This window comes from Chrysoperla carnea, chromosome 2 (genome assembly GCF_905475395.1).
Source record: "Chrysoperla carnea chromosome 2, inChrCarn1.1, whole genome shotgun sequence".
Classification (NCBI taxonomy): Eukaryota; Metazoa; Arthropoda; class Insecta; order Neuroptera; family Chrysopidae; genus Chrysoperla; species Chrysoperla carnea.
In genome coordinates, this window is record NC_058338.1 from 79,656,368 (window position 1) to 79,719,547 (window position 63,180).

Below are 63,180 nucleotides of genomic sequence, written 5' to 3' on the forward strand. Positions count from 1 at the left end.
ATATATATATATATATATATATATTGTTATAGGTATACTGTGTTACTGTATTAAACTCGGTTTTGGCGCAATTAGCCTGCAAACTTGAATGACGTATGCATTCTGTATTATTAAATATAGCTCTATCATATAAAGTTTGCCCATAAATAGTGGCAAAAATTTCAAAAAAAGAGTGTGTGTACTTATGTACACGCGTTAGAAGTTATACTTCTTTGGTGTATGAAAAAAATTTAAAATAACTCAAATGCAGTAGTAATCGACAATAAATATTAAAATCAATCAAAAAGATTTTGTTAAAGATTTGTCAAGTAATCTGTAATATAAATTAAAAAGAGATGATTAAAATTATTCGATTCGATTCACAAAATGATAAAATATTATTATCTAAAGTAATAAATAATAAATAATAAATAATTAAATTTTATTATTATTTGATTATTTGTTAGAAAAATAATAAGTTCTTTAGAAATATATCTATATATTAATTATACTTACAAAATTAACCTCTAATATTTGAAAACACTGTAACTATACACTGTACTGTAACTATATTCAGTGTTGATATATTTTTTTATTATTTCAATTCTGTGGCTAACTTCATCATGTCGTTCGTGCGCGCGCAGCTCACAAATTCACTCTCATCCAAACGCGCCAAAAGAAGTATAACTTCAAAACTTTAAGGAAGTACGAGCGCCAGGGCAATTTTGGATAAAAGACTTGATTTTTATACCATGTATATATGTAACATATATCAAGGTAATACTAAGTTTAGTCCTAAGTTTGTAACGCTTAAAAATATTGATACTACGAACAAAATTTTGGTATAGGTGTTCATAAAATCACCTAATTAGTCAGTTCCGGTTGTCTGTCCGTCCGTCCGTCTGTCTGACAACACGATAACTCAAAAACGAAAACAGATATCAATCTGAAATTTTTACAGCGTACTCATGACGTAAAAAGTGAGCTCGAGTTCGTTGCGTAAATGAGCAACATAGGTCAATTGGGTCTTACCATTAAAGATAGAACACAAATTTGAATGTAAAAAACGTTCCTAATAAAAAAATAAACAACTTTTGTTTGAGACATTTTTACTATGTGTTATATAGGAATAGCAGTTATGTATATGTGACATGTATGAATGTGTAATGTGACAGAGTAATCAACACTGTCTGTGCATGATATTTCAACAATTAACTCAGTCAATTGTTTGTTTTCACTTGATTTATATGAATTTGAACTAAGTCTAAATCAATTCTGAAAATTTATGAGGGGGTTGTCCGATTACTTAAATAAATAAATGACGTCAAAAGTAAGCATTTTTTAACATTAGTCTTATATGGCAAATAGGTAGTTGGGTGATATGTTTTCATAGATTTCTCCAAAACTTCGGTTGAAATTAAAAAAAAAAAAGTATTTAAATTATAGTAAAAACCTTAATAAATTATTGAAAATATTTCGAAAACCAAGGCAGATATTGAAAAATTGAAATTCTTATTTTTCGTCTACATTCACGAAGTTATAACAAAATTCATCATCAAAGTTGAAAATAAGGTACAAATAATTTCAACCAAAAAATCCAAACTTACCTAGCGGCTCGTAATACCTTAAGTGCAATTAGAAATTTAAGCACATCCTGGCGTAAAATAATAAACCTTAACCGAAGCACAAAGTATTGTTATATTTTCGTTACAATGATTTTCTGCAAATGTTTTGTTCGTTTGTATCGTTCAAATACGATTATTAAGAGAGACTCTATATCTAAAAGGTATTAAATACTTAAGGCCGCCGGTATCCATCTGCGCTGCCCATTGATAAATACATCCCTTGAGATTATTGTTTCACTGGATTATGCTTAACCTAACAGGTTTTACCTTTACAAAAAGATATAGAAAGTTTCTCGTGACCCGGGCACTTGATAGCGTAGGAAAGTTCAAAATTGGTAGATATACATTGTTTTGATATTCAACAACACTTAATAAGCTGGTCTAACATGTTGAAAATTGTAGGAATTCGCAATTTTTAAATGGTTGGATCACGAGAATCCTAGTTATCAAACAAAACGGTTTTTGCTTATTCGATATTCCTTATTCAATTATCTTCCTATAAGAAAAACTTAAATGGATATTCGCCAATTTTAGAGTTCACCGCTATCTAAAACTTTTCGGACGACGTCGAAGAGAACACCATGCTTTTCAGATCAATGGTCATTTCAGACAGAATAGTTGTCAGGTAAATAATTAGAATTTTGCACCTTATATAAGATATAAAGTATATAATTCGAAATTTTTTTTTGAAAACAGCATAATTTAGACAGAAAGGGAGTTCAAAGTATTGCTCAAAATTTAAGGTTTTTCTGTCACTGAAAAAAGTTGAATGAAAAACAAAGAGAAAGGTTAATCCATTGAATTTTTGTCTAAGCTTTTTGGTTTTCAAAACACATACAAAAAATGTTATCTTTCTTACGAGAAACAACTTAGGTTACGTCAGCATTTATTAATTACGTCAGCACCTTATTCACAATTTCTGATCCCCCTTTCTCCACGTAAGCATGTATAAGATTTCCTAAATCCCCCGCCCTTCTTACGTAAGATTCCTTAATCCAAATTAAATCCTTTTTCCGAATAAAAAAACCTTGTTAGGAAAGGATCAGTTACACTAATACTTACAGTTTGACGTAAATTAAAGATTAAATTAAAAATTTTTATTCTTTAACGGATACTATAGGTTATATATACTCTTTTATTGCTATCAGATATGGCTTATCTTTATATTATTAATACTAGAGTGATACCCACATGCATCGCTGGGTTTAAAAAAGATTGATAAAAATTGCTCTCGCTTATCCCCTTTCTAAAACACTCCAAATAACGGTAAGGATTGTTTTACTCAGGTAATATATATGTATGGTTTTCTGTTTTTTTAAATGTATAATAGTCATAATTATTAATTGAGCATATCAGAAAAGATGGTTGTGAAATATTTTATATTGACTATTTTTACAGAAATCTGTAATTTATGGTATTGTCAAATTAAATTGATTTTTAATTTTTTTATTTTTTTATTAATATATTTATATAAATTATATCTCATGTGTTATTCTGAAGTATAAGCTATATTGATGTACAGTTTCATTAAAAACCATTCGCTAGTTTTAGCGTGAAAGCGTAACAAACAAACAAACAAACAAACATGCTTACTTTCCCATTTATAATATATAGAGAATAGAGATAGAGATTAAACAACTATCTAGTCTTTGAGATATTATTAATTATAGTTAAAAGTTTTTAAATAATCTAAAAGTGAGCAAACATAAATCAGTTAAACAGTTTTTAAACGAACAACGCTTATAAAATAATAATCGACTAGTTTTAAATTAGTATTAAAGAAAATAAATTTCACAGTATGAATCTTACGCCGTTCCCCTCCCTTCACATAAAGGCTTGTATATAGTTTTTTAAAACTCTCCTCCGTTTTCTAGCTTTCAGGCTTCGCCAACAATATATTATTTAAAGAATGTATTCAGTAATGGTGGGAGCGTTGGGAAATTTAAAGAGATAATGTGGTTGTAATATACCGTTTAAGTACCCTGCGCTTCTTTTATTTTAATGCCATAATAAAATTTTAATAATAATTTTCAAATTTTTTGTTCATCAATTTTATGGAATTTTAGAAGATTTAGTCCCAAGTTTATAACATCACCTAATAAGTCCATTTCCATCTGGCCATTTGTTTGTATTTCACAAGGATAACTCGAAAACGAAAAGATATATCAAGTTGAAACTTGTATAGCAAGTTCAAGACATAAAATGTGAGTTTGACTTCCTAAATGAGCAACAAAGGTTAATTGAGTCATTTAAACCGTTAGAGACAGAACCAAAGTTTAAATATAGGAAATGTTTCTTATTTAAGCGCACATTCCCGAAAATTGAAAAAACAAACCAAGAAAAAACTTTTGGAAATTTTCGAAAACCAAAACAAATGGCGGCCGAAAGGCCACCATAATAATTGTGTTGGTTTTTAAACTTTTCTAACTTACTAAAAATAATGCAAGCACTGATATTGAATGTCTATACAGAGTATTTGTACAATTAACTCAATTTTTTTCAGTTGTTTGTTCATCTTTCACGTCAAAACGTTCTTTTTCCGTCCTTCTCTTGAAAGTCCAGCAAGCAATGTATGCTTTTTTACCTCGGAAAATGTCTCACGCCTTAGCGAAAATTATTATTAAAATTTACACGACACAAAGGATGTGCCAGAAAGAGTGCTTTGTAAAATGATTAAAACATACTAATAAATCTCATGAGTGGTTTCTTTTTGGTGAATCTATCAAACTTCTCTCTAGGCCTTTTTAGTTATGTTTCGATGTCGTTATATTTAAGCTATTGGACCAAAAAAACGCAGCAAGAAACGCAGAATTTGTCGGACACTATGGCCACTTGATAACAGTAATAATTATGTTCGAATAGCATGTTCGGGGTTGTAAACAAGCTCATCGGTGCAGTATTTTTGTCAGACAAAATATGTTATTGTATTGTATTTACGACTTTACTTAAGAGCAGGGCACTTAAGTAAAGTCGTATTTTACGACCATAATATCTCTTATGAATTTGCCAACCCTATCATCGTTACTCAATACATTTTCTATGTCTTCATCATTGTATTCTAGTTTTAGCGAAGTTTTTTAAATGTTCATTCAATAATCGATCGTAATAAACTCTTTATGAAAACCCAGGTCCAATTTGTGTCAAAATTCGAACCTTTAGTTATAAGTAAATATTTTACGAACCAAAATAATTAAGTTCTGAATAATTAGCGTAAATGTTCGTTAAAAAAATGACTGCGTCACTTTTCAAACATTCGAATATTATGGTGTAAATTCTTTTTGCCTCGGTGATGTACACAGAGTGTAGGTAGAAAAGAAAAGTACTATTACAACTCAATTAGTCTATCTTTTTCTTCTTACACGTATTACTAAAAGAACATGGTTTTATAAAATATACGTATCTATGTATACAATACAGATATATAACTTGAATATGCACTGTATTATATTTTCACTCACACATTGCACGTGCAAAATGTGGCAATCAATGTACTGACGTCAGAGCTATATTCAACCAATCACGTTGAAGATCCATTCAGAAAGATCATAGTCATTGTTGCCACATCGATAGAGTTTAACATTAATACCGCGCGAACATATAACATTTTATTTAGAAAGATTCATCTCGATTTGAAAGAGCTAACAGTAAGTACACTATAGTAAAGAGGAAAATTATACTCTCTGTGACAGTCATACATATATCATTCAACCATATACACACATGGTTTTTCCTCAACATTGGCTCATTTTCTTAAATTGTTCAAAAATATTTAGTTTTTTTTTTTTAATTATTTTACTTTTCAGGTTCAAAAATTTTTATTTATTTTTTTAATAAATTTGAAAATTTGTATCAAAAATTGTGTTTTATTTTTTTATTATATTTTTTTATTATAAGTGAAAATATTTGGTGTTTTTTGGAAAAATTTGAAAAACAATTAAGAAAAACGATGGGTAAGTAAAAAAATTAAATTATTTTGCATGATATAAATTATTTTTGTAGACAATCAACAAAATATGTTCTGAAAAAAAATTATGTTAGAAAAAGTTTTTCTTTATATTGACATTTATGGTATGATACAGCTGATATAGAATACAAATGTTGTATCTACATGTACTCGAAAAAGAGGTTAGTGTACGATAAACTTTGTATTTACTACTATATCACCCACGCAAAAATTTTCACGAGAACACCTACGCAAATTTTCAAATATAGGTCGATGCAAAAGGCATAATAATAAACATTATAATGCATTTTTTTGTTTACAATAGTATTTTTTTACCAATTTTTTTTTGAAAATAGTTCCATGTTTGAACCTTTTTTACTTGAAAAATTTACTAATATCATTTTTTTTTTTTTAAATTGTACCATAAAACTTAATATAATATCCACCATATAGTTTAAGTTTTTGGTCAAATATTCTTATATGATAATTTATTTAAAATATTCTCAACTTTTGTTTGTCAATTTTTGGTTTAACACTTCTGGCATAAATTGAAGAAATCACCACCCACAGGAGTTCTTAGAACATTCTTGAGTACAATTCTCTTCGAGATTTGGATAGTTCCTCATATCAAATTCAGATACCAGCGTCGTTACAATTATTCAAGCGCTTTACTTAAATATCCAAAAAATTAGTCCCCAATCATTTCTGTTTGTAATAATTTCTGCTTTAGAAAAATTAAAAATTTTTATTATTTTAATAACTTAAACTGTTTTATACTTTATTATCCAACTGGATTTTAAGTTAAAACCCAAAAAAAACATTAAAAGTTTATTAATCGCTGAATGACCCCTAATTTAAAACTTCTTCTTAAAATTATTATAATAGAATATTGCTAGTGCTAATATTTTGCTAATATTTTTAATCTAGAATAAGTAACAAAATAACAGGCTAAGTCTGCAATCTTGTCTTATTTAAACATTTCAGTCTTTAATAAAAGCTTTTATATTCGAATAGTAAAATTTTATAGAATTTTTTTTGATAATAGCTTTAAATAAAGCTTTTTCTTTGGCAGAATTAAAATTGATTAATGATTCTATTTTTTTCAATAATTAGTATAGTTATATTAAAACGTAATGATAAATTTTGACGGTGAATTTATTATTCGAGCATTTCTAATAATAAATTTTGAAATTTATACTTAGAATATTGTGCCTATTAAACCTTTCTTAGAAGTAGAATGCAAAATAAGTGAAATCAATAAGTGACGCATGGTCAATAAATCTACTTACCATATCTTAGTATATATTACGGAATTCACTTTTTTAAACAATTATCTTATTAAATTTATTATACATGAATGTTATCGAACTTTCCTTATAGGAATAGAAAAATGTTTATTTCCTATTTTCAAAGTTTTATTGAATTCATAATAAAAATGCACTACCTTAAAAACGTGGACACTTACCACTGAAGAGTCTAGATCAAATCTTATACCTAAGTACTAACCATATGAACATTCTTAATTCTGAAAGCTAACTGCAAAAATTGACATTCCTAATATTCTACCTGGCTGTATCAACCAGAACAGTATATTTTATACAATGCAACTTTTTAAATTATCAAATTTTTTTGTACTCTAACGTTATTCAATTTCCTTTTAAAGAAATTTATAAAGTTTTATGCTGCTGATTTTACACGACCAGGCCCACTTAACTTAACTTAACGACTCGTACTGCTGACTAAATAGGTAGACCAATTATCAATTATGATCATTAGAATTCAACCCTTAAATTGAAATAAGGTCACCATCTGCAGGACTCGTATCGATTTAGAAAATTCTTAAACAACATTTTAACCTCTGTCAGTTTTCAATCATTTTTACTGAACTTAAATGATAAATATCGCATGTGTAGGCGGTACCTAGAAATTAAAAGGATTTAAAAAAAAATGGGCTACAACTGTGTTTAAGTTTGTCTTCTTAAAATAAGAAAATAGGCCATATTATCAAGTTACAGTTTTGTATTTGTAATGGTTGGAATCGTAATTGTGCTGCAACGATTTAATGGACAAATTATGTGAAATCCGTTCAAGCCATATTTCTCGATGTAAATGTAAATGATTCAAATGATTTATCTTAAAAATTAAAAAATATTGCTATGAATAACGTCCCGATCATAGTTCTATCCTACTTTTCGGTATAAAAACACAAGTCTGTCAAAAAAAGTTTTTCAGTTGCATGGGAAATTTTTGGTAAATTATATTTAATAGGGATAGGGATATTTAATCTAGCTCCTGAATTGTTACATTACCTATATTGAATTTGAAACATTTTTCATCTTCTGTTTCTCGCATAGCCTATCATAAAATAATCAGGTATCAACAATTGGTATTAATTGGTTGGTATATATGATCAACTAACAATTTTCAACACTATCAGGTTTACCCTTGAATCAGCATCCTCCCTATTTTTCAGTGAATTCCTTGAATTTTCGATTTTCGAATAATTTTTGAAGTGAAAACTTCTTTTAGGTTTAGATTCACAATTCAGTCCACTACAAAATGTTTATGAGGGTTCCACACCAAAAAATTAAAACCGTTGTGAACAGCTTTTTGAATAGTATTGAGATATTATTTATTATTATTCAGGTATTATGAATAGGTATATATTAGAGCTTTATGCGAGTGCAACAAGCTCCACTGCCGAAGGCTCCAGCCAAGCCAAGGCTCCAGCCAGACCAAAGGCTAGTTATTCAAAAATTTTAAGTTTTCACTTCTGTCGATAGTTTTCCTAGGTAATTTTTGTAAGAATCTATCTGTCTATAAGTAAATGAGTCTACATTTCAAATATTAAAGGTCTTGCCTGGAAGAATATTATCAAATAAAATAACCAAATTGATTTGAGTACTTAAGAAATATTCGATAAATATAATACATTTTTGTATAAATATCGTATAATCTAAAACAATATTATTAAATTAGACATTAAACTAACTGATTTCATGTTGACTGTCGATCGCATGTCACAAAAACCTAAATAATGTCTTGTCTACTCTGCATTATACAAGTTAAATAACAAAAAAATTTAATTGAAAATGTATAATAAAATGGATGCTAGATAACAATAAAAATATTCGAATATTACATAAACACGTCAATATTTTATTTTTAAATAAAATGTTTTTAGGATAATTTTACTATTTTTATATTCTTTGTATGTTAGAGGATCGTATACACTACTCGTACCTACCGAATCCGTCATAATAGATTTCAGGCGAAAACAAACATTCTGATTGACCTTAAATGATCATTAGGTTTTTCCTAGTTTGTTATCTTGAAATGAGTGTCAGCATAGACCAGTTTTTTGAAAATTTGCATATAACTCAAAATAATATACTCATCGGTTTTCAAAAAAAATCGATTCAATGCTAGTGTAGCTAATGTCTAGTGTAGTTTGTGATCTTCTAATGGGTGTCAGCGTAGATCAGTTAATTGAAAATTTGCATATAAATCAAAATAATATACTCATCGGTTCCAAAACAAAACAAAAATCAATTCAATGCTAGGTTTTATATATGTTTCAAATTATTTTGTCTAGGTAGAATATACAAGAAGGTTATTGATAACGAATTACGAAAAAAAAATGGAAAAGAATTTTTCCCTAGTGTATCATTCCTTCCGGCACGGCGAAATATCCTGCAAGTTTGTTTTCAATTACTTATTTTTAGTATGGCAGACTAAAAAAAAACTAAATTCATCATTTCCATTATGGCAACACACAGATAGCGATTTTTAAGTTAATTTTATGTTATACCCGACTTACCTTAATAAATCATTCAAGGTATATTTAATTTTGTGTAGTGTTGGTCTTCCAGTCTTCCGGTCTTTTTAATACCAAAACCAAGACCAATATATTATCACTTCGAAAAGACCAATACTTAGACCTTATCGACCAAGACTTATTTGCGCGCGCAAGACCGAGACTCATAGCAAGACTTTTACAAACTTATTGTTGAAAAAGATTATTGAACTCGCTAGATAATTTTTTTCAATGTAGTTTTTTATTATACCTGAATAAATGTAAATATAATCAAATTAACTGAGTCATGAGAATAATATAAATTTCATTTTTATAACATCAACATGTAATCGAAAGCAAGACTCAATTGACCAAGACCAAAACTGAGATTATTTTTGCAATACGAAGATCAAGACCAAGACTTAACTCTGAAAGACCAAGACTCGATTTTTAAAGACCAAGTCATACTTTTGGAAGACCCAAACCAAAACCAAGACAAAAACTAATAATACAGAAGGCAATATCAAGATACGATCGTCAACAACCACTTCAAGACAAAGATAACTATGGTCTTTGTCTCGCTCATCACTAGTTTTATGGCGAATATAGATGTCCGATACACTTGTCTACGCTTTCGCTCAAGTAAAGAACAGAATCATGGAAAAACTCATTAATTTTACATCAAAAACGACTGAATTGATCAAAACGATTACAAATCGTAAATAACTAATTGATAACACTTACAAGACAAATTCACAAGTTAACCACTGAAAACCAAAACTAACATAGTATATTAGTGTGGAAATCTCATTTTTCTATTCCAAAAAATCCACACTTGGATTCTAGCTAACCGAAACAAGAATAATTGAGAAAAAAATAACCAATTACAATTATAAAACAGTTTTGTTAAGTTGAACTATGTTGGATTGGAACTATGTTGGATAATTATTGCTGTTATTCTATTTTTCCCAAATGCTACTTTTGTCTTGGGCTACTTCTACCATGTACTATGGTCATTTCCGTTGCTGAAATCATCTTTCTTAGATCAGGATAAAAACTCAAAGACCGAAAGCTGTTTAAACACTTATTACACATCCGAAAAAAATTCTACCGTTTTCTCCAAAATTTTCGATCGGTTAAGAAAAATTTGTTGAATTTCCTTATTAAGTTAATTTTTGTTCAATCTAAATCCATTTATAACACTGGAGCGAGTAAAAAAAATTTAAGAACGTTAAGAACGGTAAAGTTTCTAGGTATACCTTATAATTTGTAATATTTACACAATCATCCAAATAAACGGGAAATGGAACAAGTATGACGTCATTCAAGGCAATCACCACCACCTAGAGTGTGAGGTATCCAAAGGTGGATGAATTGGTATTTATATGTATATATAACTTTATACAGATATGATATTATATGGGTAGATGAGAGAGGGATAACGCGAGGGAACTGTGGTAGGCTAAGAGAACTGGGGGAGGGGGTACACACGGGAGGAAGCAAAATGGAATGTAAGAATGGCAATGGTGGTAAAGGATCGTTGTTGTTATTACATATATACACACAGAGAGTTTATAGAGGGTCGTTAAACAGTGGGGTATGGGGTAGTAATTCTGGTGACGGCGGCACTGGTAACCTATATAACGCGTGATATCTAAAAATAGAACGTCCCTGTGCTATTTATAGCACTGAGGGATAAAACACTGTATATGTGTGTATATATACATTAGTTTGTTCTTTTTACCTTAAGTGTAGTACAACTGAGTGTAAGCAGAAAAGGATGGTTCAATTGCAGTATAAATGTAAGACAATCCTTATCTATTTACACTCAGTGTAAATAGTGTATATATTATTGTACAAAGAGAACATATTAGTATAAATGTATACAACACAACGGTATTAAGAGTGGGGCAAGGACATCTTGTACATTCAGGGCATTAGCCTTCCTTCCTATTGGGATGAATGAAAAGTATTATTATTATCATTATTGTTATTATTATTATTATTATTCAATATATGTATATATTTATACATAATTTTTCACAATTTTCCAAACGTTTTTCTTCGAAATAAGTTCCGATATTATTAAATACCCAAATGAGCTAGCGGAACAAATGAATGAAAATCGGAAGCCTGAGACGTTCTAAGGAATTTTGATGTAAACAAGCTTGCTTAAAATGGCATGAGAGTGTCAGGAATTTCCTTTGGGAAATGCAAGCTGCTCCTAAATGACGAAATCTTAACTTGGTACTGCAAAACAGATATGGTCGTTGTAAAATCATAAGCGTTCCGAAGGTCTAATCTCGCTTCAAAGGGTCTCTATATGTAATCTGAACGACTTGGCCTGATATTGAATCACAATCATTTCAGGAAATGTCACAGTGGGTAGGAGAAAGAAATGCCCCATCTTTTCTGTCACTTTCCAGCTCCTACCATAAGGAATTGGACTCACTTGAATCAACGTTTCATTGATCACATTTCCGGCCTGACCTTCGTTGAAATTAAAGCACTCTTGCTGTTCTTTAACAGCTGCAAATGGTTCATTTAGTAGAGACTGGGGGTGTCCCACCCAAGGCAGATACTCTAACCTAACCTAGTCAATATTTTTGGCAATAAACAATTAGAAAGTATCTAACAATCGACTTCAACTTTCGATGGTAATTGTGTTATAATATCCTTAATAAGGGTACAAAAATTTTCAATTTTTTGACAGTATGCCCATACCAAGACAACCACTTTAAGCCACTTCGAGCTTATGTTCGTTTTAGAAACTCACTGCCTATATTTATATATAAATATCGGTCAAGGGCAACCAACATATAGCATTAATATTTGATACAGCTATAAATATATTTAGGTACCTGCATGTGTATATTTTGGTATACGCATTACACACACCTTACCGAGAGAAATATTGCAAATGAAAAGGTACAGAACCGAGTTTATTTTCCTTTAAAAAATAACAAACATTGTAAATAAAGTATTGTAATCAAATCAGGTAAAGAAAATTTTATCATGCAATATTTTATCATATTCGAGTTTTACGTCTCACATGGGCATTGACAAAAACTATAAAACGTTTGACAGATTCAAATTAAATAATAGCTTGTAAGCTCTACTTCCAGAACTTTTTTCCAAAATTATGAAAGAATGATGATTTCAATTCAACCAAACCGACATTTAACCAGAAAAATGAATCGGGGCTCTGCCATCCAAATCTTCTTACTTCGAAATTGAGCGATTTAACGGCTTTTTGAATGTGCAAATTTAACATGATTACCGTTCCGATAATAAAGAAGGCAAAATTGATTATTTACGTCTGATTTGTATACATTTTGGTTCTTTATTGGTACAATTTCAGTTTCCTACATTTGCAACTCTGTAAATTGTGTGAATACTTTCAGAAATAATAAATCTGTAAGAACTCTGTACGGGAAGATTATGGCCAATTTATCGTCCTAGTGAGCGATTTGCGTCAATGTAAAAAAGTTTGAAAAAATTGTAAGCATTTTGATAGGGTACGGCGTGTGTTTCATCGTAGCGTGCGTTCTCGTAAGAATAAGCCATTGAATTTTTTTTTGGCGTTACATCCGCCAAGTTATAACTGGAGTACCCCCCCCCCCCGAAACTTGCGAAAAGCCATAGAAATTAAAGAACGAATAAACTACTGCAGGAAGTATAACATAGAACCGGCCATTTAGCTGATATCACTTTTCATATTAAATGGAGTACTACATATACTTAATATTCGATTTATAAAAGTATCACTACGATAATATTACATTTTGTGTTTCGAAGTAAATATGAACAAACATCACTGGAGTAGGCTAAAAATATTATCTGCAAAAATCAACGGGTTTTTAACGATTTTTTATATATTCCCAAGGTTTCTGTTTTTTCTAATCCGATTTATATTATAATCATGAAAGTTTGGATAGAGGAATGGATGGATGGATGTTTGTTACTCAAGCACGCTGGAACGGTTGAGCGGATCTGGATGAAATTTGGTACAGAGATAGATTATAGTCTGGAATAGCACATACGCCCACTTTTTATACCGGTAAAATGTATATGGTTCCCGTGGGATAGATTTGTTTTAATTTTACATAGAGCAAAAGATCGACATTATTTTTTTCCCAGGTGTAGTGGTACTTTAGAGGTGATAAAATGACATAAATCTAATTTTTAGAAAAAATGCACGGTTTCTATCGGGTAGCATACAGGAACTGTGTTTTTTAAATAGTTTTGTAAAAGTGCATGAAATAGATTTGTAGCTAATTTTTCTCAAGAAGGGTTGGTAAATTTACACAGTAACGATAAAAACTATCAAAATCTTTTTTAATCGCGGGTAACCCCAATGTAAAGACAATTAATACTCGATTTCGAACAGGAAATAATAATCAAAATAGTGTTGCATCTTTAGAATTCAAGCTATATCAAGTTGGGCCTAAAATTCCGCTAACATACCCACATACAATCGAACATTGCAAGTTAATAAAACCTTGCAAAACCAATTTTAAATAAAAATTGCAGATTTTGTTGAATTTAATAATAAACTTTTGTGTAATCACTTACAAACGTTTTTTTTCTATATGTATATAGAAAGAAAAACATAATATATTAAACATACAAAGATCTATTTTGTTTCATAAATGAGAACGAACACATACACAAATATATTCCCGTTGTTCCCGTTGATAAACATGTGCGCATGGGTATTGGTATATAACAACATTACTATATGAATGTATATGTTAGTTTTCATTGACGTCATACAAACGTCATGCCAGCCTAGTTGCTGACGTCATTAGTATGATGGTAACATCAATGCGTGTATATGAATGTACGTATATGTATAAAGTACTCAATATATAATAATAATATATTTTCATGTTTTATGAATGCTCTCTCTGCTTGTACTCTTTGCTTGTATGTATATGTTTTGTTAACGCCACCATTATTGCCGTTACCGTTGTGCCGTTGTGTGATGATGGTTTCTAGTTTGGTCTCTGTTCATCTCTCTATAAAATAATGTTTTAGAGTTTGGAACTCATCGATCGATCATTCTCAATGCTGTTGTTGCTACTGGTATTGTGTATGAATAATGTGTTCCTTTGCGCCGATATGACGTAATTGAACAAGTTTTGTATTATTCATAATATTATAATACAGCAATGTGAAAAATAATGTTGTCTAATAAATCCTGTTACAGAATTTTTATACCATGTATATATGAAATATAAATAGTATATTAAGTTTAGTCCCAAGTTTGTAACGCTTAAAAATATTGATGCTACGAAAAAAAATTTGGAATAGGTGTTCACAGAATCATCTAGTTAGTCCATTTTCGATTGTCTGTCCGCCCGTCTGTCAACACGATAACTCAAAAACAAAAAATGATATCAAGCTGAAATTGTTTAAGCGTGCTGAGGATGTAAAATGCGAGGTCATGTTCGTAAATGAGCAACATAGGTCCATTGGGTCTTGGGTCCGTAAGACCCATCTTGTACACCGTTAGAAATAGAACAAAAGTTTAAATGTAAAAAATGTTTTTTATAAAAAAATAAACAACTTATGTTTGAAACATTTTTTTGTAAACATCACTGTTTACTCACGAGGGCACACATTAGATGCAAATTTTATAGTATGTATTAATATGGGATTATCAGTTATGTATGTGTGACACGTATGTGTAATGTGATAGAGTAATTAACACTGTCTATACATAGTATTTCAACAATTAACTCAGTCAATTTCAAGATTCTGAAAAAAAATCAATTTAAAAAAAAAAAAAACGAAAACCATAAGCAACCGTTTGACGCAAGCAATTGAAGTTTCTCTCGAACATCATTTTCTTCAATGGTTTTGAATAAGAGATTTTATTCACTTACTTAGAGTACATAGTATATTTTTATAATATTCTTCTCAGAAGTTTCCCCCTTTTAAGGACTTTAACCTTTAAATATTTTTAAAAAATTTTTAAAAAAAGTTGCAAACAGATCCCTCTTTTCTATTTGGCACTCTAGGTGCGATCAATAGAGGCTCCGATCTGCCCCAAAAAAAAAAAAAATCTTAGCAACCGCCGTCCTATTCTACGCTTTAAGTACGCGATACAATGATAAAGTAATTAATTTGCAATTCGATTTTTGAAGTTTCTATCTTTAAACTTACGAAGTATTAGTATTATGTTTATAAAATGAATCATAAAGTACCTACAATACTTCCAAAACGATTGATCAATTTATCGTTAATGCAACAACTAATTAACGATTTGGTTTATCGGAAAACTAGATATTTATAATAATCATAGAATAATAATTTAATTTGTTTATCGGAAAACTAGATATTTATAATAATCATAGAATTTTAAGCACTCATCCTCATGTATAAAGGGCCTTCAAAAGGTTAACGACGACCCTGATTGCAAAATTCTTATTTTCAGGGATGATATACTACGAATAGATGTCCTACTTATGTGCTTTTCAATTATTATACCATGCATATATGTAATATGCAAGGTATACTAAGTTTAGTCCCAAGTTTGTAACGCTTAAAAATATTAATGCTATGAACTAAATTTTTTTATAGGTGTTTATAAAATCACCTAATTAGTCCATTTTTGGTTATCTGTCCGTCTGTCTGTCTATCTGCCAACGCGATAACTCAAAAACGAAAAAAGATATCAAATTAAAATTTTTACAGCGTACTCAGCACGTAAAAAATGAGCCAATTTCGTAAATGAGCAACATGATCAATTGATACAAAAGTTTAAATGTAAAAAATCTTTCTTATAAAAAAAATAAACAACTTTTGTTTGAAACATCACTGTTTACCCGTGAGGTCGCAAATTAGGCGTAAATTGTATAGTATGTATTATATGGGGATATCAGTTACGTATGTGTGCCATGTATGTATGTGTAATATGATAGAGTAATCAACACTTTCTATACATGGTATTTCAACAATTTACTCAGTCAATTGTTTGTTTTCACTTGTTTTTAGTTAATTTCAAATCATAACAGTGATAACAGAAAAAAAATCAGTAACAATTTACGAACACATTATTTTCGTATCTTCCGATATTATTTCCGGTTGCACTATGGAACATGATATTCTTTTTTCCACGGGGTTATTAAAAAATATTGACGTTAGTAAAAAATGTTTCCATTGACAAAAAAATTAAAATCGAATTTTATTACCATGCGCTTCCACCAAAATTCAATTTCGTGTTGTATTTTTTAAATCTAGTAAATTAAATGTTGTAGTTTGAAAGATGAAACTACGCTACCATGTTTCAGTTTAGCAAAATTTTTTTTTTTTTGACAAAATATCCAAAATTTTTACCTTGAAACTCATTTAAATAATTGAAATAAAATAAAATTTCACACTCAAAATATTAACAATAAAAAAAAAATTATTATTATTTTTCACTTGTGCGTCAAACTTATTGGATGCTCAAAAAAAGTTTCGAGCAAAAATCTTTGAAATGTGTCTAAGAAATCTACATTTGTAAAATAAAAATAAAATAAAAAGCTATTAACACATTGTGGTCGAAATTGTGGTCGAAAAGTCACCGTAATTAAAAAAAGCTAATTGAGACTTGCATAAATTGATTTTTGAAAATATTTTTCAAAGTTTGAATGTAAATTGAATATCATTGAATTAAATTTCTAATGCCATTTTTCAAAACAAAAAGCGCTCTTCGCTTATGGAGTAATTTTTATAGATTTTGAACGAAAGAAACTTTTTTGTAACTAATATATGTATTATGACCATATGGCACTAAGTTGTACCATTTTGTATAAAACACTCGCATTACTTCCGTAGAATTTAAAAATATTTAAGAAGCCATATTAAATATTCAATTTACAGTACAACTTCGCTATATTTATATTTGAAATTAATTTAACTCTTTTATAACTCTGTTGAGGCTAGAACGTAAAACTTGAAAATGAAAAACAAATAATTTCCTACTAAACTGTTTTTTTTAATCGAGATGAAACATTGTGAATGGCCTAAAATTGTTCTCCTATGTTATTTCAATTTCACGAAGATCCAATTCAAAGACATTCAAAGATAAAATTTCAATATTATATCCTTCCAAAATATTGTTAACACAGTTTTCAAGCACTTGGCACTTTTTTTTTACAATTAGGACCCACCCATATCTTAATAAAAAAAATTAGAATCTTATAAAAAATGCTCCGAAAATTCGATTAATTGATAGTTTTAAATTTATATTAAGCTTAAATAAAAAATTTATGGAACATTAAAAATAAAAATCGATAATTCTATAATTCAATAGAAATCAAAACTTTTCTCCGAAACAAAAATGGTAGATTACTTCAAGTTTGTAAATGGTTTGGAGATAAAGTCTTTTTGACGCTAATTTCATGAATTTTTTTTTAATTCGTTGGGAATTGTTTTGTTATTAAAATTCTTGTTGAAATTTCTCAAAAATAAATTAGTCCGAGGGTCAGTAAGGGTGCTTTTTAAAATGATACATACATACTTGAAATTTTGTGAGTTGCTTCGTTTTGGCGAATCTACCAAACTTCTTTTTACGAGTTTTTCTGAAAGCGCTGCGTTCTCAAATGAGCACGATGACGTCATATTTAAACTATCGATCTGAAAAAACGCAGTAAGGAATTTGTCGGGCATCATGACCACTTGATAACTTTAATAACTATTAAGCAATAAAATTTTGTTCGACAAAAATACTGCATCACTGAGCTTGCTTACGACCTCGAATATTTCGTAATTAAGTATTTTTGCCATTCAATACATACGTAGTTCATTTTTACTGAATTGCTAAATAATTATTAATGTTATCAAGTGATCATAGTGTCCGACAAATTCCCTATTTCAGATCAATAGCTTAAATATGACGTCATCATGCTCATTTGAGAACGCAGCGCTTTCGAAAAAAGTCGTAAAGAGAAGTTTGATAGAATCGCCAAAAGGAAGCAACTCACAAAATTTCAAGAATGTATGTATCATTTTAAAAAACACCCTTACTGTCCCACGGATTAAATTATACAAGAAATCTAAAAGTCTAAACGTTTTCTGAAAACTAAGACGTATTGATAATATAAACTGGTATAATTTGGTAGTCAGAAAATGGGTCGGAACCTTGATCAATTGTTAGATATCCACTTCCCCAAAATATCTCGCTTATTCCAAAAATTTAGCTCGTTGACTTCGAAAAATCACGATAAAAGGTGTAAAATTGAAAAATAAAAGTACACTAGGATTTTTACATACTTTAAAAAATTATTAAATTGTTATATTTCAAAGTAAACTTGAATAAAAATGAACGGAGTAACTTAGAAATTTTTTTAAAGGGATTGTGGCAACTGATGCTAGTTTTATTCAAATGCATTTTCTAACTAAAGACCTGTTTAATACAAAAAATTTGTCTAGATCCTTAGCCAAATTTGATTTTTTGTTTCAAATGCCTAGAGTTCTCATTAACACTACTTTTGATCATTAAATATTTAAATCACTATTGTAATCTAAGTTAAATTGTCTAAAGTGCTTTTATTAAATACATATGTTTATTAATAAATAAAATTTTATTTAATAAATTATTATATCAAATATTTGTTTGTTTAAAAAGGTCATTTACAGAATAAAAATATTTAAATAACATATTGGTTACATCGTAAATTCTATATCCTGTTAAAAAAAATGTTCTGATGTTAATTCCTGACACGGAAAGAGTATTGTGTTACCAATTATCAACTCATCCTCTTCAGTCAATATTATACATTTTTTTAATAGTGTTTCTCAAACATTTTATAAGCACAAATATCTATCCGTAAATCATAAAACGCGAAAACTCTTTATCGACTCATTTTTAAGATTTGTAATGGAATCAAGTTATCCAATAAAAAATAGTTTAAATGAAAACCAAGATTACTTCAATAAGAATCGAATTTTAATAATTTAGTTCGACCATTTACATCGACAAGCAAGCATCTCCTTCAAATACATAAACATTATGTAACTTTTTATACAATCAAATAAATAATTTAAATATATATCTTCGGTGTTATAGATTAATCGGTATTTAGTTTTTTCGAACGAAACGTCATGATATAACAAGGATCTACTTTGTTTTTCAAACGATACCACATGTTTTTTGCGAATAGATTTTTGTTTTGTTTTTTGCTGCAACTTTTGTTAGAAAATTTTTTACCTGGACCTTAACTTTCGGTAGTCGCTCTATTAGCTCAGTTGGTTAAGGCCTAACCAATTCCGTCCGCGGTATACTAAGGGTAAGAGGTTCGATTCCCGCCGACGCAACAAAATTAATTTAGTTGGGATGGGCTAGTGTAATGCATGGTATATGCATGAAGGAGGTGCACTCAGCCTCTGAAATTGAGGAGCTGATAAATGAAATTATCAGCGGAAAGGTGGCAAAACACATATATGGTATCACAATGGGCTCTATAGCCTAAGTGTGTCCTTCGTGGACAGCCCCTGTGCACAGATAGTGGAAAAATTTACATTTTTACTCAATACCTATTAATCTTATATTTCAATTTTATTGAATTTCCAAAGAAAAGCCATTTTACGATTGTACTACCTTAAATTACTAATTAATGATGAAAATCTTTCGCACGTATGCATTCATGTAGGAATTAACGTATAAATTTCAATTAATTTACTATTAATATATGATTGATTGATTATTTGTTAAACAAATATCAATGAGCATCAAAGGACAATTGACTGACCCATATAAAAACATATATGTGTGTGGGTATTAACGAATAAAAAAGGCTTTGACATTTTTGTGGAAAAATAATAATTTAAAAAAAAAAATAGAACTGACATAAAAAAACACTTTTAATTTTAAAATAAATACTGATATCAATTCCCTTGAGAAAAATTACCTACTTTTGAACCAAATGCAAATCATATGTTTTCCACCGGAATATTAAGTTTTTCACCGAGATTTTCTTTATTCGGATGCAATAAATGACCTATTGCAATCCATTGCAAAATCATGTTCCCAAAAAAATCATTCATGGTCAAAGGTCGCGAATATATGTTTTTTTCAAGTATCTAAAAAACTATTCAGTTTATGATAGTTTTATCTATTATTAAAATTTGTGAGTTAATTTTACATAAAAAGGTTCTTAATAAAAATAATAATAATGCGGATATTTTGTCCAGAACCTTTTTTATGTAAAACTAGCTTAATACCCGCCGGCTCATTCGGTAGTTTTTGCGTAAGGAACTACCGCGTAACTACTTTTACGTAAGAAACTAACAAATATACTAGATTGATACCCGCCCGCTTCACTGGGCTTAAAAGTAAAAACCACCGCTTTATAGCCTCCACCCTCTCTTGATATACACAGTTTTCAATTTTATGAAATGTAAAATAGTCATAATTCATTGAGTATATCAGAAAAGTTGACCATGATTTGTTTGACATTTAATATTTTAAATTTTTACAGAATATTCTTTAATTTATTGTCCAAAATAATGATCATAGATCTACTCCATTTATAATCATCATTTTGAACCATAAATTAAAGATTTCTGTAAAATTTAAAAAAATGGGAAATGTCAAATTAAATTTTATTTATTTTTTAATATATCTTTATAAATTATAGTTCATGTGTTATTCTGATATATCAGCTATATTGCCGTAAAGTTTCATTTAAAAAAAAACCATTCGCTAGTATCAGCGTGAAAGCGTAACAAACAAACAAACAAACAAACAAGCATGCTTACTTTCACATTTATAATATATATATATTATATATATGGATTATGGATTAACTAACTTTTACCTTGAATAATTTTTTTTCGATTCATAAGTCATTTCTTGCATCGAAATAAAGATATTTTTTTAAGCAGATCTCCTTTTTTTGTCTTATTTCTGTGGGCTATAAATAAAAGCTTGTAAAAAAGAACCAATGATTTTTATTAATTGAAAATTTCTAGCCCCCCTTTCGATATTTATTCATAGCATTAATTACTTTCAGCAGTTATTTAAAAAAGTAGATAATGTGTTTTTGTTTTAGAAACCCTCATTTTGTAGTTGGGTGTGGGGATGTATAGATGATAAGGTGGTATTCATTTTTTGTTTTGTTTTACATAACCAGGCGGTGATCACTTAAAAGGTTTCTTGCAGCAAGTAAATGGCACGGGCTGCAGTAAACTAATCCTGTAATACTCACCACGAATCTTTCAATTGTGTCTCTCTCTTTCTCTGTTACTCACCCCCCGACACGGAATATATTAACTGACCCCTAATCACATGTGGGGCATCTTTAATAATACAATATGCCGGAAAAATGTATTATCAGTGTTTTTTTTTTACCGTGTATAGAAAATATTCTAACAACGAAAAATAATAATCATCAAATTAGTTTCTAATAATTTTTTTTTATAAAAAAGAATTGATAGTATCCCGTCATGTGACTTCCGTACACACGGAATGGTCACACGGTGGTATATCTTAGATATGTGTGAGTTAAAACTGCTCAAAGAGGATCTGCATCGAATCGCAATCTGTGGTTGAAATCAGAATAAATATAAAATATTTTAAAAAATTGATAAAAAGTCGTAAAAAATTATCTTGGTAATACGTAGGTATTATGATCGAAATACTATTACCATAAATTATCGCCCTATTAGTTCAGCTGGTTAAGGCGTAACCAATTTCTACGGGCTAGTGTAGTGCATGGTAAATGCTTAAAGGAGGTGCACTCAGCCTCTGAAATTAAGGAGATGATAAATGAAATTATCTGCGGAAAGGTGGTAAAACACATATATGGTATCACAATGGGCTCTATAGCCTAAGTGTGTCCTTCGTGGACAGCCAATATAAGCTAACCTACTATTACCATAAATTCGTTGGTAAATCCAAAACAGTAAAAATGTGGATATTTTTTATGAATTAAATGTTTATTATAATGCTGAATCCAAAATTAATATCTATTTCCTTCTATCACGTAGGGAAGATAACACTCCTTGAAATTGAATTGGGTGAATACTAGGGATGATACTAACCGCTGAATTGTGAGTTTACCTTTTTTGTCTGTGAAATATTTTCGTGTTCTTCTTGATGCTCCTGTAAGCATGTTTTCGGTTTCGATCTTCTGTTTCCCGCAGAGTTTATCACTAATCAGGTATCGTTAATTTGTTATCTTGAGCCAGTGTCCTCCCTATTATCCCCGAGTTTGGCAAGAGAATCTGACGTGATAGTAGTTTTTTAATTTGTTACCCAGTTTCTCTGGGTCAAAATCTATAAGAAGCTTTAAAAAAAATTATATGCAGACCTGAGAATTTGAGCTTTAAATTTATCCCAACAATTTTTGTCATTTTTCATACATGGATCGATTAAGAACATCTTGGATTTGGATTTACGATTGATTCAGTTGGCTAAGTATGTGTTTATGTTACTGTTTAATTTATAAAATTTTTAGACCAAAAATTCCTGGTTTGTCTGTCTCTCTTTGAGTCAAAAACTGGGTACGCGCATTACCACTTGTAGAAGAAGTCTAAATTGCCTGCCTATAAAAATGTAGCAACTTGGCTAGTCAGCCAAGGCTCAAACCGGAGGGTATCAAGAAAGTTAACAATATTCGAGCGAAGTCGCAGATAAAAGCTACCAAAACTATAAAATAATTATTTAAAAACAAAAACTGAAGATGGAAGTAACAAAAATATCATAAAACTGAATCGCCAGATTTTTAACTATCGAATGGTATAGAATTACATAATTTAAAGTTAATAAACTTGAAAACGAATATCCAATACCCTTGAACCTCTCTCATCCTCAATTTCTTTTACAAATATTTTCAGAAATAATTCCTGAAACTCTAATTGTAGACTCGATCGACACTGCATGATTTTTTGGTTTTAAATACCATTGACTATATCCAAAATTATTCAATCACAAAATCAAAAAATTATCACGAAAATGTTGAACTTTGTTTCAAACATTCGAGGAGTATTAGGCGTCCGACTTTGCGTTTTGATGATTGCAGAATAAAATTTAACTAACAGGAATCTTCCCACTAAATTGAAAATGCTCAAACGGCACTAAAGAAAGTACCTCATTTGCCGAGCGAAATTCTAAAATAATAGTGGCCATAATCGTTCTTATGTTTAAAGAAAACCTGAATATTTAGAACAGGAAGATCATTAAATCATTCCATAGTTGAGTCAAAATCTGACGACTCTGCCCTTCCATATACTGGTTTTATTCGAATTTTTTGAATATCTCTAGTCCTATAATATAATATTATGGCAAATAAATTTTGAAGTTAAATAAATCATTTCAAATGATCACAATAATTTCCAAATATGTAGGTAATGCCTTATCATAAAAATTCAATGAGGAAAATTTATAACTTTCCCGCTTCTTAATTGAATAACGCCATTAGAAACGAATATCGAATAATCGAATGTAGGTAGGTATATGACATTTGCATTTATTTCTATGCAATTCAGTGCAATGAAAAATTTATATTTTGTTATGTGCGGAATTTGATCAAATTATTTTTTTATATTAATTAAACAAACAATTATGAGATGCTACAATTATAGTAAGTCACAAAACATCTGGCTTAATCGTTGTTATTTGAATTGTTAATGTGTAAACTCGATAAAAATTGTGACGAGAAAATCTGTTATCTAAATCGATAAATGATGAATCAATTTTCTAGCTCATTAAATTTCGTTGGAATACCAAAAGTCCACGTCAGGTTGGTGACAACTAGGTGAATATTGTATATCGTAATTTTTTTGTAAAAATATGTTTTCTCAAAATATGTTATCGAAACAAATTTTTTAATCCAAAAATTATAAAGGACGCACCAAATTACTCCAGAAATATTCCTAAATATGGCTCTCAAGTATTGTACGAACGTGAACATAGTTTTCGTCAAACAGAATGCCTCCGTTCACGAATTTGGTTTCTTAAAATAGAATTTGTTATCTCGAGATCTTGAGACTTTTGTGAAAGATATTTTCGAATTGGTATAAAATTATTTGCCTCTTTTTCTAGTCCAGCCATACAAATATTTCTAATCCGATTTGGATACACATTTTGGTAAATATGAACAATTGAAACAATTGGAACTTTAAATTCTTCCGATAACATTCTATGTTTAATATATAAGCTACGATAAACAATTTTCTTTTATGATAAAACAAAATTTCTTCATAACACACAGATTTTCATTTTTTTGAACTGCAAAAAGACACATTTACCCAACCAAAAATTCTGTTCCAGTGAGTAGGTACTTTTTTTATATTAAAACCAATTTCAATATTGATTAAAAAATATTGGTCTTAATAGCACTTTATCATAGCGAAAAATATTAGCTTCTTCGTAGCTTTTCTTTATCACGGAGAGTGCTGCTTATATGGGTTTAAATTTTTGTAAATAAGTGTATAAACCTAGAAGCTATATTTTTTTCTACATACTTAGAAAAAAAATGTGAATTACATCATAATAACAGCAATTGTTAGGTTTCTAAGTGACAAATAACTAGGTAATTCGATTTAGTATGAAGTATAAAAATGAAGGATAATTTTCAATACACGCAATGGTCGTTACAATAAAAAACTATCCGCAATGTTCAAGAAATTTTTTATTCAAAATCTCCTTGAAATGATAAATCAAATCAAAATTTTTTGGTGTTTTCGTTTAAGATTTGCCTTTTATGAGTATTAGGTGAGGAAATACTTTTAAATGGATCAAAAGTAAAGTAAAATCAATGTGTTTTACATAAATTATTTAAAAACTGAAAAATATTTTTAAAGTATTATAATTTACTAAAATTATTTTGTCGCCAACGGAATTCATTTCTATGACAAAATCAAAACGGGTTCATACTTTTCTTACACTCCGTAGAACTGTTGCTCTATTTTCGATTAATTATCGATAATTAATGTAACGTAATTATTCGGAAAGCAAAAATCTCTTCTAATAATATTTAAGAAATTAAGAATTTAAGAAATAATAGAGACACTCATTTTTAATTGTAAAATAAGTTATTTCTTTTACAGGTGTTTCAGCATGACATCCATTTGTTTTCAAATAATCCTTAATGTTTATGGTTTACTCCTTTCTACCGCAAAGGCATGAGAAATATGTGTTTGATAGTCAACTTGCATTGTTGCATCTTTCACGTACATTCTTCATACCGAAAAGGATCTCTAGACATAGAGACAGAGAATGAGAATTATATGGTCCTTTTTGTGATTCTAATAGTTTTAAAATCGAATGATTCATTCTTCTAGCTATAAAGTGTTTCTATACCCAAATATTATTTTCTTAATAGCGTTATTATTTATTGTTGTGACCATCCAAGTTTTCGATGTCTTCCTTCCAAGGGTGTGTACACTTCCTCGAGATGTATACCCCCTGATTTTTACAAGCTATATACCGTCTACGTTCTGCTACTTTTACGATTACAGCATTGGCTGGAGATCCAAACCAGCTCATATGTATAATCATTGGCCAGCAGTTCAATCGTCATATTTCCTGCATGTCGGAAAAAATGCAGAAAACTATTTTGGATCCATTTCGGAGTCACAAGTTGTAATATATTACCCTCAACACATACCGCTATAGCCTACATAAAAACAATTGCCTCTACCTCAATCCCGTTATTCCTGAATATGTTAGAACTTTGTATGCTACTCGCAAAGTTCTTCCGCATATATCGTAAAAATTGAGTCTTTGACAACATTGTTATTAAATTAAGGAACATCATATTTTGAATAAAACTGGTTAACATTATTTTGCTAAATAATTGGATTTCGGAAATTTAGAACTAATTGCAAAATTTAAGAGAGGAAAATTTTTGAGTGAATCATATATTTTTGAGACTTTGGACTATCCTTAAATCCATATTTTCACACAGAACGGATAAATAGAAGTTAATTGTAATATTTTCGCTAAAATTGGCGCTATATTATTGGTTTCAAACAGTATATTTTCTCGAATATGATATTAAAAAATTTAAACATTTTTTTTTCAAATTTTTATGCTAATATCTAATCGTTAATTTGAAAATTCAGCGGTTGAAAAATGATTTTCGGAGACCATCTTAAAAAGTGTCCTTGCGGTTTTTTAACTGGCTTTGTACGAAATAAAAAAACCAAATATTTTCTGTTATTCGTTAACTCTATTGAATTCCATAAAGCTATATTACGAAGAGTTTATTTTCTCCAAATAGCTTTTGAGAAAATACTCTCGATGTGCTGTAGGTACTATTAGATAAAAAATATTTCAATAAGACAGGCTCTTGGAAATTTCACAACCTATGTAAAGCCTTATATAAGGTTTTCAGTCCTGGAAAATCATTTGTACTGCTATCAGTTTGATCTATTGTACCTTATTAGGGCCTGTTTGGTGTCTTGGAAAGGTTCATCAGAAGTCATACAGCATTAATAAACTTCAGGGTATTTCTGGACTACACTTCATTTATTTCACTTGTGTCGATATCAGTCCACACTAAGTGTTGGTGTTGTTTGAGAGAGAAGCTTTCGCATTCACACAGAATGTGTATTTCTAATTCTTCCCGTTCATGACAAAATGAGTAGAAATCGTTCCCTATAAGATTGATTTTGTCCACATGCTTAATGAGTTCACACAATTAAGTATTCTCAAATGATTTTTCCAAAGAAAAGCCTTTTGGAAAGATTTTTCCTTCCGACGCAACAAAATTAATTTAATTAATAGTTGTGATGGGCTGATGTAGTGCATGGCATATGCATGAAGGAAGTGCACTCAGCCTCTAAAATTGAGGAGCTGATAAATGAAATTATCAGCAGAAAGATGGTAAAACACATATATGGTATCACAATGGGCTCTATAACCTAAGTGTGTCCTTCGTGGACAGCCAATATAATCTAACCTAACCTGCCTAAGAGCGGTTGGACTCATATATCATTCATTCTATTATTTTAGCTTTTATTGTGCTCTCTGATACCCTAAGAAATGGTTCTAGACTGTTTAATTCTACATGCACTCATTTTGGGTAATTAATCTGCCGTTTCGATTCATTCAATTTTCGAATGTCCGTATATCCAACATATAATGGCTATGTTATGTTAACCCAGATTTTTAAAAACAAAACAGTTTTTTAGTTTATTTAGCGCATGACTGACTATCTGTTTCGTTGAAAGTTTTCTATTGTACATTTATTAATGGCATACACTTCTGCTTAGACTATCGAGGCGTAGGTATTTACTAAAGCTGTTGTAACGACCTGGTGATTCTCATTTCTTTTTGATCTTATGTAAGAACAATGAGATCTATGGTTATCATCTCGTTGTTTTCATTTTCTGTCCACGATTGATCATCGTATGTAGGAACAAGATCCTATTCTGTCCGTTCTCAGTCGCATTCCACTCAGTGGAGTATTTATTTGAAATTTCTGACCAAGATATAACGAAGGGATTTTTATACTCAAAATTGATTAAAAAGACTATTTACATCCAAAAGTGCTTTTTATTTGGCAATAAAAAAAAATTGTTAGTCTTATTTGTTTTCATCATATTCGTCTTCAAACCCAATTAATTCATTTTCTTCTTCAATTTATTTAATTTCTTCTGCTTATGCCATAACCTTTTATATTAATACTAGTTAAAAAAGCACAAACCTTCGTTTTCAATATCCAATATAAATCTTTACTGAATTGCACTAATAAATACAGTAGAAATAAATTGAATGACACGGTAAATCTAAAGGGGCAACAATAATAACAAGCATCCATAAGAACAGGTAGATTGCTGCTTACAAAACAGGCGGGGACGAAGTTGAGGTGGATTAAGTGGCCTGTTTATAATGAAGTGGTTATCAAACTACACCAAAATAACAATTTTCAATACAAAACAAAAAAGTTGAGTTTTCTGACTATTGACCAGAAAATTGATATAAATACTCCACTATGAGTCGCTCAGAGTATATTCCTGAACTGTTTATAACTGAACTTTTAATATTCGATAAAGTATAAAAAATATTTAGTAATAATGAATCCTCTTTATTTATTAAGCACATACATGTATAATATATGTGGTTGATTCCTTCCTTCATATTTATTACAAATACTTAATAAATACATAGGTATACATTTACATATATAAAACACAGATAAGAGTTCTTTGGTCAGTTTTATATATATTATATTGATATTATTAGAAATTAAATAATATTCCACCCTCACATCATAAAAGACGGAAGGGGTAGTTAATATTTTTTTTTTTACATAGTAACTTCCTCCCTATAAAGAGCGCGTTACAAACAATGAACAGCTTCAGTGTTTTAAAGTTTTTCAAACAATACACACAACAATAAAATGATCTAAATACTTTAATAATATTTATTTATTATTAATATTTTTAATTGGCTTTGACGTGTCATATTTATATGTGTATTTATAATTCTCTAATCAGTGTTGATGAACAGTGGTGAATTTTATTTCAATTTTTTTATTTTAAATTATTTAATTAAAAATATTATTATATATATATATAGTCTGTGGAATTTAATGAACAATGATCTTTTAAAGTTAGTTTTATTTTTATTTTTTTAATTAATTGTATTGGTTATTATAAACAATTATATTAATTTAATAATTGTGATTAATATGGTAATTTTTTCTTTAATGTGTCGCGGTGATGATGAAGTACTTTAACAGTTAATTTTTAAAATTTGTGATTTGACTTCCAACTGAAAAATGGTAATATTCAATTTTATTTTAAACTATATTTTCAACTTAGAATCACTTTCGTAGCTATCTAAAAATATTTTGTTTTAAACTTGCTGTTTGTTACAAGACATTCTGGCTTATCAAAAGAGGCAATTTCACATGTTTTCTTTTAATGGGTTTTTCATTCTGAATATTAAATATGTAAAAATTAGTTCGCATTAGAAAAATTTGCAATTTCCGTAAAAACATAAACAGTAAGCTATAGGAAAGTTGATAGTATTTGATAAAGACTTACATTTTACAACTGCTATTGACATAAAATACAGGATGTTCTATTTAATGTTTTATAGCAAAACTGTTTTTATTTTTTCATGATACATAATTTTAAAGTTACAGACAGTTTTGGAAAAAACTTTTCAAAAGAGAAACGAAAATGCCCGACAAAAAAATGTTAATAAAACAGCGTTATGACGTAATAATGTTAATTGAATAGTATACACTGTATACAATTTTTAATTAACATTATGACGTTACACGATCTTTTACGAACTTTTTTTTTTGTCCGGCGTTTTCGTTTATCTTTTAATAAGTTCTTTTAAAAATGTCTCTAACTTTAAAATTATCATGGAAAAATAAAAACAGTTTTATTATAAAACTTATATATGATCTCTCCATTTTTGTCAAAAAAAAGAAATTATTTTTTTTTTCAAAATCTCAATTTTCTAGACATAATATTATCACGACCTGTATTACATAGTTCGAAAATTCATAACTGTGGCAGAAAACTCAATCGATTAGTGGACTCCTAGTTGAAGTTGGCTTGACAACCGGATATAGGCTTTGAGAATTTATACGTTCAAATGACTTCATTTTCAGAAAATGAAGAATATTTCGAAAACCGTGAATTTTAAATGAAATAAACCTCAATGCGACTCACTTTTATTTAAAGGTAGAACTTGAAAATAAAATAATATATGGGTTGTTCCATTTAAAAAAACACAACTTTGATACTTTTCGTATTTTTCGAAAATCCTATATATTACGAAAGCCAATAAGCCTCCATCTATCTCAGAAATCAAATTTTCTCAAAACCAAGCAGTTTAGCCTTTATATCTCGTGTCGAATAACATGAATAACCCTGTATATAGCTTATTCTTAAAGTGGTGTACATTTTTGTGTTTCGGATATCAGAAATGATTGAATTATTAGATATATATATTAGTAAATCATAAATTTACCGATGGAGTTTACTTAAAGATGAGTTACGCAATAAGAAGACTATGAGTTACGCAATAAGAGGTATCTATAAAAGTCTGTATGACAAAATTTTCGCTCTTTTATATTAACAAAGTCAGGGTTTTTAAATATTATGTCGTTGACATTTCAATATATTTTTCAAATTGCAATTACAATTTTCAGTTATAATGTTGAACGTCGCGGTCGTATTGATATTTCATCAATCAAATAAACTAAATTTATTACGTTTAATTCAATTTTTTTTTTAATATTATGGTCGTTCTGCAAATGTATTTAGAATTCAATAACAAGGATATTTTGAAAAATTTCCGTTTTTTTTAAACGTCTTAACAGATTTCTACCAAACTTAACAAGAAAGCATCCAATTGGTTATATTTTCTTAAAATAAACCATATTATTCACTCTATCCCATTCAAATAACGATATAAACTATTCCCGTGCTGTGCTATACTCAATCAGCATATACATACAGGGTGACTTTTTTAAAGTGTGGCATATCCTTGAAACTCGAAAATAAATTTATTCTTTCTATAGGCGCCGCACATCTTACGCAGGCATTAAACTTTACCCAGATTTTCAGGCTCAATGAAAAGCTCACTCTATTGCATATCTGATAATAGATAGATGAACACTTTAAATTAGAAATTTGTTATCAATTAAAAAGGTAATATTTTTTGTTCGAGATATTTTTCCGCAAACCGTATAGTTTAGACAAAAACGGACTGAAAAGTTTAACTGAAAATTGTTATTGCATATGTCTTCTACGGAATCTAGGCACTCTTCGAAAAAAATTACCAATAAAGTGGTTTGTTTTTCTGTAAAAACCATTTTTGTTCAAATTTAATGAAAAAACGAACAAAAAGCGGGTATATAGAGAATTTTTTCTATCATATACTGTCTAAACTATTCGGTTTACAAAAAAATGTTTGCCAGCTATGAATTAAAGTGAGGCTTTAGCTGAACTGAAAAACTTAGATTGAATTCAATCCAGTATAAGACGTGTGCCTTTGAAATTAACATTTTTCGTTTGAAGCATTTTCCTCGATTATACTTATTTTTCGAGTTTCACGCATATGTCACCATCTTAAGTCAGATAGAAGGAGACAAAATTTTTCACAAAGAAAGGTGATGTTTAATTTGCACCCTTGACTAAAACTGTATTTAGCGATTTTTTAACCCCAACCATCGAATTTTATACACGTAAATGCAAGCCCGGATTTACCACACAAGCTTTGTAAGCACGTGACTAGGGCGGCAAGTATTGAAGAGAGATGAATTTTGGCTTAAACTTTAAAAATTTGTTTTATCCGCGAAAATTTGGAACTTGACAGTAGTGAAAATATTGAAAAAGGCGCTGATAAAAGAGACAGGCGGTGAATAAAACGAAGATTGAAAACAGTGGTGAAATACTCGCTGGCCAAAAAACAAGGTAAACGAGATTTTTGTTAAGGAGCACCGCTTCCATAAACAACAAAACAAAAGGTCGACGGTCGACGGTAGATTTACATAAAATTCAAGAGGGAACAATTTTTAAAACTACTAAGAGTAGCCAAATTTCTAAATCCACGTGCCTGCGTAAATAAATAAAATGTCAAAGGTCTGTCTCGATTAGAAGTAATAGAAAATTTTATTGAAAAATTTGACTGACATGCATAATTGAATTTACATGCACACGATATATTCTAACAGGTGAACTAAAATAAAAATTTGTAAAGTTATTAATTTCCTTTGACAAAATACCAAATGCTAATAAAAAACCATCGATTGTTGCCAGAGAATACTTGATTCAATTCAAAACAATAATTGATAGGTATATAAAATAAGTATCTTCTTGTCTTTGTTAGACACTGAGAAGATAAACAGATGTTTTAGTTAAAAAAAAAACTAATAATAAATAATTAAATTTATAAAAATGAACTGTATACAACTTTCAGTTATTAAAACTACAGTCAAACCTAAATGAGTGGACTTGGATAAAAGAGAAGTTCCACCGTTTTAACCTCCTAAAACCTCTATAAATAATTCTTATTTTGAGAAACTGGAACCCTAACTAAATACTGGCCTGTTTCTCTATAAGCAACATTCGAACGAATTTATAACCCATTCGCATCAATTTCGTGGAACTAACTTACATTATTTTTGTGTCAAACCTCAATCTAGATCAGGTAAACTCCATTATTGAGCATGAATAAATTTTTCACAAAGACAATATTTGCGCTACCTCTTTTAAAAAATGCTCCTGAACGTAAAAGTGCAGGTTGCCGATGAGTAACCCAGTAGGATAATGTTTAAAATAATTTTTTTTAACCAATAAATATTATAGACCGAATCGCTTCGGAAAAACTTTATCATATATTTGGCGATAAAATTAGCAAAAAATGTTTTTAGACATCTCTCTAAACTCTCCAAATTTCGAGTAAAAAAAGCGTCAAATTTGAAAAAAGGCGATTATACGATTTTCATCCCACAATTAATTTGCATAAAATTTTTATTTGTATTACAAAGCTTACTCAACGAAATCGCGCAAAAATTTTTGGCCTAGTTGCATTTTAAGTGCTTGAATGTTAATTATTAAGAGACCGCGCGAAAAACCACAAAAAAATAACGATTTTCTGTTCTATACATGCTAGAAAGATGGAATTTTCACAAATTGGCTCGAAATAAAGCCAAATTAACAGAAAAGTTCGTTTTATTTTTACAACGCAACCACCCGGAAAACCGACAAAACCGTTTTTCCAATAAGTGAGAAAAACAATAATTCCTGTGCATGTACAAACAAGAAATTAGTTTTGTGAGACCAATCGTAAGCGTAAAAAAGACCACGATCTTTATCTAGGTTCGACTGTATATATACTTTTTTGAGTTTCTAGTTATATAATTATTTTAAAAGAAAATGAAAAATTGACCTGTTTAAAAACACACTTTATGCAATTATATTTATATTAAACACAAATTCAATAAATGCAATCGATAAATAGGCTATGAAAGAAAAACTCTATTATTAAAAATAATAGAGCATTAATTTATTACTGTTTATGATTAATTATTTAAGATTTAGTGATCATTTTGAACCCCTTCTACTCCACCATGATATTTAATACCCCCAACACTCAACTGTATTTTTAGCCTCCGACGCTGCTTTCGCCACGTTCACTTCTTCCGATAACCGATATTATCATCAGGTGATTTAAACGGAATGGGAAATGGAATATGGGATCATTTTACCCACCTATTCATACAAGGTCAGTTAAACGATTCCCTTTGAGAGGTATTGAATAGTTCTAAAAATTTGAACAAATCAAAAGAAATTGGCATGCTAATATTGCAACACTTTAATAAAGAAATTGTCTTAGGAGGATTTATTATAGGACACCTTCCCCTATATCAGTAGAACGTTGTCAGTGACAAATTAACCATTAGGTGGATTAGGGAACTGCCTATAGGCCCCGCATCGGTTAGGAGCTCCTGTCAAAGGTCAATAGAGAAAAGGGAAAATTTTGTTTTAGAACGGCGCCACAAGTTGGTTTACGAAGGCTAAAAAAACACTTTTTATGAGAAGGGTCGCACACAAGGTGGCATCCCGAGTGATTTATGCCCCTAAGCACATCGTTTATCATTTTGAAGAATTGCCGAAGATTTTTTCTATTATTACAAAAGCTCATTTTATGTTTCAGATAATTAGACCAATAAAGGAGGCACAATTACACGATCATCGTCAACTGCAATAAGCGCTGCGGTGAGATAGATGGATTTGCCACAATTTTGGAACATATTTTCAAAAAATATAATATTTATTTCAAAAAAGGAGCTCATTGCAGCTGCTGGACACTGCACAAGAATCGCAATTAATAACATCTTGTGCGTGTGACAGCGGCTATTGTGAGAATTCCATAAAACAACAGTTATTTATTATGATGTAGTAAGTTAACTGATGAAAATCAGTTGAATAGACATTATTTTAAGCAAACAGTAGTGAAGAAAACTAAAGACAAACAGGTAAATTCACTAGTGATTTTTTCCTTTTCTTAATTACAGTTTCCTTGGAAAGAATTTAGTAAAAAACAAGTGAAAACAATTGATTGAGTTAATTATTTGAATACTCTGTATAGAAATGTCAGTGCTTGCATTATTTTTTATAAATTATATAATCCGGTTAAATTAAACCAAAAAATAGGAGTGAAGATACAAAAGATGTGAAGGTGCACCCAGCTCAAAGTTGTTATGATTGTTCAAGGTACCACCATAGATTAAATCGTCATCGATCCGACACCTGGAAAAAAATTTACTCGGGAACAAAGGTCACAAAAACAAGTTTTTGTGATTTTCAGCAAATTTATCGTAAAATGAGTTCAGACAAAAAATGTAGATGTCAGTTTTTTCGCTGCATCCACCGTTTCAGAGATATAACGATTTAAAAAGTTAGAAGAGTTGTAATCGTCATAATATGCAGATGTTTCCACGCCACCTTAGTGTACTCCATTTAAGAATATTTTCAAACAAATTTAAATAAAAAATTATGTTAATTTACATTTAAAAAATATTATTTATGCAATTTCGTTTCTTTTAATAAAATAGGAAAATTCATATGGCTGTTACAACCAGCATAATTATTCCAGCTTGATGGCAAACACTCTTGGTGGGAAATTTTCCAATAATACTGCAAGCAATTATTTCTTTTAAATTATATATTTCATTTTAGGTTTATACATATTTCCATAAAATATTCTTTTTTTTAACATTTCACAATATAAAGTTAATTTTTGTACATATCTTTTAATTTATATACTGTTTATTTATTTATAGGATAAGAAATAAATAAACAATGAAATAATTGTTTTTGTATTTTGTACTTTTACAAATTATATTACAAACAAAAAATATTTAAGTAACTGGCAATAGTATGTAATGAATCGATGGTAAACTTAAAATATGGTAACTTGAGCTATTATTTCTAACTAAGATTGGATTTTTTGGATTTAACAATAGAAAACCTTAATGCGCATTTCTAATGCCAAACGTGTCACAGTCTTCTGTATCTTTAAAGTCATCTGAGGAAAAATTTATATTAAATCCATCTCAACAGCCGTTTCAGTACTAGGCTTAAATTAAGAAAATTTCCCCAAAAATGTGTTTATTTGAGATCATCTTGAAAGCGTAATTATATTGACTTCACGCTAAACACTAATTCATTGCGAAAAAAACAGACACTGCATCAAATCAGATATTTTTGTTTTTTAGCGAATTTCCGAAGGAAATGGAGCTATGGAGGTTTTGGTACTTGAAAGGTCAAGTCCGTTAAAATGAGAAAAATTGACAGATAAACAAGGAGTAGGTTGGACACAAAGTACAAAATTTTGGATATTTTCAATATAAAAATATTTTTGTATTTTTTGATCAGTTTTAAGCAAAAAAGTACTCTTTTGATTTTTTCTCTAGACGCTTAGCTTTCGAAATGAAAATTATTGGAAAATTAAAAATGCAATATTCATTTTAAGAAAAATGTGTTACTTTTTCTATCTCTGAGGAAATTCGCTTAGCCGACTCAGTTCCTGCGCTGTTTTTGATATGTTGTTTGTAATGTAAAGGCAATGTTAAACCCTAAGTTTTCGACCTAAGCTGGCGACCGGAGCCATTTTCAAAAATAAAATATTTTGACCTTATTTTATTTTTGGGCGTTTTGACCCGAAAGGACTGTTTTTTCATCAAATATTGACGACTCATTCATCAATTTGAAGCCAGAACGTTTTTTATGGTACCGATAGTTTCGGAAATATTATCTTTCAAAATTGGGTCAATTTCCAAGTTATACGATTACTTATCCACAGACGACATGCCGGACAAAGATGAAGTAAACGAAGAATTGTCGGTGCCAGTCTAGATGTTCTTAAAAACCCTCCTGGCATCTCAAAAGACGACATCTTGTACCAACCAGGCCCATCAAAGAGAACAAAGTTTGATGTCCAATTTTCAGATATTCATCGATGTATTTATAAATATATTTCTTTTTTAATGTAATTTAGTAATTTAGCAAAATTTCAGTGCCATTCAAGTTTCAGAAGACCTAGTATTTTCTTTAAAATCCTCTTAATTTTTCTTTTAAAAGTTTCTTAATTAAGGGGGTCACTTCGCAGTTCTCTGAGACCCCAAGAGAATCAACTAAATGAAAGAAAAATGGTTTGCAAGGGAATAGTAAATCTTCAGAAACTTGCGTATAAGATTAACTTTGCGTAAAAATTAAGGTTTGATATTTTCAATTGCTGTTTATATTTTATTGACTAATAGCTCATACTAAATTAATTATCCAGAATCATAATTTTTTTTAATTCAACACATACTGACGGGCTAAAAATGCTCTTATAGACAAAACTTGTTTGCTTAAAGTTGATTTAAACTGTTTTGACAAGAACCATCGCATGCAGATCAAAAAAGTTGGAATAAAGAGAAATTTATCTGTGTACGATGGTATTAAAAAAATGTTTTGTAAAAGACTGTGTCTAAACTTTTTGTAGTGTCCGACCGAAGCTTCGGCTTCGGCTTCAGCCTGAATTCAGGCCGAAGCCGAAGCTTTGGCCGAAGGTTCTTAGCAAACGTCGAAATTGAACGAATTGTTCTAAATGTTATTATTTTGAAATAAATTTCAAGGTAATTTTTTTAATCATCTTTAGATTGTCTTCTAGATCAACTTCTCAAGATCATAACCTCTAAATCAACTTCTAGAGATCAATTTTAATATTAAAGTTTTAAAATCATGTTTTAAACCTTCGGCTTCGGCCGAAGGTTGTGGCGATAGCCGATTAATCGGCTTCGACTTCGGCTTCGGCCAAAAATCGACCTTCGGTCGGACACTAACTTTTTGTATAAAATGTTTTTTAATTCTAATAAAAATATTTGGTTAATGTCAATATGAGATAAAATTAAAGGATATAAAAATAATTTGGTATTAGTTTATTGAACCTTACATAAGAAAGGGTACTGATGAGACAACATATTTTAAAAAATCCATTAAAAGAAATTTAAAATAAAAATCATTGAAACAAATAAAACATTCAGGTACATAGTACTAACTATTCGAGGAAAATTTTCTTCACATTTTAAAGTTGTATAGCAGTAGTATTGAAGTCATTACCAGTCAAGTCAAATCAGCAATTATTATTATTATTTTTTTATTTTTTTTTTTTCTAAATATACGTAAGTTGGTATTTTTGGTAAATATAAGTATAAAATAATAAACAAAAATATAAAATAGTCAACGACGTTTGAAATACATTTTTAATGATAAATATGCTGTAAATAAGTAATTAATTTTCCTCTTTATACAAGGTGGACCATTTTAGTCTATACACCAAAATATCTCCTTTTGTAGTTAATCAATCAAAAAATAGCTTAAACAAAAATTGTAGAGTTTGATAGGGGACATCGTGTTCTGACATTAGATTGGACCTAGTTCTTCGGGTTACTTTAATAGCCAATTTGGATCTTAAAGGGTAAGAGATAGAATAACAATTTATATTAAAAGTCGATCCTTACAAAACGCTAAAATATTTTATCTAAACCATTTTTTCAAAAATTGTCAGCTTTGAGAGAAAATGCGACGAGAAAATATGGCATTATTGCATTTAATCGAAACAAAACACGCTAACTACGGATAAATGGTTTAATTAAAAGTTGTCAAGCGAAACAGAGGACATTCACCTGTGTCCATGACTTTGTACTACAATTATCGATAAACTTAAAGCGTATTTTCTTTCGATTAAATGTAATGATGACATATTTTTAAGTCACATTGCCTCCGAAAGCTAACGTTTTTCGAAAAAATGTTTTAATCAAAAATTTGAAAACAACTTTCTAGTTTAAAGTGTTATTTTATCTCTTACCGTTTAGGAACTAAATGGGCTATTAAAGAAACCCGAAAAACTAGGTCCAATCTGATGACAGAACATGATGTCCCCCATCAAACTCTGCAACTTTTTTTTAAGTTATTTTTTGATTCGTTAACTACAAAACGAGATATTTAGGTGTATAGATTAAAATTGCCCACCCAGTATATCTCCCTAAATATGGCTGTTGACAGAAACACAAAGCCAAATAAAAATTTAAAAAAATGTACGGTAAATCATGTTAAAATTCAACAGAAAATAAATTTTTAGTGCTAATAAATACGTCATGTTTTTTACTATAAATTAACTATGCCCATTATTAACTGTGTAAAATTGAACAGGCAATCATAAGAGCCCGTGTATTTTGCATAATTTTAATTAATTATATCTGTCAAGCGGTAAGGTAAAAGACCTGATTTTTTCTTAACTAACGGGACTATGATCTTTTGAACAATTATTTTTTGAATAGTAGTTAACTATGACCAATGATACCGCTATACTACCTTAACATTATTGAAAAAATCAGGGTTTATACACATTAAGGTAGTACCAGCATGAAATCACTTTTCGGCAGATTTGGCCGAATTTTTTTTCTCGGGTTTATAATAGCTTTATTTATGAATTCCTAAAATTTCATAATTTTTGACCGTTTAGATCGCGAGATATTTAAAGACAAAGTTCGCGATTTTGAGGGTCATGTCCCATTTAAAGCATGTAAAATGTCCGGTCTCTCCAACTATTTTTTATGATATTATTATATATTGAAGAAAAAGTAGAAAAAAATGTTTATACAATAAAAATCTAAAAAAAAAATTTAGAAATTAATTTTCACTTCCGAGATATTAATTTTGACGTAAATTGATCGAAATTGGGACGTTGGCATAATTATTTCCCATTTTAAACGGTCAAAATTTCTGAAACTTTGGGAATTAATAGTAAGCATTATTAAATTCTTAAATTTAATTTTTCGTTAAATTCTGTCGAAAAAAAAATTGTACCATTGCTTTAACATAGAAACTGCAAATACCATGCTGGAACTACGTTAAGCATAAAAGATTGCAAAAATTTGTGCGAATTAAAAAATGAATGTTAATGTTGATGAAAGTGATAAAAAAATTAAAATCAAATTGTGATTCGGATACAAAATTATACTGGAATTCACAAAAGTAACAAAAAATGTTGAGAATAAATTTTTATATCTCAAACAAGTCATTTGAAATAATTAATAAAATTTAAAATATTATCCCATTTTATTTTGGCATTATAGATGTCCCATCTTTACAATTTTTCATAAACCCTTTTATCATATGCAATAACAGCACGACTTTCGTAATTTATATAATATAGGCAGTCCCGCTTTCCCTTTTAAAATTTGTTTTATTTTTTAATGAAACATTTAGAATATAAATCATGTTTTCCATGTTAACTCAATTCGATATCACCAATCTACTTTGACCATCGAACAAATCACATCATTCACAGGGATTATTGTATTATAATTTTCTAAAATTAAATAATTAAATCAGCCTTTAAAATAAACAATTTATGTTTAATTTTCTCTATAAATATCGGCAGCATCTTTTAATGAACCGGATTCATCGAATAATAATGTACATAAAATAGCTTGTAATCGATTTCTTGCTGCATCAAAATTTGGATCCAACGTTAACGATGTTCGATAAAATGATATGGCTTTTTCAAAATCACCCTATAAATAAATAAAACACATTAAAATATGAGAAATTGCAAGATTTAAAGTTGTCTTGGCAGGAAAACGGAAACGGCTTAGAAACAATAGGGTATTCTACTATGTTTGAAAAACTACTTCAAAATGTTAATTTTCCTAATATTGGTAAAAACAACAGTCGTGTATGTAATTATTATATGTATAAATAAACTTGATGGTAACATAAACTACAATTACTATGAAAACCATCAACAAATTTGTAATTAATGCATATTATTTTTGCCTATATGATGTCACATCATGGCGGCTCGTGTTTTGGGTCATGTGATATACAGATTAAAAATTACGACTTTTAATTTTAATATAATCAAACAAAATGTGATGTTATGACCCTAAATCAGAATATTTAAGTATATTTCTATATAAATTTTAATTTTTATCAAATTTCATAATTTATTTTTCACTACCGAAAGAACCTTAGATATCGAATTTTTAATATACAAATATAAAACATTTCTATCAGTTAAAAACTTGATTCTGTTCTAAAAATTGTTCATTTGTAAAGACAATAATTTTTACAAATGAACAATGCAGATTTGTAAAGAACTAAATAACCGCACGGTTACAAAATTAAATTTCATGCGGGAAAAATTTTAATATACTTTCTAAAATTACAAACCAATGCCGTATGAATATTTCCAATTGTAAATTGATTAACGACATAATCTGGATGAATTTCCAACGCCATTTTTGCTACCTCTAAAGCATCACTCAAAAACCCAATTCGTTGTAGGACATTCGCCAAATTGATCATTGGTATGTCTTTGTCGTTATCTGGGGCCACATGTAATGCATGTTTTAAACAAGTGATAGCTTGAGCTGTATTACCTAAAACTCGCCAATAAATTGCTGCTGCAGTAGCCAACATCCATGACGTCGTATTCTGGAAATGAAGAATATAAATTAAAAAGTTTTTCAATTTTCATTAATATTTAAAAAAAATATGCACCTCTCTTAAAGCAATTGCTATTCGAGTTCCTAAATCTCTGATGGAGGATTTTCCATCACCAGTCATTAAAGCTAACCAATCAGATAATCTTGGTTCTGGTGCATGCATAAATTTATTCCTAGGTATGATTGGAATATGTTCAGCAACTTGTGGAACAGTTGGCGAAGTTTTATCACAAAATGGAACTAATGGTTCCGTCACTTTATTTGGTAATGGTTTCAATAAGGGCCCAATACTGAAAATATAATTTTTGAATCAGAAATTAATACCACCTGCCAGATTTGTCAAATTTTATAAATTTACTCAATATTTCTAGCTGCTACTGAATGCCACCACATTGACGTAAAACTTATCCAATCAGCATCACGTATTTCCTTGCATGCAGCTGGTGATAACTGATATGTTCCCGATTTGTCGTATACATGGAGTAATACTTTTGGTGATGGTTCATCTGTCAGTGAAACTAAATGAAAGAATGCAGGATTTTTTTTTATTACATTCGTTCGAGAAAATTTTTATTACAAACCGTAATACCATGAGTTAGTTGCGAAAATGTTTCTCTTTGTTAATAAACAATAAATTGTTAATTAAATAAAACGGTTTATATAAAAGTTGACTCAATTAATCAATTAATAGGCAACTTGATTTATTTTTTGACAATGTTTTTGGAGGTACAGAAGTAATTTGAGTTAGAAAGTTATTTTAAGCACTAAGTTTAATAAATAATTTTGAAATTTTTAATTTGACACTCACCATAAAAATCGTTAACTGAGTTGCTACCAGATGATTTCTCATGACGTTCATCTAACGCCATTTTCATATGTATCGCTTTTTTATAAACTTCATCCATAGTTTCTAACTGTGATTGATCCGGTTCAACATTACCCGACCCTTCTACTATTTCATCATTCTTTGTGTACGCTCTAACCAACGACGAATATAATGATCGAATTCCTTTTTTGGGATCATTATGATTACAATTCTCATTTTTTTCAAGTAAATTAGAAATTGGTACTGGTTCAAATGACATCAGACTATCATCTTCAGCAAAACGTTCCGCACGATAGCATTGTATCGATGCAGTTTTACATTGTTCACCGTTTGCCGAGCATACAACACCTTCACTGGAAACACTACGTTCTTTATCCGAGGAGCAGATTTGATCTTTATTTTGTACAGCTGAAGTAGATTCCTCTAAATTCGACAATTTATAATTACACGCCATAGCTTTTAAAAGTAATTCAGCGTCACCATTCCGATATCCAGGATCAACTTTTAATGAGTGTTTTATATGATACATTGCTCCAAAACTATTTTCATGTAACAAGGCTATAAGGAAATTTGTAGCTGGTTCAATTTTATTTATTATATATGCTTCATCAGCTATGCGTGAAGCTTCTTCGACAAAACCTAATTCATACATAATTGATGCTAATGATATTAACGCTACATCACGATACTCTAATGGTGTTTTTGTTAACGCAACTTTTAAGCAATCCAATGCGTTGCGTTTATTCGATCGTACTCGCCAATACAAACTGGATAAAGTAGCTAAGAGCCATTGTGGGCCAACTTTCTATAAATCAACAAAAATTAAATTAGTCTCATGCATATTTAATCCTTTGTCCATCACGTGAAATTTCCGCACCAAGTTGGTAATGGTTATGATTTACAAAGTTAAAAAATATTTAACGCGCAAAATATTTAACGCATGTGCATAACACAAAAGCAAATATCTCATCAAGCAACTAAAGATTACCAAACGGTTAATGCGGGCGCTGATGGGTTAGATATAGTTCAAATTATAAAAAATAGATGGACCTACGGTTAGCTTGACAACGCTGTGCTCCAAATCAACTACCAGAGATATTTCGAGATATAATAATTCGAATGAAATTTTTTTAAATGAATACTGGAATATTTAAAATATGTATTACATTAAATGCGGCGCCACACTTATCACGCAATGGACGAAAGTTCACGGATATTTTCCGTATAAATCACATATTCTAAAATTAAGTTATAGAAAAAATATGACTTGAATTTAAAACTTTACCTTTTTCATAGCAGTTAAAATTCGTTGACCGATTTCTGCTTCGACAGATACCCCATTATTAACATATTGCATTAAGTGATTCTTAAGTATTGGATCCGCAAATCCCGAATTGGTATTAGCACTTTGTTTCATAAGCGCTGGTGGAAAATAAGACATATCAATTTGTTTTTCCAATTTTTCGTCGATCACACAAATTGGTGGATACCAAGGTAACGGATGTTCTGCATCTAATGGTAAATCGATATGCGTTGATAGTAAGGATGATATACTGGAAAAATGTTTGATGTAAATTTACTGCATGATTAAATATTAAATTTTTAATGATTAAATAAAATTATAAAAAATTAAATTTATGAATTCACTATCGAATAACAACATATTCAAAATTCAAAATTTTATCTATTAGACCATGGGACAGAAAAGATGATTTATAAAATGATTAATGACAAACTTTAAATTTCGTGAGTTGCTTCCTTTTCTCAAGTCTATCAAACTTCTCTTTCCGACTTTTTTCGAAAGCGTTGCGTTCTCAAATGAGCATGAAGACATCATATTTAAACTATGGGTCTGATGTCATCGCAGCAAGAAATTCACATATGACGGCTACGTCACGGTCTGCCGCAGCGCTTTCAAAAAAAGTCGTAGGGGGAAGTTTGGTAGACTCGACAAAAGGAAGCCACTCACGAAATTTTAAATAAGTATTAATAATTTTACAAAGCACCCCTTCAGTCCTAAGTATCTATGTTGCTCGAGGGGCCATGAATTTAAAAAAATTCTAAATATACTTACTCAAACCCTTTATTTTCAGGTGGTAAGACAACCTCAGCTTTTTTTAAACGATTAATATTAATGTTTTTCCATTTTTGGCATAATTCTTTCGTTGGCCAATTTAATAAATCAAATTCATCCTTATTATCCCATGATAAAACCAGCGTTGAAGGATATCGAGGTTGTTCCGTTGGTGTAACATGCGTGTAACCTGCCGTGTCATCAATTCCTTCTTTGTCATCCATCACAAATTTTTCATCGATTTTATCAATTTTATTTACAGGTTGTGTACTTTTTAACGCAAGATTCGGCGACGAAGATGGTGAACCAAAAAACTTTGAATTTTTTACCATTTGTTCACTAATTTTTTGTGCTTGAATTTCAACATTTCGCAATAAAATTTGTAAACTTAATGTGATATCCATTTGTAAATTTTTTGCTAGCATTTGACTATCTGTATTTACTTCACAACTTAATTTAGAATTTTCACCACGTTCACTACAAGTCTGACCTCGATTTGCTAGAACTGCACTAAACGTTTCTGGTGCTATACTTAATAATTTAGCTTCAAGTGGTGCTTGTTCATTTATAAGTTTATCTTGTAATTTCAGCCATTGCTCCTTTTGTGTATGATAATCATGAAGCTCAGTTAGAATGCCTTGTAAAACTTCATGAAGTTCAACTAAGCCAGTTTCTAATTTTTTATGACATAGCACTGCATGTTTACTAGTACTAGCTTGTCCTAATGTTGGACGTAATTTTAAACAATTATCATAACATGCTATCGATCTATTGTAATCTGATAGTATAGCGTATACATTTCCTAGAGCAAAATGATTTACTGGTTGCTGTGGTGCATGATCAACTGCGGCATGTAATATAATCGCTGCTTCACCAGGATGTCGAGCTTGATGAAAAATACTTGCCAAATTTAATAAAGCAACATCACGAAATTCTCTTGGTGCAAAATAAACAGCACGTCTTCCACATTCAACAGCACGATATGCATCGCCTCGAATACGCCAATATATTGCCCCTAAAAATTACGATTTATGAAATCATATACCTTATTGGAATAAAATTAAATTTACACGTTAGAACTACAGAAAGTTGGCAAGCTTTATTTATAGTTACCGTGGAAAATTCATAAACTTTTGTGCTAACTAAAACATAACAAAAGATACGAGCAACTTTCTTTTCATTATAACTCCGTTAATTTTCGTGCAGACCACTAGGTTAAAGTACTTTAAAAAGTGTACGATATACTTTTTTCAAAAAACGTCATATTATTCACTTATATGATATTAAATACTCCGAATTACAATCGAACTCGAGAAGTGTTGACTTTTCGAAATATACTTAAATGACACTCTTTTCGTAGAATTCATTACTCAATCGATTCCCGTTGTCATCTTCAAAATACATTTTTCCACTCTTTAGAAGGGAGTCAAATTCTCATCAAAGACGGTGCTATAGGTCAAAAGTTAGAGATTTCGCCTTATTTTCTACTCGGTTACTAGAGTATTTTATGCCGGTTTTCCACTAAACGGACTAACAAAACCAAAACTCAAACTGCAACTTTTTGAAGATTGGCGTGTTTTGCAACAGTTGGAATTTTGTTTTGGAAATCGGTCAAATCAAAGAGTTTCGACAAGTTTTGAAACTCGAGTCTATTATTGGAAACGTGTTATGCATTCGTGTTATGCTTTCTATTTTCTCCTTGCTAGTCTGAATACGAATTCTATACTAAATTAGTAGGTAAATAAATGACTTGTTTTTTATAGAAAAACACATGAAAAACATCTTGGTAAACATGTTGGTTGGTTGGTTATTGAAGAAAAACTGTGTTTTGACTTTGTCACGACAACCAGTGGAAAAGGATCGAAAACAAAAACAAAACTCGAACAAAATAAAGCGCGCTTGATAGAAACAAGAGTTTTGGATTAACTTATGTTTTGTTTTTGTTTTTCAACAAAAACTCAACTATCTATTTAGTGGAAAACCGGCATTAGAACCATGCCGGCCAAGGTGCGGTCTTATGCAATCGCTAGTCGCTCGTTTTCAGCGACTAAGTCCGTCACGTGACTTTATTTTAAATTTCCCGCGGCTAAAAAAAATCCAGTAAATGTCTTTACCATGGTTCTACGCTTTTTCATTTAAAAACATTTAATGAAAGTCTTTGATATAAATATTGATTTATTCCTGAAAGTAGAAATACAACAAATTTCATTAATTTGGACCAAAAAAAATTTTTTTTTTTGCATCTATTTTGGTAAGAATCTATTCTTTACTATTGTGAAAATTATTTTTAATACATATTCCCCTTTTATTATATAGTGTGTCCCTGGATAGAGGTAACTATACTTGTAAATTTTCTTACTTTGCATTTTAAGAAAAAAAGTCATTCTTCATAAGAAATTTTGCTTATGCTGAAAAGTATGTAGGAATATTTAAAACTTCATAATAATGTACAGGGTAGCCAAAAATTTGGTATCACTATTGTTATTTTTGGTAAACTACCCTTCTTTTTTATAAGTTGGCGAAATGTTACTAAGAAAAGTTACTCGCAATTAAAAATTATGACTCTGTACAAAATATCAAGAAGATTCATGTACTTTAATTATAGCATCATTTTTTATTTGAACAAAAGCTCTAATTATAAAAAAAAACATAAGAAAGAAAAAAATAATAAATCAATTAACATGTACTATCCGAGAGTGTATTTTTTTGTGGAATAGTTTAGAAAATTAAAAAGAAAATTTATTTTCTCGGATAAACATTCACTAAGAATGGAATTGTCAAAGTCGGAAAGATCTTCTTGATATTTTGTATAGAATCATAATTGTTAATTTCGAGTAACTTTTTTTAGTAACATTTTGTCAACTTTTAAAAAGGAAGGATAGTTTACCTAAAAAAAATAGTGATACCAAATTTTTGGCTACCCTATACATTATTTAGAAGTTTTAAATATTCCTACATAATTTTCATAAAAAACTTCTTATAAAGAATGACTTTTTCCCTAAAATGCAAAATTACAAGTATAATTACCTCTATCCGGGGACACACTGTATAATCCGTTTTGTAATCTAAAATCTCACAAACTCGCGACTCAGTTAGCAATCAAAAATAGAAAGTCTATGGTCAACACCTTTCACCATTATAAAATCTATTTATACAAACCTAAATTATAATGTAACCAAGATGTTTGATTCTTAAACAATCCTAAAGCAACTGCATGTCCAAAAGTAGACACAGTCGAACCAGGTTTCAACCATTGTATTAAAGCATGCTCAGGTGACATTGTTAAATTAACACGATTCACCATTGCCGTTAGATGTTCAAATGTGAACATTGAGTAATCTAATTTCACATATTTCTGGCAATCTGGTACAAGTGATGCATCCGATAATACCTCATCTTTCATGTATTCAGCTAAATTAATACCATCACGATCACTTCCATCCACTGCAATGCTCGTGTACAAATCAATTTCACTTAATAATTTGCCAGCTTTTAAGCAATCGCTATCTTGGCTATATAAACGACTTTCAATATCGGTGGCCCCTTCTAATCCCGACCATTTTTCATCAATGTAGTATTTACGTTTTACTAAATTTTGATATAATGTATCAATTTGATCTCTTCGAATATCTTGCTCTAGAAAAGCTAATATATCGTATGGTTTTCTCATATGAAACGGCGAATCGAGCTGAAATCAATGATATTATTTAAGTTTATAGTTCATTTATTACTGAAACTGTACAATCTAAATAATGAAACATAACCACAATTTTTTTTAAAAACGTGTTAAAATTTATTTACTTGAGATTGTATACGACCATTTTCGGTGACAATCCAATGGGTTGAGGCCAAAATTTCTAAGATTGTGTTTAATGTTATTAATATAATAATCCAACATTTGTATTTAATCATTTTTTTCCATGTATGTACGTTTTGACAGACTGAATTACAAGTGTCATTGAAGATGTATTGGTATCAAAACAATCAGCAAAAACGAACAGGTGAGAAAAACGTTTTCATTTCAAGAAAATTTCAAATGTGATAAAATACAAATTATTATTACAATTTAGCATAAATAATGCCGTACATTAATCCAATTCAGTGTATATATTTGTTAATTTATTCGCCGTTAAAAACATTTACCGTTATTAACAATTCATATAGGTTCATATTTACGAAATTCCGTTAATTTAATTTAAATTTATTCAACTTTCTTGAAATTATTGTTAGAAATGAAAAATTGAACACCTGAGCGAGAATCGAATCTATGACCTCTTTTATTCCGAGTCACTATTCAAGGTGGAACTGGTAATCGCTCAATTAATAAACGGGGCGTAGAGAAAAATATTTGGACTTTAAGCCCCCGAATGTAGAAGTATTTGCAAAATAAGAAATTGACTCCAAGGCTCCCGATATTACTTTTTTACCAATTTCTCGAAAACAGTTATTCCATTTATTGTATATGGTATATATTTCAAGATTAGGATGAATAAAGTTTTGGAGAAGAAATTGTAAGTAAATAAATTGACTAAAAATTGAGTGTATATATAAATTTTCGCCTTAAACGTTTAAAGAATGTATTACGATTTTATTATTAATCTCTCAGTTTTTGTGCCGTTTGACTACTTATACTTAGGTTGCGGGCTCGAATCCAGCGGCAGTGTGAACAATTATAATTAATGGAGTCTGTGGAATTGATCACATTGTCGTCGCTTGGATAAGAACGAAGTAACCGATTCCACCCACATCATAAATGTAATTGTAAAAATTAATGTAATTTAATAAATAAAGATCAACAAATAATGATGTGAGTGGCCTCTGTGATAAGGCGTATGTCAGAAAAACGGAGGTTAAACCCCATTATTATAATTAAACAAAGTGTCTCTAGAAAACTTTGCTAGCTAGGCTCTACCACATACAGCATGGTCCAAAATAAATAGGTTTAGTTAAGCTTACTTTATTAGAAAGCTACTGCGTTGGGCACTACACTCAATTTTCAGAGTCTACTGTATTTTTACCGAATCTACCGTTTTTTGTTCGAGATAGTCTGGCAACACTGCCAACGACAGTTAATAATTTCAAAATCCATCAACACTTATTAAGGAAATGAAGCATTTGACCCAAATATAAAATCATATAGTTTTCAAATCAAATTTGTGACCAAAACCACAAAATAATTTTTATTTTCTTGAATAACGAAGTAAAATAAAAAATGACAAGGATAAAAAAATACGTAGAATCGTCCAAAATATTAAATCCAATACCTTTTAAATTGTTAAATAAAGAGAATGTGGTGTTCGAAAGTAGGGTACTTCTGTTCTATTTTATAGGAGTAAATGATTTTGTTGAGTGTACTCAGACAATCATTTTCCATCGGCTCCCATTAAAATCTACTGGTCCGGAGTTTTTTCTTTGGTCAGGCTGTTTAGGTTACAAAACGTGTCCTAAATATACTAAATAGACATACATACGTGCACACACATACGTATATGCATACACACGACAAATATTACCCTATTTCCGGGAAAGTTGAGTAAAAATGAATAAAAATTTTGTACTACTATATTATATATATTTATTTTCCAATTACGCTCATCATTATTTGATCGTACATATAATATATAGATATTGAATAAATTGTTAAACATGTTTATGTGAATAAAACAAGTATTATTTATTTTTTACTTCTCTCAACGAGATTTTTGTTATCAATTACATCTGGAATCCACATACATTTAAAAAATATAACCATTTTTTTGGCAATAATTAATTCTTTCTCATTAATATTAAATTTAAAAAAAAAATACCCATTCAAAATTTTTGTTATATAGGCAACATGTTTTACATATATGCCATAATTGCATAAACATTTAATAAAAAATATATAACAATTAACAAACAAAATAAATTATATGTTTTATTATTAATAAGTCTTTAATCAAAGTTTTTTTATATTTTAATAAATAATTGTTTTTTTTTTTTAATTATTTGTCACAATTACTAGCATCAAAAAATATTTTGAGCCATTTTTTTTTTAATTATTAAACAGTTAAAGTATAAAATATTTATATAAAATTATCTTAAATTTATTACACACTAACCTACAACCGTAATTCTCTCCGTATATAAATTATTTTTCATTATTTTTTTTTTTTTATAAATTTTTCTTTTAATTTTTTTCGATTTTAAAAGGACGTTATAATAAATATCTATACTTAATAGACCCTGGTTAGACGATTATCAAATATTTTATATTAAAAGTTCTAAAAATAGAACCGATTTTAAAATGAATCTAAATTATTTGCAATTGTTTTATATTTTATTAAATGTATCAAAATTTTGAATGTGAATTTTTTTTGCATTCTCTATAATTAAAAACATTCATAAAATCTTGCCATTTAATAATATTTCTAAATTATCAACTGTTAAATAATAAAATATTCACTCAAACGTATGCCCAATATCATTTTAAAGTGAATATTTTATTTTTAAACCTTTTTTTTTTCAATAAATCTACGTTGCAATGGCATTCAAAAGTCCAATATTATGTAATATATTATATTATTAGTTTAATATATTTTTCTGATTAATAAGAATGCTTTAATGCTAAACAACATCCAATAACGGTTTTTTTTTTTCATAATATAATATTCTAATGAAATTTTCTTTTATTAAAGTGTGATTATATATTTTTAACTAAGCATATTTTTGAATGTGCAAAATTTACTAGGTTTGTTTGAAAAAAAAATTTTTTTTTTAAATAGAAAGATGTGTAAATAGTTTTGTCATGCATTTTCTAAAAAGTTTAGGATTTGATAAAGAATGAAGCATTCTAATAAAAAAATTGATTTTCAATATAAGCTCTTAATGTGCGATTTTTTTATGCATTTAAAAATTATAGACAGTTTGTTTTGTTTTTGCAAGCAATTAGGAAACATTTTTTGTTAAAATTTACTTATAATTGAGATATGTTACGAGCTTCTATAGAAATATATTGCTTAACTACAATAATACAATTAGAAGAGTTTTTATCCAAATTTGGAATATAATACAATAAGTACGATGTATCCAAAACTTGATATTATATGCCCAAAACATCAATATTTGGAACTATATTTTATATTGAATTTTATTGTATTATATTCTGAAATAACAACAATTTTTTTGATAAATTCTTTTTTAAAATTCTATTCTTTTTTTTGTAATTCTTTATCAAAAACAAACACGCCTAAACCTTCACCAACTCTTTTTAATTGCGTAACATTATCGGCAATTTCTTTGATAGCATCCACTTGTTCTTGTAGAAATTCTGTTTCTAAAAAGTCACAAAAATTCGCATCGTTATGTGTTGTTGCAACACGATGCAGATCCAATAGACTCTGTAATATTAAATTAAAGAGATTAAAACACAGAAATTAAATTATTTTTTAAGCATAATTTTGAAAGAATTTCTTAATGGCGTTTACAATCCAAACACATCCTTTTTTTGTGAAATAATTTTTCTTTAGTTGGCATTTTTTATTTATTTTACAGAAACAAATAGGGCTTTTCATTTTAAAACCTCGATTCACTTTTGTTTCGGACAAAATGATTTATTATCAATGTGATAAAATGAATAACAAATATCTTCTATCTTAGTCCAACTTTGCTATCAGTGCGAAAAAATTAACTCTACACTTACGCTTATGACATGAAGAAAAAGTCTATGAACTAGTCATTATCACAGACGTAGCAAATAAATAGACCGCTAGGTTAGATTAGTATTTAAAGAGCTTTTATACTGCGTCTAATTTCAGCTATTATAATATTTTGGCTTGTGCCACAGATGATTCCATTTGTGGAACTCCCCCCCCTGGTACGACGTCTCATATTTTTCATTTCTATATTTAAAAATAATTAAATTAAAACAGTAGTTTTTATCCCCTTAGGGATGTGTTATTGACTTATTTCCAACGTTAACAGATTTGGTGTGGAGATTTTAAAATAATATAAACTTACATCATTCACTTTCTTTTCTAAACTCAACGCAGAGTTCATCGCTTCCTCAGCTGTTCCCCATTCTGGTCGTTCAGGTGCTCTGATATCTGTAAGCACGATTCGACCACCACGTTTATTTAGATATTTCAAAAATTTCATTGCATGTTCACGTTCTTCGTTAGATGCTTTTTTGAAATACCAATGTAAACCAGGCAAAGCAATATCATCTCTATCAAAGTAATAAGCCTAAAAAACATAGGAAATAAAGTTAGGATTCTCAAACAAAGAGAAACACAACACTTGAAATTATATTGGTAAAATGGAAATTTTGATAAATAGAAATTTTATAGAAAATATGTACCAAAACACCAACACTATTAAGGTGTATTGTGAACTATAGTCTTGCCATCTGTGAGTGAATTTAACAACTTATTATAAATCTTAGTCGTTAATGTAGGTAAAAAGAAATATGTATTTATGTATGTGAATAGAAACATTTATATGAATCTGCGGGTAAAAATAAATATGAATATGAGTAAATACTATTTGAGTGTTTTTTATTAAATATTGTTTGATTTTCAACTTAAATATAAAAAAAATTCGTAGCATAGGAGCTGCCTTAGCTAAGCCTCAGAGATTGAAAAATAACACATTTTTCTTAAAATCGAAAACTGCATTTTTAGAGAAAAAAAACTACAAAAGTACTTTTTTGCTTAAAACTGATGATAACGAACTTGAACTTGACTTTTCAAATACCAAAGTCATTCTTGATACCAAATTTTATTCAAATCAGGCTTAAATTGCGACCGCTAGAGAGTTTACAGACACATAAACGAATAGATACATTAATATATATATATATAAATTTTAACGATGGTCATTTTTGACGTCTATTAGGTAGGATCGATGAATATTCGAAGAAATTTTTCCAATATTCCATCATCAGTACAAAAGCAATAGCTCCATTTCCTTCGGCAATTCGCTAAAAATTCCCAATCGTGAGAATTTTTTCTAAGTAGGATCAAAACATTCTTTAATTTAACAAATTAAAATCAAAGAAGCATACTAAAGATATATTTTAGAAAAGCTTTTATATTTTAGAGACAATTTTATCCTGTAGATAAGCAGAGATTTTTTTTTATAAATTATATATTTTCGTCTCAACAACAACAAATTTTCTCTCCTTGTCTTCTCTATTTATGGTGTAAAAAATTTAAAACCATAAATAAAATCAATCTAGAAACTTATAAAGATTCAACAGTAATAAATTTAATCATCAAAACTCGAAACGTCGAATGAAAGTGAGAGTGAAATTATTACAAAAGAAAAAAAATTTGTATGATTCATCTTGAAACACACTGCGCAGTAAAATTTACGCCCAAGTACTAGGTTCAAATGTTCAAAGTATTTGTTTTTTTTTTTGTATATCAATAAAAATATTGAATTTAACCTGATTCGAACTTTTCGATATAAAATATAAATATTTACCATTGATAGATACACATAACTTGCATACAATTCCATATTGATTTGTTTATTTATCCCATCTTCGCATTCCCTTTCGAAACGTTGACGTGATGAAGCCATGCTTAATAAATTTCTTATGGATATAATTATAATAGTTTTGAACTATAAATATTTTTATATTTTTTAAATAACAAATACAATTATATCAATAACTTTGCTTATATTATCCAAGTATTAATTAAAGTGTTATTGATAATTATCTGTTCCAATAAATATATAGTAATAATTTTATACGATGCTTTTCGGACAAGCCGACCGTCGCCAATGTCCTATCGAACGAATGGCGACAGTCGACTGTAATATTTCTAATATGTCTATAAACATATATATACATATGTTTGTGGAAAATATTTTTCGAGCATGCGTTTTACATCAATTTTCATGTCGCACCTTATTTATCTTTGTAAAAATTTTAAATTATAATTCAAATTTTTCAAAAAAAAATTGATGAAGATTTTAAGATGTGCCTCTCATGATATATATAATGAGCATGAAACTAAATTTTGCAACAGTAATTCTGCTGCAAAATTTTTATGTCTCTATGACAATGCTGTTCCTGAATGAAGGTATCTTAAAAAACGACCAATCTTAGATGGAGGGACAAACGCACTTGTGGTACTAGAAGACAGATATAGTTCAGACCTGAGTACAATCGTAGACATTCCGAAGATCTTATATCGCTTCAAACGACCTCTATAAACAAAATTGTTGCGGATATTACAGAACACTGGCTAAGCGGCAGGCACGCTGAACGTCTAGACCTGACAGTGTGTCACGATTATTGCAGGAGCTTTCACAATGGTGAAGAGTAAGAGACGATGTCTTATTTTCTCTAAATGTCCACCACTTGCCATGAAAAGAGGGGCTCACTTGAGCCAGTAACCTAACCTAGAAATGTCATCCTGTGACCTGTATATAGTGGGTGTCCTAAACATGTAGAGATTAGTGGATTTCTTAAGCATATAGAGATTAGTGGATATCCCATAGATGTAGAATTACTGACATTCTTTTGTCTGTAGTTATCAGAGGACAGCCTGTATAATAATTAACGTACACTTGTATAATTAATTAGCATATAGTACGAAACTCATATTTCTGCTAATTAAAAAGAGCACATTTATTCAATATTAAACTTCTAAAAAGGTTATATTTATTTCCATAGTAAAGTTTGAAATTTAAAAAACACCAATTTTTCGCAGTATATTAACTATGTAAGAACGACACTTCAAACATTAATAACGGCTCTTTGAATTTTTAATTATTTTCCAATCTGTTAAATTTGTATCCGCATAATAAGCCAAAGTAATTTCCACATTGCCGGCCTTAAGGCAGTACGAAGGGAGTGGATACCCGAGGCATCAGGTTCTTCATGCGGCATTTTCTGTACAGCAAGGAAAATCAACGATCAATTTTAAATCTGATATTGATGGAGATTTGTTATGCGATGAAATTTTAGGTTTGTAACATTATCTCGAAGAAAGTCAGGCAACCCCAATCAAAATATTAAACTTTATGAAAAAGCACAATTTTCAAGAGCTATATCGCAACATCTGGATATTTCTGCGTATTCTGTTAACAATACCAGGAACTGCTGAAAGTGGCGAACACACAGTAAAGTTTCGAAAAGCCGAGACTTTGCCAGTCTTATCATAGAGTTAGCTGACAAAAAAGCTAGAAAAATAAGATTTTAACTTTTTATTGTTTTAAAAATATTTCATGACGTGACTGACAGACAACAATATAGGTAAGTAAATTATTTAGATAAGAATAATAGATAAATTATTTAGATAGACTCCCCTTTCAAATAGATCACCTTTTTGAAAGGGGCGTCTAGACTACTAAGGCCGGACCTGGATTTCCAAATACAAAAGGCAGCTCAGATATCAATTTCCATCACAATCAGACAAAATTTGATACTGTAAATGAGAAATCATTTTTTACATACATATTTAAACAACCTTGACAATTTGCTAACAAACTAAAATTTAGGTTTAACTTAGCACTTACGAATTTTCATGAACATGGCAGAATTAAAACATAATTTTCCAATCTTTGGTTTAAATCACCATCGCAACCTAAAATTTCACTAGAGAATTGAAAAATACATTAAAACACCACAAAGTTTTTGTTTTGTTGTGTTTATTTTCAAAACAATAAAATAAATAAATTTCGCAAAGGAAGACATTGAATACATTTTTTCGTACTTTAAATTAAAGTTAAAAAAACTTTTAATTGATTTAAATATTTAAAAATTAAATATCACAAGGGTAATAATAAAATATGAGGGAAGTCATTGAAGCATATTTAATCATTTTTGCTAAGCTGCCCCAATTTTTATCAAAAATGGTGCTAGGGATGTACTTATAATATAAAAAATTAGGACAATTTTCTCGAAATTTCAAACAGGTATATATCAACCCAAAATTATTGGCTCTGAATGAAATATATATCAATTTCTTGTATAAATACTAAATATTTATGCACCCCGTGCACACTTTTAAAATTAAAATCGAATTAATTAATAATTTTTCTCAGCGTTTCAACCCTGCCCATAAAATATTATTCAAAAACTAGAAATAACAAGCTATCGTATGATAAATATTTCATTCAGTTCCAATAATTTTTTGTTGAGATATACTTGTATGAAATTACGAGAAAATTTAAGTGCACCATTTTTTTTTGCGGGGCAGTATATTTGACTTATTTTTACTGCTCCATTGACTACACTACATACAAATTCATTATTTAGACTTTAAAATATTTTCTTAAAATTACTGGATTCCCTTCCATATCTGTGATTAATACTTCATCATTATTAGATGTTTCTAAGCAGCCATCATTAACATTATCATCACCTAATATGGCATCTGTATCATCACTGTTTAATATATTATCTGCTAATGGATCAGCAGCATTCGCCGATGAAGATGATGTTGGCAAACAATTATTATCTTCTTCCATATTTGCAGTTAATTCATTTATATTATAGGTACTGTGTGATATTTTCATATGTTGTATTAATGTTGATGTTTGTCGATAGAGTTTACCACAAACATTACAGACTTTTTGTTTTTGTACTTTGTGGACAATTTGATGTTTATATAGTGATGAATATTCCGTAAATCGTTTTGTACAACCCTGTTTAGAAAAAAAAATTTAGTAATGAATTTTATATAAAAATATCATTTATCTGCCCGCATCGCAAGGAAATTTCAAGTTTAAAAACACAAGGATACTGCGTTATAGTCTTCACTTCCCTTGCCCTCACTTATTTCCTCTTTCGTTCACAATTTGATGAGTTTTAATTTGTTTCTGTCGACCCTAATTTTTTTGATAATAAAATGCAGTCCATGTTTGAATAGTTTTTTCAGAGACTATCTCGATGAGTCAGTCAGTGGGTGGTATTGCGCTTATATATATGTCGCAGCCAATTGGCTTACTTAACTGTTCAATTAACCACTGTTACCACTTTACTAAACGGCATCGTTCAATAGGTTAATGACTTGGATCGATAACTTTAACTACTTGCCTAGCCTAGCCATTTAAATTTAATTTCACTTTCTGCCACCTGGCGCTGAAATCCTGTTTCTGCCAGTTTGATTACGTTATGGTAGATAACGTTAAAATAATGACAATCTCAATACACTTAGAGCCGAGAAAGCGTCTTTTTCTAGACACAGGACGTTGAAATTTTGAAAGAATTACGATATTTTTATAAATTTTGCCCAAACGCCAGCTTAGAAAAGTACAGTATGATCTAAAGATCCTTCATGATTTAAGGCTCGTGATGATAAATTACCAAAATCAGCAGTATTGATATGGGTGTGTCGTCATCACCCCAATTTCGAAAAAAATTCTAGTTAGCTAACTTTAATGCAAATACAATGTCTTTATGAAATGCCCCATGAATACCACGAATATCTGCACAGATGTATCATTAATTGATTATGTTACTTACAACTTCTTTACAAACATAAGGCTTCTCTCCGCTATGTATTCGCATATGATTCTTATAATTTGTAGCCGATACAAATGTTTTGCCACATTCGACAACATTACATTTATATGGTCTTTCTCCTGTGTGTGTCCGTAAATGTACTTTACGTATATTTGATGTTGTAAACGACTGGTTACAACCTTCATATGGGCATGTAAATGGCCTTTCTCCTGAAAATTTGAAAAAAAATTTTATTATTAATTTTAATTCATTTTCTATTACATACAAATTAAGAAAGACATCTTAAAGTTATGAATATTACGATGGTTTGTCAGGTGAGGAAGGGGGGGGATATTTAACATACTCAAAGCAAGCCTACGGGACAAAATTTTAATCTTGTAATTTCTAAAACGGATTTAACAAACCAAATCGATTTTGAAAGGAGGTTATTCGGACAATATCATGTGTTTAGCTTGAGTCTCACGAAAATTATCAGTTTGCTCAGATTTATGAAGGATTACCCGTGCTAATTCGATTTTATTAAAGGCATAACCAACCCGTGAATCAGTCAATGAACGCGATCACAGGGGAATTTTTCGTTTCGGCAGCTTCGGCAACGGATTCATAACCTAGCTTAATTTAAGAAAAGTCGATAAAGATAGCGTTAAAGTTAGATAATCGTTAAATACAAAATAGTGTCCGAATATCCTTACCGATTTTTTTTACCTGTATGAATTCGAGTATGTTTCTGTAAATCACCAGATGTTTTAAATTGCTTCTCACATACAGAACATTTATACGGTTTTTCACCAGTATGAATTCGAAAATGCGTTTTCAACGAATATGTGGTCGCAAATGCTTTATTACAATTTTGATATTCACATTTATAAGGTCTGGCGCCTGTATGCGATCTTTCATGCACCTATTAAATAATAATTTTTATCAATAATGTTTATAAATTTTGACTAGCCAAAGCTTTTTTTTATATACCTTAAGATGATGCACAGTAGCATATAATTTCCCACAACCATCATATAGACATGGGTGTGCTCGTTTTTTATTTTTTACAATTTCATCCACGGATATTTCTTCGTTTAAAATAGAATCATCTTTCATTAACGGAGATGGTAAAGATTGTACAACTTTTAATTGAACTAGAGCGTAATCGCCGTTACTTAATTTTAATTGCGAGTATTGATCTAAAAATGAATTCTTTTATATTTCGAAGCTCTTTGTTGATCTGAATTTAAAGCAAATGTTATTATATTTAACTCTAAACTCTTAGCTTAAGAAATAAAACAATTTTAAACCTTCTGAATTCATAGCTAAGTATGCAGTGGATCCATCTAAAAGTGTAACTGGTTCTAAATTCGAAATATTTATTAAGGGTTCTTCAAGTTGAAAATTTTCTGTTGCGGTCATATTTAAATCAATTTCTTCAATTAATTTATCATCATTTACCCCCAATAAGTTTTCACATTTAATAAAAACCACATTATTTTCAGCTTCCAGTAAAGGTGTTTCTTCATCTTGTACAAATTGATAATATTGAAGAATAGGTTCATCGGTTTCCCCATTTGATGTACCATCAAATTCGGGAGAAAGTAATACTTGTGTTTTAAAATCCATGTTTTATATTTTGCTTTTTTACGGTTTTTCAAACTAAAAACAAGAATTTTTTTTAGCAATACAACATTAACAAAATGGCTTTACATTCTCAAATGTCATAAAAATAAAAATTTATTTATAAAAATTAAAAGTGTTGTAGAAAATAATAGAAACTAATTCAATTAATTTAAAATTAAAAAAATTGTAACAATATATTTTTTTAAAAATTACCCAAAGACTCTTGGGAAATATTACCCATAAACTCCAACAAATACGATTTTACAGAATACACATTTTGACAGAACTACCAACCTAACTGTACCATAAGCATTTACGCATGCGTTCATTTTTTTATTAATTTCATTTTGAATATTCGATTATTGCATTGAAATAATTAAATCAAGATCAAATTCATAATGAATTAGATACAAAATAGAAATTAAAACAAAAATTATTTACATAAAAATTTTTGTTTTTTTTATAACAAAACATTATACCTACTGAGACGCTTATTTAATACTTTCTTTTTTACTTAAAAATTATTCTCTTTTTACTTTTGGTTATTAATTAGACGTTTTATTTTAATAAATTTTTATTTATTAAAAAACAACAGTGCCTTTATAAAATATACAAGAATGCAACTAATTATTTTCGCGACTAAAATTTTATTATAAGTAGTTAGAGCCGGTTTTAACCTTAGCGCCGGCCCTGGGCGCTGTGAAAAAAGCCGCCCATTGCCAAAATTTTACATAAATTTGAATTAAGTTTCGATACTCAATTTTTAAACAAATAAAATGATCCATTTATTGTAAAATTAATTAACAACTGTAATTAAAAAAATAAATAAATGACTTCAAAAGTAAACATATTTAACATTGGTATTATGATAAAATAGTAGATAGATGATATTTTTTCATAGATTTCTTCAAAACTACTCGGTGGAAATTAAAATTTAAACTATTTAAATTAAAGTTAAAACCTTAATAAATTATTGAAAACAAAAAAACAACCCGTCGTTGTGCTTGACTAATTAAGGATGTATGAGCTCGGTAGTGGGGACGCAAATTCAAAAAAATATATATTTTCAATTTTTATGGTGAATTATTTTATAGCTTGACAATATAAAACGAAAAGTAAGAACACAATTTTTCGATATCTGGAAACATTTTCAAAATATCACAAATTGAAAATTTTGTTTAATTTTAGCTTTCGATATCACCAACAAACAAAAAAGAAGAATGTGATTTTATTCGAAGAAAGTTAGTAATTGTTTTTTAAATGAACTTAAATCTTAAGGTCAATTATTTAGTAAAGGATTCTAACATTAATATTAACAATAAGATAAGATTATATGTTTTAGTATTTAGAAATTACTAAAAATATAAATATGTTATCAAACAATAGATATGGTAAAAATATGGTTATTTTGTATAATTTTACCATGAGCGTAACCAAAATTTATCCTAGTAGAGGAAAAATTGTTTTTTATTTTCCAGGCTGTATGAGTAGTCTACAAACTAATTGGAACTTTCGGCGTCTCAGCTAAAACTTCATGAAAAATGTTTAACAAAATAATTTTTTTGTATACTGTTGTTATTTTTACCCATTTCTATAGTTAGGTACTAAAAATAATTTAGAAACAAGTAAAAACAAACAATTGACTGAGCTAAATGTTGAAAAACCATGTATAGACAAAGTTGATGACAATACAATCGTTTGATTTTTTACGTCACGAAAAATTTCATTTTCCACAACGTTGGACCAACGTTGTATTCTTGATAACAGACTGAATTTCATTTTTATACCATGTATATATGAAATATACTAAGATATATTAAGTTTAGTCCCAAGTTTGTAACGCTTAAAAAAATAGGGTATTATCGTTAGTCAAAAATAAATCATGAAATTTGAAAAAAGTTAAAATTTATGTAAAAATATACTTAAATATTCTGATTTCGAATCATAAAAACACATTTTTCTTTTAAAATATTAAAATTAACAAGTGAAAACAAACAATTGACTGAGTTAATTGTTGAAATACCATGCATAGTCAGTGTTGATTTCTTTATCACATTACACATACATACATGTGACACATACATAACTGATAATCAAGTATAGTACATATTATAAAATTTCCGCCTAATTGGCGCCCTCACGAGTAAACAGTGATGTTTACGAAAAAATGTTTCAAACAAAAGTTGTTTAATTTTTGATAAGGAACATTTTTTATCTATCTCTAGCGGTTTACAAGATGGGTCTTACGGACCCAAGACCCAATTAACTTATGATGCTCAGTTACGAACTTGACCTCACTTTTTACGTCCTGAGTACGCTGTTAAAATTTCAGCTCGATATCTTTTTTCGTTTTTGAGTTATCTTGTCCACAGACGGACGGACAACCGGAAATGGACTAATTAGGTGATTTTATGAACACCTATGACAAAATTTTTTTCCTAGCATCATTATTTTTAAGCGTTACAAACTTTGGACTAAACTTAATATACTATGTGTATTTCATATTCGTTGTGTGCGTAGTCATGGTAGGGACAATAAAATCGATGCCAGCGCTTTAAGTGAAAAATTTTGGAGTTAAAGGGGGCTGCTATGACTAATTTGCAATTCTTTACATGTTAATGTAATAGAAATGTCAAATTAAAATTATTGAAAAACACGAATTAATTAAACTTAATGCATTAAAAATTGTGAAAATAAGAAATCAAATTAAACAAATATTATTTTTCAAATGTAAATTATCATAATTATTTATTTAAATTTGTGAGACAAGAATATTAAATTTTAAATGTAAGTCTTAAATGCAATCCATACAATTATATATGCATCCATACAATTCTATAATTAAAGTAGTGTATCGTTACCATGGAAACGAAACTCACGCACGGAGCGAATATACATGGTATAAAAATCGTAATTTTTAAACTGTATATCACGTGACCTAAAACGCGGATAAGCCCTGCTGTGATGTCATAGCGGTATGAGTCATAGACCATCAGTTAGTTCAATGTAGACAGTTGTGTATAATATATACATAGATAATAAGTATTTATATTTATTATAATCAGATGTCTATGAATATATCTATCAAACTTATTTGTGTTATTTCGTATAGTGATACCCATATTACGTCATTAAATTGGATGCCCGCGTTTTTGACAGTTTAAAAAAGGTTTAAAATTTAATTTAAGTTTTTGGCAAGAAAGCGTGTGTATTTTTCCGAAATAAATTTTTGGTGGCTTTTTATTAACAAAATCAACATTTTGAAGTACTTTTTCTAAAATAGTGGAATACCCTATTGATGAAAATTTTATAGTATGTATTAATATGGGAATATCAGTTATGTGTGTGTGGCTATTTAAAAGTGGATATCTTTTTATTTACGTGACGTCAAAAAACAAACGATTGCGTCATCAACAGTGTCTAAACATAGTATTTCAACAATTAACTCAGTCAATTGTTTTTTCACTTGTTTATAATAGATTTCTACATAAATTAATTTATTTTATAATCATATCGCTTGATTATCATCAATAGGCAACCAACTTCTACTTGCTCACAAAGTCAAAAGATATTACAGTAATGTCTCTTACACAAACCTTGAATCACGCACAGATTTTTTTATTGTGACCATGGATCATGAAACATTTTACAACAAAAAGATGTTTGTACTTTGTAGCAATGATTACAAAATTTTTACTCAATAGTTACATTTTGAAATGAAAAACTTGTAAAAAATACGTATATGTTAATTATAAACAATAAAGGTCAAACAGAAATAGAGGTCATCAAAGAAAAATAAGCTATAATATATCCAACAATCTTATTTATTATTACTCTAGCAAGTTGTAATCTGCTCTGCCCTTATCTTCGTTATTCCTTTATCAAATTCCATGATTCACCCCCTATTTTCAAGAATATTATGCCTAGGTTTGACGAAAAATATACTCATGGTCTGAAAATGTACCGCTTAGAAAAAAACACGCTGGACAAATAATTTGTACGAAAAAATATCATAAATTTAGCTTTTACAGATGCTCTCCTAATAAGTCCTAAAAACTCTGAAAAAGTCTTAGGAACTCTGAATAACTCAACATTTGTGGACTGTCTAATTCAAATTTATCCAGACTTATTCAGTCTGACAGTCCAAAAACGTTTAGAAATTCAGAGTTATTCAGAGTTCTTAAGACCTCTTCAGAGTTTCTAAGACTTTTTAAGACTTATTAAGACTTTAAATATTTTTTCCACCAGGAGGCTATATGTGTTTTTGATTTTTGGCGGAATTGTAACAAATAGTGTGAGTGGCATCCGTAGCAGAATCACAATTCATTTTTTTGACCAGGGACTGGTCTATAAAAAGGCAAAAAAAGTCAAAAACCGAAATCGCCGTTTATCTATAAA

General features: G+C 29.4%; 3 protein-coding genes across 4 annotated transcripts; all 3 read right to left on the reverse strand.

Annotated features, from left to right (window-relative positions):
- Positions 1–39,438: 39,438 nt before the first annotated feature.
- LOC123293485 (tetratricopeptide repeat protein 17) lies at positions 39,439–47,647 on the reverse strand. Its single transcript, XM_044874331.1, has 9 exons — positions 47,517–47,647; positions 46,875–47,403; positions 43,716–44,730; positions 42,927–43,194; positions 41,624–42,446; positions 41,174–41,333; positions 40,871–41,105; positions 40,541–40,804; positions 39,439–39,882 (listed from the first exon to the last, which is right to left on the reverse strand). Exons 1-9 carry the CDS (start codon positions 47,625–47,627, stop codon positions 39,724–39,726), a joined length of 3,564 nt encoding a protein of 1,187 aa, XP_044730266.1. The 5' UTR covers positions 47,628–47,647; the 3' UTR covers positions 39,439–39,723.
- A 3,238-nt stretch (positions 47,648–50,885) lies between these two features.
- On the reverse strand, positions 50,886–53,502 carry LOC123291938 (soma ferritin). Its single transcript, XM_044872405.1, has 3 exons — positions 53,181–53,502; positions 51,714–51,938; positions 50,886–51,094 (listed from the first exon to the last, which is right to left on the reverse strand). Exons 1-3 carry the CDS (start codon positions 53,277–53,279, stop codon positions 50,903–50,905), a joined length of 516 nt encoding a protein of 171 aa, XP_044728340.1. The 5' UTR covers positions 53,280–53,502; the 3' UTR covers positions 50,886–50,902.
- A 2,301-nt stretch (positions 53,503–55,803) lies between these two features.
- Positions 55,804–59,079, reverse strand: LOC123293180 (zinc finger protein 76-like). 2 transcript variants are annotated; one of them, XM_044873914.1, is made up of 6 exons: positions 59,020–59,079; positions 58,467–58,818; positions 58,147–58,355; positions 57,883–58,078; positions 57,178–57,386; positions 55,804–56,357 (listed from the first exon to the last, which is right to left on the reverse strand). In XM_044873914.1, the coding sequence occupies exons 2-6, from the start codon at positions 58,783–58,785 to the stop codon at positions 55,965–55,967; spliced, it is 1,326 nt and encodes a 441-aa protein (XP_044729849.1). In that variant the 5' UTR covers positions 58,786–58,818; positions 59,020–59,079; the 3' UTR covers positions 55,804–55,964. The 2 variants fall into 2 exon arrangements, with proteins under 2 accessions (XP_044729849.1, XP_044729848.1); XM_044873913.1 differs by having other exon boundaries at positions 58,996–59,056.
- Between the last annotated feature and the right edge of the window lie 4,101 nt (positions 59,080–63,180).

What these genes read in the sequence shown, in the direction of transcription:
- LOC123293485 (XM_044874331.1), bottom strand. Translation starts at nt 47,627, where the DNA reads ATGATTAAATACAAATGTTGGATTATTATATTAATAACATTAAACACA. An exon ending in CCTGAAAATAAAGGGTTTGA is followed by an intron (nt 43,195 to 43,715) that starts GTAAGTATATTT and finishes ACATTTTTCCAG; the next exon opens with TATATCATCCTTACTATCAA. An exon ending in CTCAGTTAACGATTTTTATG is followed by an intron (nt 41,334 to 41,623) that starts GTGAGTGTCAAA and finishes TCTTTCATTTAG; the next exon opens with TTTCACTGACAGATGAACCA.
- LOC123291938 (XM_044872405.1), bottom strand. Translation starts at nt 53,279, where the DNA reads ATGGCTTCATCACGTCAACGTTTCGAAAGGGAATGCGAAGATGGGATA. An exon ending in GTTATGTGTATCTATCAATG is followed by an intron (nt 51,939 to 53,180) that starts GTAAATATTTAT and finishes TATGTTTTTTAG; the next exon opens with GCTTATTACTTTGATAGAGA. An exon ending in TAGAAAAGAAAGTGAATGAT is followed by an intron (nt 51,095 to 51,713) that starts GTAAGTTTATAT and finishes TTAATATTACAG; the next exon opens with AGTCTATTGGATCTGCATCG.
- LOC123293180 (XM_044873914.1), bottom strand. Translation starts at nt 58,785, where the DNA reads ATGGATTTTAAAACACAAGTATTACTTTCTCCCGAATTTGATGGTACA. An exon ending in CTACTGTGCATCATCTTAAG is followed by an intron (nt 58,079 to 58,146) that starts GTATATAAAAAA and finishes ATTATTTAATAG; the next exon opens with GTGCATGAAAGATCGCATAC. An exon ending in CTTATGTTTGTAAAGAAGTT is followed by an intron (nt 56,358 to 57,177) that starts GTAAGTAACATA and finishes TTTTCTAAACAG; the next exon opens with GGTTGTACAAAACGATTTAC.